We start from the raw sequence: 72,089 nt of genomic DNA, 5'->3' as shown, positions 1-72,089 counted from the left end.
GATGTCAGGAGACTTTATCACCTGAATCTAAATACCAGGGATCCACACATTACGGCAATTGCTAAAAAACAAACGTCTGCTAGAAGTTAAATGACACTCGATGTGAAGCCGTGAAACGTCCACAAAATGTCGGCTGGTGATAACATAACATAAAGTACGGCGAGCACGTTCCATGCCTTTTGCAGCCTGGTGGCGGGTTAAATTAGTAAAAAGATGCCTTGATGCCGAGACACGCCGGGATTTAAAAATAGCCTCTCCTTCTGCAGAAAGAGAGCGTCTTCTTCCTCCAGCTGGTGACAGCAACCGCTCTGAGCTAATATTTGCGCTCTTCTGGACGTGGCCTGTAGTAAACATCGCCTCACCTCAGAGTAATCCCCTTCCTGCGCCGGAGCCTGCAAGCCCATCGTAGAAAATTGAGTCTGGTTAGAATATCGGCCATTTACCTAAGGAGATCACATTTGTAAATATTATGTCCATCCATTATGGGTTGTAGGCTCTAATAAGAGACTTCATGTTAGTGTTTGTGTCAGTTTTTAGTTCTGTTTAAGCACTGGATAATCTCTCTTGATAAATACCTCATGTTATCGTCCAGACCAATAGAGTTGCTTTATAAATTGTAAAAGAATTGTTAAATCGTGTAGGCCTTTCTCTTGAACTGTCGCTTCAAGAGTGTGATTTACAATCATCAAACAAAAATTATTTATGGAATACATACAGGTACATAAAAAAAGAAAAGAGGAGGTCCAAGGGAATATTTACCGACCCTACATTGTTATCATCCCTAACAACTATGAATACCAACAACTGGGATAACAATGGGTAAAAGAGCAAACTATCTATAAAGTATCTATGTATCTAAAAGGGTACAACCGCGAAATCCACTGAGAGTATATCGTGGTGAAATAATTGTTCCCATCAGATTACCAACCTGTACCACCCTACATCATTTGGGATCCTTCACCCTGAAGGAAAGTGGTTTTACCCACAGTAGATTAGGCAGGTCGTAGCCTAGTCTAATGAAAGTGCCTCAAATGTGAGTGTGGTGTAATATATCATCAGGGGGTAAACTGACTAGCAGTGCAAAATGTGATGAAATAATATGTGCTAAGTGCAAGAAATTGTTAAAATTGGATAGTGGAAATGGAAAAACAGTTTTAATAAAGTCCTATCCACTCCCAAAACTAAAAACAGTGCATAGTAGTGTAAACAAATGACTACTGGAATTGATGTTTGGTCGACATGTTTCTGCAGTGAATATGGAGCCTATTGGTCTCCTACTGCTTCCTCAGGACCTTAGTTTCTGCTACTGTGTGAAGTGAATAAAGGTGAAAAGAAATAAACTGTATCACCTGAGATTCGCCTGTTATGATGGTCCAAAGGTCACCCCATGTCAGCAGACGAATATATGAGAAAATACACATAAAATTTAGATAGTGACAATACATCCACAACATATGTATTATATTTCATTTGCCAACTCATTTTACTGGTCAATAATTCTATTCAAGTATTCTGTTGAATGCCATATTATTATTTAGGCAAAAGAATCTTTGTTTGTAGTTTCCACTCACCTAATTTTTAGGGAACGCACGCCCCACCCCACCTGGCTACAGCTCAGGTAAAACGGAGCACCGCTCTATTGGAGGGAAGGAAAGGAAAGTAAGGGAAGGACTAAAAGCTGCATTGTATACATTAGACGAAAGCCCAGTTGGTCAGAGTCATTGTACATGGTATAAACACTCGGATTCCATCATGGTGTAGTATGTCTTTTTTACGGCTCCTCTAGTAGCCATTTAGATATACACACAGCGCCCTAAGAAGTTCATGGCGCCGTCTCTTGTTGTTCGCTTAAGGTGCTTCAAGCTCAAATGTCAAGGAGCCGAGCGCGCAAACAAAATCGAACAAATTAGATATAAAAAGTGCCCTACGGAGTTCATGGCACCGTCACTTGTTGTTCGCTTAAAATGCTTCAAGCTCAAATGTCAAGGATCCGAACGCACAGAACAAATCGGATAGTCTCCGCGTTACAATTAGCGGGACAAACTGACATAACACAAGGACTGTAAAATAAGTTTGTCATCTGAGGCTGCGTACATAAAGTAAAGTACTCGATTCACGCCAGAAGTGCCGAGATGCAAACCCGGCGCTTACCTGTCCGTCGGTACCCAGGACATCCATCTAGGCTGTCTTGTAGGGAGGTACCTGACTGGACAGGAAGCCGCCATTCGTATCTGCCAGTGTGTGAATCCCGCTGCACGTGATCCTACGTAATAACGTAAGACGTGTCTGGGAGATGTAGTTTGTTGTCCTATTGCTCGCTGAAACAACGAGCTAGTGATGTTTATATGCCGGTCACCATTGTCAGACTATCAACACACTAGGAACTCTGTTCATGCCTCCGTTTAAACTTTGGTGGAACATGTCATCTAACGAGTCAATAGTTTCAATTAAAGTAATTGAAAATAAAAATAGAAATAATGAAAAAAACTGAATACATGTCTCCCGTTGCAGTATAGTGTGATATAGGCAAATAACAATTTTGCATACATGATCACATTTAGATGGACGTCTCATTGAGGGAAAAGAATAGATGGTCTCCCTCTCTATGGACGTTTGTTACCCACTCCATCAGTTGTTATAGATGTTACTAGGCCAGTATATAGCCTCTGTCTCTTTTTATAGTATTATGACAATTATGATTTTCGGATAGTTATGTTACAAGTGACATGATGTCAACATTTGAAGCCCCCAAAAGAGACAGTGGAATACAGTCTTTTCTATGTCAACATTTGAAGCCCCCAAAAGAGACAGTGGAATACAGTCTTTTCTATGTCAACATTTGAAGCCCCCAAAAGAGACAGTGGAATACAGTCTTTTCTATGACGTCACATAGTCTTCGTAGCAGGATAACTGGTATAGAGACATATGTCATAGCGACATCCACGGGATGTCCTCATTTAATCCAGTCTTGTCCGTCTGCAATTTGTAAACCCATTTCTGTTCTCGTGTAAAAAGAAAAGTACTGATATCTGTTATGTGGGGTGAAATCATTGGCTGTTCCAATACAGTCCAGTGTAAATCTGTTGGTAGATGGTGTGCTTGGATGAAATGGTTGGTGAGTCTGGTGGCTTGCCTGCAGCAACGTATCGAGCTCTTATGTTCCGATATCCGTAGCTTGACTTTTCGAGTCGTCATCCCCACGTACTTTTTGTTACACGGACAAGTGATCAGATAGATCAGGTTCATACTATTGCAGTTTGTGAACCTGCGCTGCTGCCATGGCTGGTCTGTGCCGATGTCGATGGTCACAGATCTTGATGTTTGAGGGCAAGCAGCACAATGGCCACATGGGTGATGACCCATAACCGCAGGCATATCCCAAAGGGTGCCTACAGCTCGGGGAATTTCACTCTTTGGTCTTGTGTGGACCAACTTGTCCTTTAGATTTTGTCCCCTCTTGAAGGCAAAAAGTGGGAAGGGCAATGTATCCTTGCCTGTGTTCAAAATACCCCAGTGTCTCTTCACAATCTTTTTGATTTGATTTGACTGCATACTGAAGGTGCTGACACAGGTTATGCGGTTTGTTTTAGGTTTCAGAGGCAAGACTTCTAATAGACTGGCTCTATTATTGTTGGCGGCTCTCTTCTTCGATTGCCGAATCAGCCTTTTAGGGTATTCCTTGGCAACCAGATCTTGTGCCAAGCTTTTTGCATGGATTTCAAAGGTTGTTTTTGTCAAGCAATTTCTTTGAATACATAAAAATTGCCCATAGGGCAGATTGTCACGTAGTGACTTCGGGTGACAACTATTGTAGTTGAGCAAGGAATTCCGCGCCATTGGCTTGCGGTATAATTCTGAGGCAAGACCAGATGGGGTACTCGAGATTAGCAGGTCCAAGAATGCCAATCTATGGACATTGTATTCCATGGTGAACTTGAGTAATTGATTCCTCTGAGCCATTCGTGAAACTCTTTCAACTGATTTTCTGTGTCTCGCCACACGACGAAAATATCATCTATGTAGCGTTTCCATGTTCGCAGACCCCTAAGATGGGGGTTGGTGTCTGCGAACACGTGCTCCTGCTCAAAGCTGTGCCCGTACAGATTAGCGAGACTAGGGGAAAAAATGCTGCCCATACTAGTCCCGCTAATCTGCAAATACAGAGAATCCTCGAAGCGGAAGAAATTCTCCGTCATCGCCAGAGCAGCCAATGTCATAATCAGTCTGACTGGTGTTATTGAGTTCAACTCTCTAGTTGCTAATAGTCCCTCAACAACCTCTACGGTCTCCATTTGTGGTATCGATGTATACAAACTTTCAACATCGAATGACACCAAGATGTCAGTTTGTTTATTAAATTCAATATCAGACAATAGCCTTAGAACATCTTTGGTGTCCATTATGAATGTTGGCATTTCCCTTACCATGGGCTTTAGAAAGAAGTCGACGAACGTCAACAGGGGCTCAAGGAGAGACCCTATCCCAGATATTATGGGACGTCCGGGGGGAGGTCGTTGGGTTTTATGGATTTTGGGTAATTGGTAAAAATAGGGTGTCTTGGGATTTGGTGTACGGAGATATTGTCCTTCCTTGATGGTAATCCACCCTTCTGTGAGCGCCTCCTCGACAATATGCCCAATTTCGATAGTTAGTCTTTCAGTCGGGTCTGATGTGAGTTTGCGATACGCTCTTGTGTCATTGAGTTGTCGTAGACACTCAGCTCGGTAAGTGTCCACATCTAGGAGTACCACTGCACCCCCCTTGTCTGCGGGTTTAACCACAACAAGTGGATTGTTAGCCAGTTCTTTCATAGCTTCTTGTTCTCGTTTTGACAGGTTGTTGAAAGATCTTTGTTTGTTTTTAAACAGATCTTTTAAATCATGGTCTACCGCCTCCTCAAATGTGAGTACTTTTGATGGTAAACCTATCACAGTAGGATTGAAGGTAGAAGGCCTTTTTAGGCCTGTGTTCTCATTACCATTGGTGTTCTCTATTCCTTTGTTCTTGTCAGCAAACAGATAATGGAGTCTAATCTTCCGGTAGAATTTGCCCATTTCGATTTGGGCTAGGAAAGGGTCTGTTGTATTGGTAGAGACAAAGCCTAGCCCTTTGTTTAAGACTTGTTCTTGGGTGTCAGTGAGTGGGTGGGAACTTAGGTTTATTACTAAACTTGTCCTGCTGATGTCCCTGCTTGATCTTGGACAATCCTCTTCCCACTCCTCAAGTCCATGGTCTGTGGAGGTAGATTCCAACGGACCTGTCCTTGGCGGGTTGTCCGTTGACGACCCTGGCCTCTCCTGCCCGACCCTAAAAAAGACTGCTGGTTATAGTCTCCATAGAATTGTGGTGGGCCATATGGGTTCATCATTGGTGGATAGGGAGGGGGCCCCCATGGGGTTGGTTGCCACCAGGGCGGGCATTGGGGTTGGGCAAAACCTTGATTGAATCCTCTCCAACCCCTTCTGTTGTTTCCTCTTCCTTTCTGTTTGTACTGCGGATTACTAGTATTAGAGCCATCTGAGTCACTTGAACCGCCATCTGAGCTTGAGCTCCCATAATTTGATCCTCCTTTCTGCCCGTTCTTGGTGTACACAGTGGGTGTAAAATCGTCACTGGTGTATGGATAGACCTTATCCATTGCGAATTTAGCTAGATCTTTTTTAAATTTTTCAAGTTTTGTGAACAAAATTGAATCTCTACATTCTTTGCTAGATTTATTTCCATCCTCTTGATGTTTGGAGAACACCTTACTGGACGAGATGGTGGTTCTGATCTGGCCTTCCAATACTTGGATTTCCACTAGTATTCTGTCTGCCGTTTTCTTTGCGGTTTTGATAATAAGCACTAACCAATCGCGTGTGCACTTCCATGCTATGAGCGACCAATCGCTCAGGAAATCCTTGTCATCTAGAAATAAACGTGGAACATTGCTCACAATGAGGCCACTAGGGGCACAATTGCCTCGTAGGTATTCTGCCATGACTATTCCATGCACACACACTCTGGCTTGGTTCTTCTTAAGCACTAGTATCTTAGCCCACCCTTCATCGCCAAATGTTATTGTATCTGTAGTGAGTCCCTAGGGCTCAGGGCTCTCCGAGGAGAGTGAGAGCTGATGACGAGAATCCAGACAACTCGTTAGATTGCCTGACACTTTCCAGGCAAGAAGGTTCAAACTCCCTGAAAGTACAAGGTGGTGATCTTCTCCGTTTGCGTTTGAAACTAGACCTTGCGTTGTGGGAATCAGGAAGGGAATGTCGCATGACAGTTCCAGAGTCGTGGGGAACCACTCCTGGGAAGGCCAGAAGGGAGTTATCAGGACCAGGGAGCACTGTTCCTGTCTCACCTTCTGAAGAACCCTCTGAATCATGGCGAATGCGGGAAAGGCGTAAGGTTGAAGAAGGGACCATGGTTGGAGAAAGGTGTTCACTGCAAGAGCTCCTGGATCTGGCATCGAGCTGAAGTATTGGGGCAGTTGGAAAGTCAATCTGTTGGCAAAAAGGTCTACATCGAATGGGCCCCAAAAATAAAACCGAGAATTGAAAACGTTCACTTTGAGTTTACAGTCGCTGAAATCCTGAAGGAATCTCGAATTCCATTCTGCGGAAAGATTCTATTTTCCGGGGAGATATTCCGCCTTCAGAGAAATTTTGTGTTCTAAGCAGAACATCCAAAGTCTCTTGGCCAAGTCGGAGAGGTCTGCTGACCTCGTCCCTCCAAGGCGGTTGATATAAGAGACTGCGGAGATGTTGTCCATCTTCAAATCAACGGATCTGCCCTGAAGAGAGTGTTTGAAACTCATTAATTAAACAACAGGGGGTGGTGATGGACAGAGTTTCTGAATTAAGCAGAATACTCTCACCCAGTCAAGAGATCAGGGCTTAATCCAACACCGTTTTTTAGCTCACTGCACCATCCCAGCTCAGAACCTAGCTATATGCAAATTAGTCTGTCCCTGGCCCAGTGTATCATGGGAACAGGGCAAACCAAACTACCAAGCCAATTCTTTCACTGGGAAGGAAACAAGCTACCGGGGACCGGTTTCTGGCATTTCAGCCGTCTTCGGCCCAGCTTGCTTGAATCCTGATGGTGCAATGAGCTAGGGACTCACGTCTGAGTATACCCTTCCACGCTTATGGTGGACAAAATAATTAAACAACAGGGGGTGGTGATGGACAGAGTTTCTGAATTAAGCAGAATACTCTCACCCAGTCAAGAGATCAGGGCTTAATCCAACACCGTTTTTTAGCTCACTGCACCATCCCAGCTCAGAACCTGGCTATATGCAAATTAGTCTGTCCCTGGCCCAGTGTATCATGGGAACAGGGCAAACCAAACTACCAAGCCAATTCTTTCACTGGGAAGGAAACCAGCTACCGGGGACCGGTTTCTGGCATTTCAGCCGTCTTCGGCCCGGCTTGCTTGAATCCTGATGGTGCAATGAGCTAGGGACTCACGTCTGAGTATACCCTTCCACGCTCAAACTCATTAAGGCATAAAGACCGGCGGTCAATTCTAAAAAGTTTATATGCTGCGAGGACTCGGCCCGAGACCAGACTCCACCTGTGTCCTGGTTGAGGAGGCGAGCTCCCCAACCATGAAGGCTGGCGTCTGATTCCAAGACGAAGTCTGGAGTGGATCCAAAGATAGCTCTTCCGTTCCACGCATCCAAATTGTCCAGCCACCAAGAGAGGTCCGACCTCGCTTGTTGATACAATGTCACAAGTTCCTCGTACCACAGCCCGGACCTGAGGGAATTGGCTTTCACTCTCTGGAGGGCACGCTAGTTGAGAGGACTGGGAAAGATGGCCTGAATGGAAGAAGAGACTAAGCCTAGAAGTCTGGCTAGTTCTCGAAGAGAGAGGGATTGCCGCTTTAGAGCAAACCTGATCTCTCTCCGAATCTTGGCGATCTTCTTGCTGGGAAGAAGGAGAAGACATTTCGAGGTATCTACGGTGAAACCTATAAACTCTAGAGATTTTGAAGGGGTGAGAATGGATTTGTCCTTGTTTATAATAAAGCCTAGGTCCTCTATGAGATTCATGGAGATCATGATATCTTCCAAGAGTTGAGTGAGTCTGGCACATGATGAGAATATCGTCTAGATAGATAATGAGGTGGATTCCTTTCGATCTTAGGAGAGAGACAATTGTCCTCATGATCTCGGTAAAATACCATGGAGCGGATGAAAACCCGAATGGGAGGGCTTGAAATTGAAAGAGGTGATTGTCCCATATGAATAGAAGGAAGGGCTGATGTTCCACTGCCGTAGGAATGGTAAAATATGCGTCCTTTAGGTCCAGTTTGACCAACCAATCTTCTTGAAGAAGGTCTCTGAGGAGGTGGATGCCCTGCATTTTGAAGTGTCTGTGCACTAGGAATTTGTTTTCCTCTCGAAGGTTTATAACAGGTCTCCACCCTTTTGTCCTTTTTCTGGACTAATAAAAGCGTGCTTACGAATCTCTTTTGAGTCCCAGGGACTTCGATAATAGCGCCTTTTTGGAGCATTGAAGAAATTTCCTCTTTGACAATTTCTAAATGTTCTAATGGAAGAACTAAGGGATTGGGAGTATGTGTTTAACGTGGAAAATCCACAAACTCTATTTTGAACCGTCAAACTGTCTCGAGAACCCACAGGTCTAGGGTTAGGGATTTCCAAACGTGATAGAAGTGTCTGAGTCTTTTCCCGACCCTGGTAGGGGGAGAGGAGAGAGAGTGACTTACTTGAAGGGTTGTTGTTGGGATTTACTCAGGTTGAGAAGCCTCTGCCGTGAAAACCTCTTCCTCTCTGGGGGGTAGAATTGTCATTTGACGTGTAGAACCCTCTGCCAACGGCACCTCTGCCTCTAGTTGATGGAAAGGGCCGATAGTTTCCTCGGCCAGAAGAACGGCCCCTCCTTCCAGCCTGTCCAAAAAGGTTTCTCGAGAAGACACGTCTCATGTTATTCTGTGCCTTATCTAGGGCGGTAAAGGTGGAAACGTACTTCCCTATGGTCTTAATCATATCTTCACCGAAGAGGAGACCCCTAGGTTTGTTGGAAGGTTCCTTTTCAGCAAGGTCACCCAGTTTAGGGTTCATTTTATTAAGGATGGTCTTTCTCCTTTCAATATTGAGACCAGAATTAGCATTGCCAAGCAGTACGACAGCTCTCTGACTCCAACCTCTAATTAGATTAACATCAAGGGGAGAATCCGAGATATAAGATTCCTCAGCCAGGTCAAGAATTTTACTAAGGGGGCCGAGAACATCAAGTAGACGATCCTGGCAGCTTTTAAGAGCCCTCTCAAGACCTTTCCTGGGATCTTTACCCAGTTTGAACAAACATTTGATGAGGTCAGGATCAAGGTTGGGGGTCTGGCAGACCTTATCTTCGATGCAGGGCCTGGGGCATTCGGACCTCCGAGTATTATGAGTCTCTCTTTCTAGAGAATTTCTTAGCCATTTAGTAATAAACTTGGCAACATGATCATGTGGAAACCATTTAGAACTATTAGGGTGGGATATTTTATTTGGGGAAAACATTTCGCCACCCAAGGGGTCAAAGATGGCGTCTTTAGAAGAGGGAGAGGAGTCTGCCTCGGAATGGATATTAAGGTCCAAGTCATTCACATCCTGGTCATCCAGGTCGAGGATGAACTCGTCGTAAGGGTCTTTGAAGACTACGTCTTCGTCCAAATCTGAGCCTGCATCATCACATGCACTATTAACAATTGTGTCGCGAGGGACACCCGCCAAATTCTTGCCACTAGGGACACCTATCCTAGACGTGCTGCGAGGGACACTTGTACCTTTTGAGGCGCGGGGGCCTCCCATAGAGCGTGAGGTGCTAGGACCTTCCAGATCAAGAGAGGTGCTACGACCTCTAATAGTGCCTTCACATTGCTTCACTTTTTTAGAAGATTTTGAGCATACAGCTTCGTGATCACAGGGAATGTCATCAACCTGTAGGAATGGTCTCTTGGATGCCATGACCTCCTTCAGCGTGCCCATCGTGCATGTCCATCATGCAGGATCTCATCTCCTTTTGTAAGAAGATCTTAAAGAAGTCCTTTGCGTGGTTAGAAGAGCTAGCAGTAGCGTCGTCTGATTCCAAATCAGACATGACCGGTAAGTAAGTAAGAGCTTATTAGTATAAGAGTAGAATAAGGGTTATAAACAGGGCCTTTAAAAGCTCACTCTTTTTTAAATATATTTATATTAATTAATATGTATTATCTGAATATTTAATTATTTTTATTTTTTATTATTATTATTTTTTAGTAATTTATATTTATTAATGTATATTTAATATTAATTTATTTATTAATTTAAATATATTTTATTGATTTAAATATACCATTTATAAAATGTATTTAAATAAATACTGAGATATCAGGGGAGTATGAAGCAGGTTTAAAAAGGAGGGAAAAACTCCTTAAAATGCAAGCAGAATTAGGCGATTTTGGCAAATAAATGCAGATATTTAAATTAGGAGCTAAATGAGGCACAAAGTGAACAGCTGAAGTTTCTCCGGCAGCGGCTGGCAAGCACGATGCAACTGACGCGCTCGAGCCAGCCGCTGAGGGAGGATTAGAGGAATGAACCTGAGAAGGCAGGGGGCTTAACGCCGCCGCTGCCAAGGTCCATTCCTCTAGTTCTTGAAGCTTTATAAATGTTAAAAGATGCCGGGAGAGACGCGCTCGCGAGGACGGGCGAGGGCGTCAGTCTTTAGACTGAAATTAGAATAATTTAAGCTGAGGGGGCAAAATGAATAAAACGCAAATCCCGAAGGGGCGAATTTGAAGGTAGGCCAAAGGAGAGCCCACACAAAACGGAACGATAAGGAAGGGCGGTGGGCGGGAAAAAACGACAACCATAAATTGGAAGTTGAGGGTTGGGGATGAGGCCAGGGGAACAGGTTGTGGCCAGGAGGAGGACACAAAGGGGGGTTGTAAAGTTAATCAAACACAGCAAAAGGGGGGAATAACAATGTAATCATACTAAAAGGTAACAATAAAAATGGTGAATACAGAATATTAATCAATATTAGAACAAATGAGCCAGGAAACGGGTCAAATAGGTAACACTCTATACAATAAATATAGAAAATTAGACAAAATCTATGAAATGAATATCTTGTGCTTAAAACAGGAGCAAAGCATCCAAAAAAATCAATATCTAGTGCTTAAAATAAGAAGAGTAAGGAGAGCAAACTTATCTGCTTGCGAGCTGCATTTAAAAGAGGCAGCTCAGTTGTTGCTCTTGGCTTATATTGTTATGATGCTGTCACTGCATTCTAATTCTTATGTTTATGATGTAAGCGGCCGCTTGTGAGTTGCATTAAAGGAATAATGCATAATGTAGCCTCCTTCTATCACGTTTGGAGATCCTTAACTCAAGACCTGTGGGTTCTCGAGACAGTTCAAGAGTCCAAAATAGAGTTTGTGGATTTTCCACGTCAAACATTTACACCCAATCCCTTGGTCCTTCCAATAGAACATCTAGAAATTGTCAAAGAGGAAATTTCTTCAATACTCCAAATAGGCGCTATTATTGAAGTCCCTTGGTCTCAAAAGAGATTTGTAAGCACGCTTTTCTTAGTCCAGAAAAAGGACAAAGAGTGGAGACCTGTTATAAACCTTCAAGAGGTAAACAAATTCCTAGTGTACAGACACTTCAAAATGTAGGGCATTCACCTCCTCAGAGACCTTCTTCTTCAGGGAGATTGGCTGGTCAAACTGGACTTAAAGGACTCATATTGAGACCTAAAAATGGAGGTTATTTCCTTGTTGGAAGAATTTCAGATGTCCCTGGTGGTACATGGGGACTTGCCACAACGGAGGTCCTTGATACTGGCGCTTGTGTAGCGTGCCCATGTTATGTTACTGGCGCTTGTCCAGTGTGCCCATGTTAGGTTACTTTTGCTTGTGTAGTGTGCCCATTTTATGTTACTGGCGCTCGTGTAGTGTGCCCATCTTATGTTACTGGCACTTGCGTAGCGTGCAATCAAAAAATGGGGGGTGGTAGAGGTTAAGGTTAGGTTCACCCTCCTTACTGTATGTATTCAATATCAGGTGAACCCACATTAGGTGTGCACCCCATTGTTTCCTATGCACTGGATTCTTTAGGAGTGGTATGCACGGGGCTGGCCCTAGTGTGGTCCTGAAGAAAAGCTTTAGTGGAAAGCTCGAAACGTGTCTAGTTCTAGGGACTACCACACACAAAAAAGGTCCCAGGGGTAAGTTTATAGACCCTACTGTTAAGCCCCCTGTACATAAGTGACACCAACCTAAAAGTAACAGAGAGTCAAGAAACAAACAACAATGTACCTAAATAAAGTAACATAGGAAACAGTTTTTTAAACTATAAGAGTTCCCATCAGTCTACCATCGAGACCGCCCTTCATCATCTGGGATCTCTTATGCATAAATTCTGTCACATTTAAGGGTAAAAAACCTATGCTGGCAGGTAAACTACACCAGGCATAGAAAAAACCACAATGTTGTTGACAGATGTGAAACAGAATGGCGTGTCTAGACGGGAACTGAGTAGCAGTGCGTGAAAAAAGTGTATATAGTGAAAAGAAAGAGAAAAGACTCTAAAATTAGGTAGTGGTCGGGAAAACAATTTTAATAAGCACCCTCACACTCCTAAATCAATAAAAACAGTGCAATAGTGGTGTAACAAATAGCCACTAGAGATGTAAGGTCGACATGTTTCTGCAGACGCATGGAGTCTAGCGATCTCCTGCTGCTTCTTCGGGACCATTAAAGCTACTGCTAGTGAAAAATAACATAAACCATATCACCTGAAAGTGTATGTGTAAGCTCCTTCTCATCCTATGGATAGGGGAGAAAAATTATAATTTAAGGGTACATAGTCATGTGATTTTAATGTGCACGTATTATGCCATCATTGTATATGCTAGTTATAGGCTATATTAACTCAGCATTTAGACTGTCAAACTCAGTCACAAATCACTACTTTAGCAAATTTGTAGATTAGGGTTCACTCACCCACTCGATGAGAAGGAACCACTCCACCTCACCTGGCACGAGCTCAGGTAAATGGATGCACCGCACTAGAAAAAGACAACAGATCAAAAGATGTATCCACATCTAAATGTATTCCTAAACTGGCCGGTCTGAACACTGTGCTATTTGTTACACCACTATTGCACTGTTTTTATTGATTTAGGAGTGTGAGGGTGCTTATTAAAATTGTTTTCCCGACCACTACCTAATTTTAGAGTCTTTTCTCTTTCTTTTCACTATATACACTTTTTTCACGCACTGCTACTCAGTTCCCGTCTAGACACGCCATTCTGTTTCACATCTGTCAACAACATTGTGGTTTTTCCTATGCCTGGTGTAGTTTACCTGCCAGCATAGGTTTTTTACCCTTAAATGTGACAGAATTTATGCATAAGAGATCCCAGATGATGAAGGGCGGTCTCGATGGTAGACTGATGGGAACTCTTATAGTTAAAAAACTGTTTCCTATGTTACTTTATTTAGGTACATTGTTGTTTGTTTCTTGACTCTCTGTTACTTTTAGTTCTAGGGACACCATACTCATTACAAGGCTAGGGGTGGGGTTTTTAGTGAAGTCAGGAGGAATGGCGCTCAGACTAATGCACGTGGTGTCTTCTATGGATCTGAGTAGGTACGGTGCTGTCAGATCAGGAGATTTACCCAATAACCCCCGGAGTCGTGTGAGTCGAAGGATCCACACTTGAAAATAAGCACAGTCCTGGGCACACGTGTTGGGGATATCACAATGTTAGTGTAAGTTTTTATACGTATTGAAAATGCAGCGGTCGACACCAGTGTAAGTTTGAAAAGTTTTTTATCACAAAGCAACGACTGTATTGAACCAAACAACCAGCCGACATGTGTTTCGTCACTAGGAGTGGTCCTGTGACTCTTCAGGGCTCTGGAGGTAAACAAAACATTGCGTGAGGGATACAGGGGCCACAGAAGGTAACATAGTTGTTGCCCTATACAGGGAACAGGGGGAAAAAGGGATCGCCCATAGTGCATCTGAGGGGTATTAAAATACAAAGTGCTTGGTGAAGAGTGACTGTTGTGAGTCTATCGCTTTCATGGGTTATAGATGTTATAGATGCGCTGGAAAACTCAGTAAATGGAGTAACTGTTATGACTGTTGAGTGTGCCGCTCTCTTGGGTTGGACATCATGAGAAATGCGCGGGAAAGCACAGTACATGAAGTGATGTGACATGGTAAACTAGTGTGAACAGTTGTGTGTGGGTGGCAGGAGTGGTGTCTAGTGGTCACTACGAAACCCGCAGAAACCAAGTGAACAATAAACAGGAACACAGAACGGCGGTGGTCGGTAATACGTTTAATATGTTGGCGATAATCCTACTGCAAACAGTGGCATGAATGGTATCTAGTATTAGCTCATGTGGTAAGTCGGTGTCTGGAAAAAACAGAGTACAATGTATGTAAAACAGATCAGCGGCAGTAAATAATACGTCTCGATGGAGGAGAGGATCCTACTGTTGTGAGCAAGCTGTATTGTGGGAAAGAGAGACAATAAGGAAAGGAATGAGTGGGGTATAGTGGGGAGACAAAACAAGAGCATACTAGATATGCAGGGTAAAACAGCAAAAAAGGTGGAGGGAAGGTAGTTACCTGTTCCGTGTTTGGAAGAATAAGGAGAGCAGGCCCCTGTGTGAAGGAGAGATGCAAATGGAAAAGGGGTTAGTCCCAGGACATGGACAAAGGGTAGTGGGATCCTAATGGGAGGTGGCCGTCGGATCAGACAAAATGCTCACCATGCAACCGGTGATAATTCCAACCCGGTCTAGGGTGTGCGGTGAGCTTGAAGTGATGGACGGTTGGGGTTGTACTGGGTCGGCGAAAGGTGCTGGAATGCGCCGCATTGAGTAGAGGATGCGGGTGGATGGTGGGGGAGAGATCAACAGGTTGAGAATAAAGGCAACCGCAGTGAGGCAGGGAGGGCAAGGAGGGAGCAGCTCCTTGCGGGGCTAGTGCAGAGCCGTATGCTGTGGCATCAATGAGACAGGCCGAGGCAGGTACGCTGGTGCAGCAGGTAGACGTGTTATACTGCAAAAAGGAAATAAGCAATGAGGGGGAGAAAACGAGAGGCTAGAGGTACTGGACTGCACATGAGGCGGACTTACCCCAAAAGGCTGAGTGCGTGTGAGTCCAGTATCTGACGGAAAGGCGGGGTAAAACGCCGGGTGGCGGTAGACTTGGGAGAGCTGGAATCGAAGGGGCAGAAACGTAAGGTGGGGGCGGAGGTAAAAAGAGGCTGGCAACCACTTAAGGAAATGAAGTATAGGAACTTACCCAGGAACAAAAGAAACTATGGCGATCCACGAGGTGCGTGTAAAAGGCGGGTGCGCCTGTAAGGGGACAAGGAAAGTGGAGGGAAGTCAATGCTATACAGACCATGGGTATAGCAAGAATATAGCGTGGAACTCGGGGGCTGCAAGGAGGCAGCTTACCTGTAACCTGTGAGGACGAGGCCGAAAAGACACTGGAACTGTATGGGTGACCTGGGTCAGAATGATCTGGAAATGATGCGTGTATGTGAGCCGGTCTGCCCGTCAAAGAACTAGACCGCACAGTGAGCCAAGCATGGTCCCAGGAACGAAAACTGCCATGTTGGACCGGCTGAGGGCAGACTTAACGCGCATGTGTGGAAAACTAGGTGATCAGGACCGGCGTGGCTGTAACCATGGTAACAGGGCAGACCAGTCACACTGGAGCGAAAAGACTGTCACATGTGGGCAAAGGAATAGGAGATGTGAGAGGTTAGAGAGGGCATCTCGAAGGGTGTGCAGTATGAATAAAGGATGCCTGGGAAGTAAGGGCATGAGAAGGAGAGGAACAGTGAAAGTGGCCAGAGGTTGATAAGGGTGTATGCATGTAGTGTGCACAGGCATATGAGAAGTGCAGCTAGTGCCGAAAGAGGCACCAGAAGGAGAGCGGGGAGTGCACCAGAGATTGGCAATGATGCAGGGGGAATTAGGGGGGGGGCAGTCACACTAATTCATGTCGGCTGGCACAAGGAACCGGGGTGCCGTAACCGGAATGGCTTGTGTAGCGTGCCCATGTTATTTTACTGGATCTTGTGTAGTGTGCCCAGGTTGTTACTGGCGCTTGTGTAGTGTGTCCAGGTCATGTTACTGGCACTTGTGTAGTGTGCTCATGTTAAGTTACTGGCGATTGTGTAGCATGCCCATGTTATGGCACTTGTGTAGTGTGCGATCTGCCAGTGATTCTGCTCTCAGAAGTGCTTGTGTGCGTGCAGTGATGCCAAGCTGCTGGATCTGGGTGTAGTGTACGCTCTGAAGCTTGAAGCAGGTGACACTTGAGACACAAAGCAGGACATGTGTTTGGGATCTTGTGCGGTAGAGTTGAGGGTTGGTGGTTAGTATGGGGTGAAAAGTAGGCAGGCAAGTGAAAGAATGGCTTTTGGGTGGCTGAGAACAGCTGAAGGAGAAAAAGGTAGGGACATTTGGGAAGTGCTGCGAGCTCAGGAGATCAGAACCGTTGGGAGGGGTTTGTATCTGTGGGGAAGATATGGTGTCTTGACCTGTGGAAGAGAAGGGAGCACAACCTGCCAGCCGAGAGAATAGTACCAGGTGAGGGCAGGGCCCCATTTAATATCATTTGGTGCCTGGATGGAAGTCATGCATGGTAACTGTGTGTGTTTTGTAGAGTTTCATACTCGTAGTTTCAGAACAGAAGCCTGACGGATCGCTACTGATCAAGTGTGAAGAATGTCTGATCAGTAGTGGTCTCCCGGTGGCGGGTCATAGCTCCTACGGGTTATAGTTCAGCCCAGTCCTCACTCTGGGTAAATCATGTCTCATTTCTGTGATAGAGACAAGAAGCAACCGAATGTTCCATAAAGCTTATCCTCTACTTTCAGCAAGCATGCATAAGCTATGTCGGACCTTTACTTCTCAAGTCCTGCATGATGATGCTTTGGTGGGTGATGGGGGTTTGGGCCAGTCCATTCTGACAATTACCAAAAGCATCCTTTCACAGCCAGTTTCTGGTCCACATGCCCAGTTTCCGTAGAGGGATGTGCTGTATAGGACATGGCACACTCTTCATTGGTTGGTTGTTGGTCACTTGTGTAGGGTTTCAGGCCCGTTGGCAGTTCTCGGCTTAGCGTGGTTGCTCCATTGTGGATGCAAGCGCACTTCTTTTACTGTGGTCAAGCTCCTATAGCATTCTTTGTGTATGCTTTTCTCATTCACCTTGATCGTTTCCTTCTATTTTTTGTAGCTAAAAAGAGCGGCTATTGAGCCGTAACACACAAGGTCCTTTAAGTGTACTTGCTTACACCTTTCTCCATTCTCTCCCGGCTCATATGTTGAGTAATTCACATGTTGGTACTTGGGAGGGAAATGGCATTGTGAATGCTTGCATATAAGTAGGAGGTTTAATGAGGGACCTTGTAGCTTGTCAGGAGAACATTTGAGACTCCTGCACTACAGTGTTGCGACACCGAATAGAGCACACAATTATATTTTGTGCACCAAATCGCAGATTCAATTGAAACATCTTTTGGAGGTTGAAGGGTGTGGCTGCGTTTGGTGACACAACTTGTTTTTGTAGCTGCTTCTGTCTTGTCCTGACTCCTTTGCGGAGTTCCTCATATGAGAAGTGGGGTTGAAAGTAAGGTTTGGTAGGTGGACTCCTGCCTATCTTGCTGCTTTGTTGACTTTTGTTGAAGAAACATTAAAGAATAGGTGCTTCAGGGATCTCGTCTGAGGAATGGTACTTTGACCCCCTCTACAAAGTTTTACATGGTAACTTCAGATGCATTGATTAAAATACAGTTAGCGGCTGATTACGATGACGGGTAGGCCGCCACCGACAGCCCGCCGGTGGTGGTGACATTGTAACCATGTTCTCCGCCCTCCATATAACAATGGCTTGCAGATGGTTCGTGGTTGGAAAGACAGACCACCACACATCCGACGGGCTCCTTGAGCACGCTGGTGCGGTGGAGGTAGTTGTATTCCTTAAAAAGGTTGCAGTGCCTGCCAGGCACCACCGCAGGGATTACAGTGTCCCTTTCCGCCCGCCTTTTCATGGCTGTTAACCTGCTATGAAAAGGGAGATGGAAAGGGACATTGGGGGCCCGTAGCAGCTCCCCCTCTTCCCTCCTGGCCCTCAGCTGTTGGTTTTCGGGGGCACTATATATCCCTGCACCATGTGCTCCCTGCCACGAAGTGTTCCCTTTTTGCACTGCGGAGTGTGCTGCAGCCAACTGCACCCACCGCACCCACCGCAATGCAAAATATAGGCATTACGACCGACGTGGTGGAGGCCACATCCTAATGCCTCTGGTTTGACCACCGACACCCTGTTGGGCGGTCCCATTTACCAAAGGGTGGCGGTTGTATGAAAGTCAGACTGCCATCCCAATCTGCCCCTTAGTTTGGAACAAGGCATTGAGCGTGAAACAAGGCAGCTGTTTGTATGACAGTTAATGCTTCTTTAAATGTTTAAAGCATTTTGGCTTCACCCAGGAAAATTCCTCGGTTTCCTCTGAAGTTTTGCATTGTAATGCATGAGGAACTGATTTACATCTGAAAAATACTCCCCAAATGTTAAATTCTAAATGCATACATAGATTTTATAAAGAAGGTAATCTATAAAGAAGGTCATCTATTTTGTTTAGTTTTTTTGGAGGGGGGTTGCTGCAATAGTTTTTAAACTGTTTATCATTGCTATAGAGCGAGCCCAGACCCCTAGCAATGTTGACCACTACCACTGTTGAACACTACCACTGTTGCCAAACGAATTACCGCAAACACAAGTAGATGATGGACAGAGCAGTGAAACTTTTCAGACACTTGCCCCCCCCAGTCCCAGATCTCGGTTGAATCCATCTTCATTATTTAGCTCACTTCGCCACCTCAGTTCAGACGCAGCTATATGCAAGTCAGTCTTGACCCTGTGCCTCATGGGAGCAGTCCAGACCGAACTGCCAAGCCAGATCTTCCCTGGACCGGAAATAAGCATCCTGGGACCGGTTTCTGGGTAACACCCCTCATCAGCTAGGCTAGCTGGAATCCTGTGGCAAAGTGAGCAAGTGACCAAGTGACAACGTGGTGTGGGAAAGGGTCACCTGCCCACTAAGATGCGCGCTCGATTCACACTGAAACCCGCTGGTTTCTTAGTAATCTCCAACTACTTAGTTCAACATAAATCAAAAATCTCTCCAATTAGATTCCATCCATTTATTGTTCAAATATTCGATGTATTCATAATAATGCTCTTATGATACAAATCATCATTGTATTACGGTCCTTCCAAGCACCCAATGCATTTCGGGTCTGTCGAGTGAGACCCTTCGTCAGGGGTCTGTAAAATAAGTCATACAGGACCAAATTAGATACTCCATCATCAAATGTGCGACAATATGCAGTTAGTTCATTGAATTTAGGCGTGAACAAGTAAAATGCGCAAAATATAGTGCTGATATCGGGAATACGGTCAGGTGCACATACAACGGAGTGGTCAACTAGAGTGTTTAAAAAAGCGAAAGGCGAAAGTGAAAGGCTACCAAAAGCTCTCCAAGTGCAATATGTGCTAAGGGTGAACGACAGCTTAATATCGTAAGTTCCAGTGAAGAAATATCGACGCTACGGGTGTGAACCAAAAGTGCTTTTAAACCAAACTCCAGACCTTAAACGTAAAGGAAAGAAAGAAGAAAAGAGTGTCGTCTAGTGTGTCAACATGCAGAATATGAATCGAGGAAGACTTACAGAAAGACCGTGCAAGCCACGTCTTGGCGTCCGCGATAGTGATCATGCATACGGAAGTGAAACCAGCATTAACAAATGAAATTTGACGCTAATGCGTGGGCCCCGAGTCACGTGATGCAGGGATCTCGGCTTCAAAGAAGAGTAGCCATGTGAATCTGGTGCTAATTAATAAAGTATTTTTTTTAAAAAAGGGGGAAGCGAAAACGAGAGGGGACATATTGCAAAATACAAAATCACCAAAAGCCACGTATTCAAGAACCAAAGTATATGAAAATACAGTGGGATATATCATGTGCAAATTAAGTGTGTGGATCGCCTAAACCTATAAACATCACTGACTTTCGAAAATATGTTCAGCAACATAAAAACAGGTAACAAAAGAGAAAAACTGTGAAATACCATTGTTATGAGGATCAAGAATATATCATTAGCCAATGTCAGGAATGTACACAAATTTACAAAAAGCAAACATATTCAATACGATCATTCATCCCCATCGGTTATAGGGAATTTAATTTTTTAATCCAAAAGTATTCCGCTCTCAGTCTATGTTTCATCGGGTCCATATCATGGCGCTGGGGAAGCACCTCCAGAATCGTGAATCTCAATTGGGATATTTGATGACGAGCTTCCTGCCAATGACTGGCGATGTTAGATTTCATATTCGATAGCCGTATATTGCTTTTATGTTCGGTGATCCGAACTTTAATTTTGCGTTCAGTTTGACCCACATATATTTTGCCACATGGGCATTTAATGGCATATATACAGTTGGTTGTGTCGCAGGTGCTCGTTTGTTTTAGTTCTATTGTAGATCCTTTGGTCGGGTGGGCAAATTTGTTACCAACCATTACGTTGCTGCAATGTCTACAGTTCTGGCATTTCAATATGCCTTTGTGAGTAGTTTTGCCTTTGTTGGGAGTATTCAGAATTTCTTTCAAATTTTTAGACCTTTGGAATGCGAACGTAATTCTGTCGTTGTACAGACCCTTGAGGTCTGGTTCCATTTGGATCAAAGACCAATGTCTATTGAGAATGTGTTTAATGTGAGTTGATTCAGTCGAGTACTTGAGGACACATACTGTTTTTTTATCCAAAGTCTTAATTTTTTCTTTGAATAATTCTTCTCTGGGTATTTCTGTGACTTTTTTGAGAGATTCATCCAAAATGTCTTGCGGATATCCTCGTTGACGATATTTATTGGTTTGCTCCTTCAATGATTCTAGTAGATCTTCGTTGTTCGTAGTGATCCTTTTTAATCTGATGTACTGAGAAGTTGGTAAATGTTTTTTTAATTGCTCCAGATGGAAACTTTGGAACAAAAGGCTTGAATTTCTATCTGTCTTTTTGGTATACACTTTTGTGCTGAGTGTGTTGTTGTGCAACGTCACCCTCACATCCAGAAAGGCTATGGATTCTTTATCTATAGCATAGGTGAATTTGATACGGTCATTGTGTGTGTTGATTACCGCTATGTTCTCTTCCAGTTGTGCTTTCGCTCCTTTCCATATCACAAATATATCGTCAATATAACGTTTGAAGTAAGCATGAGCGTGAAATCCGTTACGCTCGCGGATTTTGCGGATTTTCGGGAAATCCGCAATCCGTGAATTTTGCGGATTTCCCGCAAAATCCGCAAAAAAAATCCGCAAACGTAACGGGTTCAAAAGTTGAACCCACACTCATGTAACTAATTTACAATGGCGCCAGCAAGCTGCCAGCGCCGTTGTAAAATAGTTACAAAGTTAGCTTGCACAGGAACCACTAGATAAAACGAAGCAGGTGCTGCTTTATTTTATCTAAGTGCTTCCTGTGCAAGCTAACTTTGTAACTATTTTACAACGGCGCTGGCAGCTTGCTGGCGCCATTGTAAAATAGTTACAGCCAGCACAGCCAGGTCACTCAAGGGACCCCTGCGCCCTTCAGGGCGATTGCATAGTAACACACACATGGTCACTCGAACTAGTTGATGCTCAAATCAGTGACTCATTCATTAGCCCAAAAACAATCATGAGCGTCTTCGAGGCTGGACAGGTGTGCCTCTTCCCAAATCTACCGTGGAAAATCAGCTGTGATGCTGGGTAGAGGCCTTTGCATCCTTGACTTTCATGAGCGCAATCCCCGTGCTGTTCCTGTGACCAGGAGCTACTTTCTCTTCGTGTTCGCACGGGTTGCTGCAAGTTCGCACACGTTTTGTACAATTTCGCAATTTGCGAAATTGTACAAAATGCGTGCGAACTTGCAGAAACCCGTGCGAACATAAAAAAAAAAAAATCCGCGCGGATTTTGAGGATTTTGGCAATCCGCAAATCCGCAAATTCGCGGATAGCCAATCCGCAAAATCCGCTCATACCTAGTTTGAAGGCCACAAGGCCCTCGGTCCATGCAGGATTATTCAGGATGGAGTCGAACTCAAAATTAGACATATAGATGTTGGCATATGAGGGGGCCCTGCTAAAGCTTATCGATGTACCATTACATTGGTTGAAATATTTTCCCTGCCATTCAAAGTAGCTATAGTATAGAGCAAATTGCATAAGTTCCATGAAAAATATATTTTTAGTCTATTCCAAGTCACTGTTGAGGAGGCTCCATTCCAGAGCTTCAATACCTTCATTGTGGGGAATAGAGGTGTAAATTGCGGTTACATCGATCGTACATAACCAACATGTTTCACCAACTTCTAGCTTGATAGTATCCAACAAGTTCAAAAAGGCAGTAGTGTCTTTAATATGCGTTGTGCTTCTCTGTACAATTGGTTGAAGAAACCTATCAACAAATTTTCCAATCGATTCGGAGATGGAACCGCAGGCCGATAGTATGGGTCTGAACGGAGGATTGATGGGATCCTTATGGATTTTGGGCAACATGTATAGTTGCGGTCTTCTTGGGTACTTCCTTTAAAAAAATGTATGAGTTGTCTCACTAATCCAATTCATTTCTAATGCGTGGTCCAAAATCTTTTGAAGAATGGATTGATATTCTAGTGTGGGATCAGTCTCAAGTGATAAATAAATGTTTTCATCAGACACACGATTATTAACACTTCTGACATAAAAGTCAGTATCCATCACAATAAGTGCGCCCCCTTTGTCAGCTTTCTGGAACGTTAAGTTCTGTTCAAGACTCACATTTTTTTAATGTATTCCATTCTTTAGCCGATAGATTATGTCTCTTGGGTTTAGTGAACGGAATTCTTTGTACTTCAGATAGTACTGATCTCTCGAAGGCATCAATAGTTTTATGCGAAAAGGGTTCTGAAAAACTTGAACAGCGCTATTTCAGTTTCTGCAAGATTGGTACGATATGGTGGAACAGAAGTAATACCTTTTATTGAGAATGTTCATTTGGAATTCCGTGAGTTTTTTCGAAGAAATATGAATGACTAGGTGGCTTTCGACATTTGGCTCCTTGTCCTTCTGGCTATTTCTTCCTCTGTTTCTTTGACCCATTCTTGTTCTTCTGTTTGAGGTGGAGCATTTGCTGCCGGACTGATCTCCAAAAAAGACGGTTGCTGTGTAGAATGGCTCGGCACTTGTTTTGCAATGGGTTTCGCCGTGATCTTCACTGGCCCTCTTGATTGTGCGATATCGGAAACTACGCTTTCCTGTGAGGAAGCTGTATTGGGTTTCTTGCATTTTGGTGGAGTGGTGCAGTCAGGGATGAGGTAGACTCTAAAGGATAATACAGTACTGTGTTATCCCCGTGCACTCAAATAGACCAATTATATACAAATTTTAAACAAAAATCCGGTTGGCGCCACATCTGGCCATGCCTTAAATGCTACAACGTGGTGTGGGAAAGGGTCACCTGCCCACTAAGATGCGCGCTCGATTCACACTGAAACCCGCTGGTTTCTTAGTAATCTCCAACTACTTAGTTCAACATAAATCAAAAATCTCTCCAATTAGATTCCATCCATTTATTGTTCAAATATTCAATGTATTCATAATAATGCTCTTATGATACAAATCATCATTGTATCGCGGTCCTTCCAAGCACCCAATGCATTTCGGGTCTGTCGAGTGAGACCCTTCGTCCGGGGTCTGTAAAATAAGTCATACAGGACATGGAATCTAATTGGAGATTTTTGATTTATGTTAAACTAAGTAATTGGAGATTACTAAGAAACCAGCGGGTTTCAGTGTGAATCGAGCGCGCATCTTAGTGGGCAGGTGACCCTTTCCCACACCACGTTGTAGCATTTAAGGCACGGCCAGACTGGATTTTGTTTAAAATTTGTATATAATTGGTCTATTTGAGTGCACGGGGATAACTCCACACAAAACTACCACTGCACAGCTGCTGAGACAGTTGGAATACATGAGTAAAAAAGAGATTAATCAAAGGTTGCATGCAACCACCTTGATCCACTACCATAAGAACCAAAGGATCCCTAGGGGACTAAGAATAGCCCTGAAGCCAATGCTCTGTAAAAACATCAAGAAATTCGTTGAGAAATGGTATCAAGTTCTGAATAAATGCTCATTAGACCTTATTTTATTAATTGTTGAGGAGCTTGCTAAAGTATTATTGGAATTAGAAGAAGAAATTAAAACATTACAAGCGGAAATCAAAAAAATCCCTGATTTACAACAAACATTAGAAGATATCAACAGTAAATTAGAAAGGTACGTGAAGGTAGTGAATGAGCGGAAAGTACGAAATTATCGCAGAGATACATTAGATTATAAACTTGAGGAAGTTTACACTTGGGCCGAGATATACAACCAAAAGAAATGGCAACCACAACCTCAGAAGCCCAATACAGCTTCCTCACAGGAAAGCGTAGTTTCCGATTCAGATATCGCACAATCAAGAGGGCCAGTGAAGATCACAGCTAAACCCATTGCAAAACAAGTGCCGAGCCATTCTACACAGCAACCTTCTTTTTTGGAGATCAGTCCGGCAGCAAATGCTCCACCTCAAACAGAAGAACAAGAATGGGTCAAAGAAACAGAGGAAGAAATAGCCAGAAGGACAAGGAGCCAAATGTCGAAAGCCACCTAGTCATTCATATTTCTTCGAAAAAACTCACGGAATTCCAAATGAACATTCTCAATAAAAGGTATTACTTCTGTTCCACCATATCGTACCAATCTTGCAGAAACTGAAATAGCGCTGTTCAAGTTTTTCAGAACCCTTTTCGCATAAAACTATTGATGCCTTCGAGAGATCAGTACTATCTGAAGTACAAAGAATTCCGTTCACTAAACCCAAGAGACATAATCTATCGGCTAAAGAATGGAATACATTAAAAAATGTGAGTCTTGAACAGAACTTAACGTTCCAGAAAGCTGACAAAGGGGGCGCACTTATTGTGATGGATACTGACTTTTATGTCAGAAGTGTTAATAATCGTGTGTCTGATGAAAACATTTATTTACCACTTGAGACTGATCCCACACTAGAATATCAATCCATTCTTCAAAAGATTTTGGACCACGCATTAGAAATGAATTGAATTAGTGAGAAAACTCATAAATTATTTTAAAGGAAGTACCCAAGAAGACCGCAACTACACATGTTGCCCAAAATCCATAAGGATCCCATCAATCCTCCGTTTAGACCCATAGTATCGGCCTACGGTTCCATCTTCAAACCGATTGGAAAATTTGTTGATAGGTTTCTTCAACCAATTGTACAGAGAAGCACAACGCATATTAAAGACACTACTGCCTTTTTGAACTTGTTGGATACTATCAAGCTAGAAGTTGGTGAAACATATTGGTTATGTATTATCGATGTAACCGCACTTTACACCTCCATTCCCCACAATGAAGGTATTGAAGCTCTGGAATGGAGCCTCCTCAACAGTGACTTGGAAGAGACTAAAAAGATATTTATCATGGAACTTATGCAATTTGCTCTATACTATAGCTACTTTGAATGGCAGGGAAATATTTCAACCAATGTAATGGTACATCGATGGGCTTTGGTGGGGCCCCTCATATGCCAACATCTATATGTCGAAATTTGAGTTCGACTACATCCTGGATAATCCTGCATGGACCGAGGGCCTTGTGGCCTTCAAACCTTATATTGACGATATATTTGTGCTATTTAAAGGAGCGAAAGCACAACTGGAAGAGAACATAGCGGTAATCAACACACACAATTACCGTATCAAATTCACCTATGCTATAGATAAAGAATCCATAGCCTTTCTGGATGTGAGGGTGACGTTGCACAACAACACACTCAGCACAAAAGTGTATACCAAAAAGACAGATAGAAATTCAAGCCTTTTGTTCCAAAGTTTCCATCCGGAGCAATTAAAAAACATTTACCAACTTCTCAGTACATCAGATTAAAAAGGATCACTATGAACAACGAAGATCTACTAGAATCATTGAAGGAGCAAACCAATAAATATCGTCAACGAGGATATCCGCAAGACATTTTGGATGAATCTCTCAAAAAAGTCACAGAAATACCCAGAGAAGAATTACTCAAAGAAAAAATTAAGACTTTGGATAAAAAAACCAGTATGTGTCCTCAAGTACTCGACTGAATCATCTCACATTAAACACATTCTCAATAGACATTGTTCTTTGATCCAAATGGAACCAGACCTCAAGGGTCTGTACAACGACAGAATTACGTTCGCATTCCAAAGGTCTAAAAATTTGAAAGAAATTCTGAATACTCCCAACAAAGGCAAAACTACTCACAAAGGCATATTGAAATGCCAGAACTGTAGACATTGCAGCAACGTAATGGTTGTTAACAAATTTGCCCACCCGACCAAAGGAACTACAATAGAACTAAAACACACGAGCACCTGCGACACAACCAACTGTATATATGCCATTAAATGCCCATGTGGCAAAATATATGTGGGTCAAACTGAACGCAAAATTAAAGTTCGGATCACCGAACATAAAAGCAATATACGGCTATCGAATATGAAATCTAACATCGCCAGTCATTGGCAGGAAGCTCGTCATCAAATATCCCAATTGAGATTCACGATTCTGGAGGTGCTTCCCCAGCGCCATGATATGGACCCGATGAAACATAGACTGAGAGCGGAATACTTTTGGATTAAAAAATTAAATTCCCTATAACTGATGGGGATGAATGATCGTATTGAATATGTTTGCTTTTTGTAAATTTGTGTACATTCCTGACATTGGCTAATGATATATTCTTGATCCTCATAACAATGGTATTTCACAGTTTTTCTCTTTTGTTACCTGTTTTTATGTTGCTGAACATATTTTCGAAAGTCAGTGATGTTTATATGTTTAGGCGATCCACACACTTAATTTGCACATGATATATCCCACTGTATTTTCATATACTTTGGTTCTTGAATACGTGGCTTTTGGTGATTTTGTATTTTGCAATATGTCCCCTCTCGTTTTCGCTTCCCCCTTTTTAAAAAAAATACTTTATTAATTAGCACCAGATTCACATGGCTACTCTTCTTTGAAGCCGAGATCCCTGCATCACGTGACTCGGGGCCCACGCATTAGCGTAAAATTTCATTTGTTAATGCTGGTTTCACTTCCGTATGCATGATCACTATCGCGGACGCCAAGACGCGGCTTGCACGGTCTTTCTGTAAGTCTTCCTCGATTCATATTCTGCATGTTGACACACTAGACGACACTCTTTTCTTCTTTCTTTCCTTTACGTTTAAGGTCTGGAGTTTGGTTTAAAAGCACTTTTGGTTCACACCCGTAGCGTCGATATTTCTTCACTGGAACTTACGATATTAAGCTGTCGTTCACCCTTAGCACATATTGCACTTGGAGAGCTTTTGGTAGCCTTTCACTTTCGCCTTTCGCTTTTTTAAACACTCTAGTTGACCACTCCGTTGTATGTGCACCTGACCGTATTCCCGATATCAGCACTATCCTTTGCGCATTTCACTTGTTCACGCCTAAATTCAATGAACTAATTGCATATTGTCGCGCATTTGATAATGGAGTATCTAATTTGGTCCTGTATGACTTATTTTACAGACCCCTGACGAAGGGTCTCACTCGACAGACCCGAAATGCATTGGGTACTTGGAAGGACCGCAATACAATGATGATTTGTATCATAAGTGCATTATTATGAACACATCGAATATTTGAAAAATAAATGGATGGAATCTAATTGGAGAGATTTTTGATTTATGTTGAACTAAGTAGTTGGAGATTACTAAGAAACCAGCAGGTTTCAGTGTGAATAGAGCACGCATCTTAGTGGGCAGGTGACCCTTTCCCACACCACGTTGTAGCATTTAAGGCACGGCCAGACTCCGTGCGTCAGATGTGGCGCCAACTGGATTTTGTTTAAAATGTGTATATAATTGGTCTATTTGAGTGCACGGGGATAACACAGTACTGCAAGTGACCAAGTGACCCACGTCTGGGCATACCCTGCCAACTTAGGGCAAACAAAGCAAACACCAGGAGGTGATGGACGGAGTGCTGAAACTTTTCAAACACTCACCCCCAGTCACAGATCTGGGCTGAATCCATCATCATTCTTTAGCTCACTTGTACTCATCGCAAAGCTCCTCTTACTATTATGGTCTCCCAATAAATGTTCTAGTCTCTTTCCCCTTCTATCCCCCATTATCCCTTTCAATCCAACAGTCACATGTCCACCACTCAAACAAACTCAAATTTCACTATACTAATCTACCACTAGTCCTTTTTGGGTTCCGGAGTAGCGCACTACTCACCAAAAAGCTCGTCGACACCTTGTCGGGGGAAGTAAGCGCTATATAAATGCAATTACAATACAATACAATCAGAGGAAGAAAGAGCATATAAACACCTCGGCCAAAAAGTGTGTCTTTGATGTTAAGATACCCATAAAAAGTCAAACCCTTCATCCCTTCTGAAGCTCTAAAGACTGTGGAGCAAACTTTAGTCCTCCCAAAGTTAGACTAGAGTAATGATCACGGACACCCCAAAAACAGACCTTGGACCCCTGAAAGACAAACTCCATGCAGCGGCCGGACTTCTGTAAGGGGAGAGTCACTTCGACCACATCACTCCTGCTCTCAAGAATTGTAACTGGCGACCAACCGAGGAAAGAGCTATATTCAAAACTGTGCGCATAACCCACAAAGCACTAGACACTGAAAACCCAATTTACCTCACAGATAAATTAACAAAAGCTGTCCAAAAGAGACCCCTCCGAAGCTCTAACAGTCTACTCTTGATTCCACCAAAATTTAAGAGAGCGAAATATTGCACATGCTGTTTCTATGGAAATGCCCCAGAGAATTTGGAACTCACAACCTCAAGATTTACGGGACAATCAGTCATTCCCTCACTTCAAGAAGAAACTGAAAGTGCTTCTCTTCGACAAATACCTAAACTCCCCCTTTAAACCGCTAGTCCAAACTGTTTGCCTCCATCCCACACCATTTAAATTAGTATATCGTGGGGCTTTTATAGTCCTTTTAATAATTTTATTCAATTTAACTGTCCCAAGTGCTTTCCAAAAAGTTGTGGTGTTTTGGTGCTAAGGATTAAAATAAAATATATCCCACATGCATAAAAATTCTCATGAAATCCTTATTTTATGGCACGGACTTCTGTGGATTTCGCTAAAGTGAATTATGGTTAGCTAAAAGAAAACAGATGCTGAGTTTATTTACATATCTATATAGTATAATGTGCATAGAATGTAATTATCTTTTGTAAAATAAGTGTTATTCTCAAACAGTTGAATTCCTATTTTAGATTTTGAATTGACACGTTGCCAGTCCTCCGAGACTGAGGAATTCTAAATAGTGGTAAACGTGTGCTGTTTATAAGTTATCTCCTTCATACATCCAAATATCACTCTAGTGTTGTAATATTACATCCAATAAATACTGCACCCTGCAGTATCACATTATTTTTAATGCAGTAGTATCCCAACCAAATTTGAACAGCCTTTGAAACAAGGGTCTTATTCAGCCCCACTGGTGTTCAACTCTTTTGACCTCTGAAGTATGCTCCGTTCTCTGAAGTGGGCTCTTATATCTCATTTGTTTGTTAAAAACTCACCTTTGTGAATTGAACCCTCTGTAGAGTTGTCATACTTTAAATCCCTCCCAGTTCCAGGAGTCGGGTACTTTTCGATCAGTGGCGAGCCGTGTGTGACATTGGAGGAGGAAGGAATAACCAGCACTTTTGGCAGGCAGCTTGTCTTCTCAAAATGCTTATGTTTTTAATAATACAATCTAGTTATTCGATACACATCAATAATACATGCCTTCCTAGCTAGAGCATTATTTTTTTTATAAAAGGAAGTTTAATTTTGGATATGATTAGTAGCAGCAAAAAGATGCCTGTTCTACTTGTGGGGGCTTCGTGATAATGCTTTCACATTGTTTATAAATTACGGTCATCCAACGCAGGTTAACGAGGGCCAGACTACACACCCATTCTGGTTCCCATTTTCATTACAGCATGTAAATAAAATTCGGGTGGATATTGTGAAACCTGACATGGCTCAACTCTCAGTCTTTACTAACCAGGTAGGTTTACATGATGGCTCCATGTCATGGAGAATGTGATTCACCAGTCTGGGTTTTTCTTTTACAATATCCTTCCTTTTAAGCAATCACCACTGCCCCTTCTCCCCAGAGCACTTTCTTTGTCTCCTTCACCTAAAGCACACTGCTTGCCTTGCCTTTCCCTCCTCTCAGGCACTAGCCTCTGCCACCTCTCCTAGGCCCACCAAGGCACTCTATGCACTCTACCACCTAGGGTGACCAACTAGCATGGGGGGTAAATTTAGGATGATGAGAGAAAAAATTAATGACACACGGTAAAAATTCAGGACACTCCTAATGGGTTCAAGCAGAGATACATCACTTCAGGTTTTCCGTAGCTGTATGTGCTCACTATAACTCTGCCTCCCTGCAATATGCTAGCTCTCACCAGTCATCTTCGCTTTCACTGTGTGTCCACTGCATGGGCCCCAGCCTCTGTGCCTTGACGGGTGTTCATCCTCCTCTTTTTACCTTATGCCTGGTTGATACCCCGTACTCCAATGTGTGTCCACCCCCCAAATGCACCCCCTTTGGTTTATGGTTCCTCACTGTGCCCCCAGTGTGTGTCCACTGCATGGGATCGCTGCCTTGATAACGTGTGATTCCTGTGTCCACTTCAGCTCACATCGTTTAACTGTAGCCCTGCTCATCGTGTCTCTGCTCATCGTGTCTCTGCCCCCCATGCCTATGCGTCCCCAGGCTGTCTCCATGCTCATCCTATCAGTGCAACCTCTGGCTATGTTTCATTAGTCTGTGCACAAACCTACTAGTTACAACCTGGAATTTTCTCTTTATTCTGCTCGTTGTGGGCCCCTAGGGATAATCGCACCAGATTTATAGCAGCCACCCAACGGGGTGTTAAAAACCAGGTAAAATTAGCACCATCCTACTGCTTAACGTTATTAAATACCCACAAATAAAAGAATCAGGTAACTCCTATTCTCTTGGATTCAATCTGTCCATACCTGGCATTTCCCTTTATGTAATGAAGAATTCTCATTGTGTCCTTAATAAATGCATAGTATTCATTTGCTAAAACAAATCCAGGATTGCTTTAAACTGTATCCCAGTAAGCCCCATACACCAGAAACACAATGGATACACTATCTTTAAGATTAATGGTAAAACACACAATTGCCATCACATCCATCTACTACTAAAATATGTAAATTTACAATGCCAATAGCTCTAACTATAACAAATGCGAAACCTAATGAGTTGCAAATGCTTGTTTTTTTCATGATGTTGTGCAGCATTGGGAAAGCCTATATGTCTAAAAGGTAAGACTTCTTGACTTTGCCAATGTGTGTTTATTATGGTTGTAAACCTCCTGTTCCTTGTGTAGATCTGGTCAGAGGCTCTGATCTCTGGGTACACTATGTGGAAGATGCTCAGATTACCTGTCCAGGTCCTATCCCAGGCTCCCTGATAGTATAAAGGACTACCTTGCGGCAGTTGCTTATGTTTCCCGCTGTTATTGTGATGCTCTGTGTTGCGTGGCCCATTCACTGGAAAAGGCTCTATTAGACCTGACTGTCTTAGGCTGGTCTTTCCCCAACATTTTACCTGCCTCCCTCCATTTTCTGTGCTCGTTTTTGCTGGCTTTAGGACTCTGCATACGTAACCACTGCTAATCAGTGCTAAAGTATTTGTGCTGTCTCCCCTAAACATGGTAACATGGGCTCGTACTCACTTGGCATATTTAATTTGCTTATAAGTCCCTAGTGAAGTGCACTGCATGTGCCCAGGGTCTGCCAATTATTTGCTACTAGTGGTCTGCAGCACTGACTGTGCTACCCACATATGCAGCCTGAAACCATGTCACAGGCCTGCCACTGCAGTGCCTGTGTGCGTGCAGTTTACTGCCACATCAACTTTACATTTAAAACTACTTGCCAATCCTTCAAATCTCCTTTCTTTACATATAAGTTGCCCCTAAGGATGGGCCTTGGTGAACCAAAGGGAGAGTGCTATGTAAGTAAAAGTCGGAACATATACTCTGTTTTACATGTCCTGGTAGTGACAAACAGCTAAATTCATTTTCCACTGCTGTAAGGCCGACTTTCATTGGCTAGAACTGGGAATTCCTTAAAATACCTTTAAGCTGTAATTCCTGATTGGAAAGGAGTAGCCGTTTCATGTTTTATATCTTTGGAATAGTAATGATAAATCCTCTTTACTGGTAAAGTCTGATTTACCATTCCTATTTTAAAAATACTACTTTTAGAAAGTGGACTTTTCTATGCTTGTACTGCTCTTTGTGCCTTATACCCTGTCTCTAATACATGTCTGGGCTAGGTGACCGACCCCTTTGAGCATTCCGTCTAGACAGCCACAGACAGTGCAGGGGTTGGGTGTGATTTAGCACCCATCTGCATCCATCTGTATTCTGATGGGTCTTCCTGGGCAGATGGGAGGAAGGGGCCCACCCTTACACATCACAGGGTAGTGGACTGACCCATACAAATTACTGATAACTCCCTTTGGTAGTCTGGAGTGAGTGCTGGGATTGAAAGAGATACTGGTGCACTTCAAAACCACTATTTGGAGTTTCCCTCAGATCAAAGGCACATTTGGACGTAAGGGATAAGTCTCTGGCCCGTCAACTCTGATACTTCTGGATCTACACAGAACCGCTGTCAGAAGAACTGTGGTGCTGCAGAAAATACTCAATTGGATTGTTTTTGACGAAGAACTGCTTTTCTGTGTGTTGCCCTGTGGAGTGCAGCTCTTCGACTCCTGGAAGGAGATCTAGACTCTGCCTTCACTCCAAAGTGTGCTCTAAGGGCTTTTTAGCTTGCCTCCTGTTTCTGAAGTGTCAGAGACACAAAAGACTTCCTGCAGTTCTGCTGATGCTGCTGGACTCTCCCTTCCTATCCTTGTCTGAGGTGCCCCCTCCAAGTTCTGGACCTCAGAAGTGGTTTCTACAGCTGAGTCTCTGCCAAATCTGATGTGACGCAGCACGAAGCCCTGCAAAGTTTCTTCCGCTAGATGGCACAAGGCCTCCCCACGCACACTGCACTCCAAGGTACTGTGTTCAGTGGGCCCAAATGGGTCCCTGTAGTCTTTCTGCGCTCCATTGTAGTCGGCCTACACTTTGAATTTGCACCGGTCCCTCTTGACCAATCTGAAATAACCTTTTTTAGTGTTACCTGCTTTTAATTGTTTTATTAGATTTTATTTCTTCAACATTCAATATCGCAGCTTCTACTTGATTGATTTTGATCGTTTTGGACTTGTTTTACTCAGGTAAATGTTCTCTATATTTCTAAACTGTTGATGAGTCTTTTTGTGAGGTATTCACTGTGTTGTATGAGTTATTGCACCAACCCTTTAAACATTGCCTTTTAAGCCTGTTTGCTCTGAGCCCAGCTACCAGGGGGTGAGCACAGGATAATTTGGAATTGTTTTGTGACTTACCCTGACTAGGATTGCTGGCCCTACTTGGAAATGGTACATACCTCTTCCAACTAGAGACCTGGTTTCTAACCGGTTCCATCTTGCATTACTTGTTAGGCCGTGTGATAATAGGAACCGTTTCCTGTATAAGAAGGGAGGCATCTTGTTGCTGTAGATTTAACATTGTAGGGTGTTGTGGGATAAGATCTCAGTTACTGAACAAGCAACAGTCTCGGGTCTCTTGGTTACTCCTTGAGTCCACACTCCTCAATAGAAGGGGATCACGGAAGGATCGTATGCCCTTACTCTGCCTATTGCATGTTTACATTGAAAGTGGAATCTAGGATTTCTTCAGCGCACTTGTCTATATGGACACTTAAATGTATCATTAAATGCCAATAGGTTTTTCTGATGGGCTTTTCATTTAAGCTTATTCATGGTTTCTTTTTCTTAATCTAACAGGTGAAATAAATGCAGTAATAAATGAAAAAAGTAAAGCTATTAAACACCACTGGTGTGGGCAGTGATGTAAAAACAGTATGCCTCAAAAACACTTCCATTGAAGGCTAATGCCTCTCGAAATTCTTTTTCGATCAGCAGAAAACCCAAACTCTCCAATGAAGTCTGTACTTGGCTGTCAGATATCAGCTGATAGACATTGGAGACACAACACACTGACATGCTGAAGCAAGTCTAAGGTGCTCATTACGAAGGAAGAGAACCTGCTATCCGAAAGAACACACAGGAGAAAAAACATATGAGTTTTTAGAATGTGACACAACATTTAGTTGGCAAAAAAAGAGCAAGTGTGACATAAGAAACTTCATACTGGAGAAAAACCAGATTGATGGACTGACTGTGGAAACGCGTTCTTTGCAATGAAAGACCTAGTGCAGCATCAGAGTGTCCACGTAGAGGAGAAACCATATAAATGTACAGAATGTAATAAAATGTTCAGAAATAAGGTGAATCTAAAGCAGCATCAAATGATCCACACTGGGGAGAAACCCTATGAATGTACAGAATGTAATAAAATGTTCAGAAATAAGGTGCATCTAAAGCGGCATCAAATGATCCACACTGGGGAGAAACCCTATGAATGTACAGAATGTAATAAAGCATTTATAACAAATGAAATGCTAACACAACATCAGAAAATCCACACTGGGGAGAAACCATATCAATGTACAGAATGTAATAAAATGTTCAGAAATAAGGGGAATCTAAAGCGGCATCAAATGATCCACACTGGGGAGAAACCCTATGAATGTACAGAATGTAATAAAATGTTCAGAAATAAGGTGCATCTAAAGCGGCATCAAATGATCCACACTGGGGAGAAACCCTATGAATGTACAGAATGTGATAAAGCATTTATAACAAATGAAATGCTAACACAACATCAGAAAATCCACACTGGGGAGCAACCATATCGATGTACAGAATGTGGCAAAGCATATATGACAAATGGAAATCTAACACAACATCAGAAAATCCACACTGGGGAGAAACTGTATACATGTACAGAATGTGACAAGGCATTTATAACAAATGGAGAGCTAAAACGACATCAGAAAATCCACACTGGGGAGAAACCATATAAATGTACAGAATGCAACATGGCATTTATTTCCAGTGGAGACCTAAAAAGACATCAGAAAACCCACTCTGGAGAGCGATCATATCAATGTACAGAATGTGACAAATCATTTATAACAACTAGAGAGCTAAAGCAACATCAGAAAGTCCACACTGGGGAGAAACCATACCAATGTACAGAATGTTCCCTGGCATGCATTAGAAAGTCGCAGCTCATAAAACATCAGAAAGTCCACACTGGAGAGAAACCATATCAATGTACAGAATGTGACAAATCATTTATAACAAATGTACAGCTGAAGCAACATCAAAAAGTCCACACTGGAGAGAGACCATATCAATGTACAGAATGTGACAAAGCATTTATAACAAATGGACAGCTAACGCAACATCAGAAAATCCACAATGGGGAGAAACTGTATGCATGTTCAGAATGTGACAAGGCATTTATAAGAAATGAAGGGCTAAAACAACATCAGAAAATCCACACTGGGGAGAAACTGTATGCATGTTCAGAATGTGACAAGGCATTTATAAGAAATGAAGGGCTAAAACAACATCAGAAAATCCACACTGGGGAGAAACTGTATGCATGTACAGAATGTGACAAGGCATTTATGACAAATAGAGACCTAAAACAACATCAGAAAATCCACACTGGGGAGAAACCATATAAATGTACAGAATGTGACATGGCATTTATTGCCAATGGAAACCTAAAAAGACATCAGAAAACCCACTCTGGAGAGCTATCATATCAATGTACAGAATGTGACAAAGCATTTAAAACAAATGTAGGGCTGAAGGGACATCAGAAAGTCCACTCTGGAGCAAGACCATATCAATGTACAGAATGTGAAAAAGCATTTATAGCAAATGAAGCGCTGAAGCGTCATGAAAAAGTCCACACTGGGGAGAGACCATACCAATGTACAGAATGTGACATGGCATTCATTAGAAAGTCAGACCTAATGGTACATCAGAGAGTCCACACTGGGGAGAAACCACATCAATGTACAGAATGTGACAAAGCATTCATAAGAAATGTACAGCTGAAGCAACATCAAAAAGTCCACACTGGAGAGAGACCATATCAATGTACAGAATGTGACAAAGCATTTAAAACAAATGTAGGGCTGAAGGGACATCAGAAAGTCCACTCTGGAGCAAGACCATATCAATGTACAGAATGTGAAAAAGCATTTATAGCAAATGAAGCGCTGAAGCGTCATGAAAAAGTCCACACTGGAGAGAGACCATATCAATGTACAGAATGTGACAAAGCATTTATAACAAATGGAGAGCTGAGGCGACATCAAAATATCCACTCTGGGGAGAAACTGTATGAACGTACAGAATGTGGAAAGGCATTTATAAAATATAGACAGCTAAAGCAACATCAAAAGGTCCACACTGGGGGGGAATCCGTATGAATGCACTGAATGTGACAAAGCATTTATAACAAATGGAGAGCTGAAGCGACATTAGAAAATCCACATTGGGGAGAAACCACTCAACTGCACTGAATGTGAGAAGGCGTTTATTAGAAAGTCATTTCCTATGCAACATCAGATAATCCACACAGGGGAGAAACCCTATGAATGTACATAATAGTACATCAGAAATTCCACACTGGTTAGAAACAATAGGGCTGTACTGAATGCGATTTAGCAGTTATTACAAAGCAAAGTTTGAAAATTCACGAGAAAGTTCCCACATGAGAGAAACCATATCAGTGTACAAAATGTGCAGTGTACAAAATGTGACAAAGAATTTATACCAAATGGGTAGAGACCATTCAACTGCACTGAATGTATCAAGCTATTTATTATAAAGGGAGATTTTAAACAATATCAGGTCCACAGTGGGGAGACACCACATGAATTTACAGAATGTGACAAGGCATTCATCACACAGCTAAATTTAATACAAAATCAAGAAGTTCACACAGGAGAGAAAATGTATGTATTGAATACCACAAAGCATTCCTAATAAATGGACAACTGAAGCGATGTCTGAAAATCTACATGGCAAAAAAAATCCTATTTATTTAGAGTGTAATAAAGTCTTCCAAGGAAGAATAAGCTAACATCAACAAATCCACACTAGGGAGAAACCCTATTAATAAATATAATGTGGCAAGGGATTGATTACAAAACAATATGTAATATATCAGAATGTTCACACAGGAGAGAAACTCTATAAATGTATTGAATGTGACCATGAATTCATAAATGGAGAGCTAACGCAACATCAAAAGTCCACCCTGAAGACTGCACTGATTGTAGCAAGGCATTTATTAGCAAGGGAGAGTTAAACAACATCAAAGTCCCCACTGGGAAAAATCTATATGAATGTACACACTCAAATCAATCAATTGGTATTTATTAAGCACGCAAATCATCTGGGAGATTCTCAAGTCTCTAGGGGAGGAGTTGCTGTCCGAAGGGGCTGATCAGTTGAAAAGCCAGATCTTGAGTTCTTTCCAGATTCATTGATGAGGCAGATCTCCAGTGCAGGGGAAGTTCATTCCAGGTCTTTACAGCCAGGTGGGAGAAAGCACAGCCTCCGTGCCTGGTTTGTCAACTCTGGGAGTGTGAGCGAGCAAGAGGGAGGTGGAATGCAGGTATCTGGTGGGCTGGTTAAAGAATAAACTTTGGCTGATGTAGGACGATCCTTCGTTGTGGAGTGCCTTATAAGCATGGGCCAATATCTTGCCTCCTTTCTGGACTGGGAGCCAGTAGAGTTTACTGAGGTGGGGAGTGAGGTGGGTCTGCTTCAGGAGGTTGATGATTAGCATTGCTGCTGAGTTCTGTATTGTCTGCAGTTGTCTCTGGAGGTTAGTCTTGATTCCTGCATACAGAGTTTTTAGGTAGCCAAGCCAGTTGGTCACCAGGGCTTTGGTGATCATTTGTCTGGTGCTGATGGGGAGCTGCAAGATCTAAAGATCTTACAGCACATGTGCATTGTGAGTCATGGGCATGGTCTGTAAGGGAGGGGAAGAAACCAGTTTCTGCTGACCACCATGCGTCGCTCCAAGGAGATGCCTGGTAACTGAAGATGAGGACTTCCGTCTTGTCTGTGTTCAGTTTTAGGCAGTTGTGCTTCATCCAGTCGGTGATGTTCGCCAAGCACCTATGTAAGTTGTCTCTGGAGTTGGTGAGGTGGGTGTAGAAGATGACTTTCAGCCCGTGCGATCTAATAATGTTGGCTGGGGGTATCATGTAAGTGTAGAAGAAGGTGGGGATAATTGAGGATCCTTGTGGGGTACCACAGATGATGTCCTTGGGCTCAGGAGTAGGGCAGGAGTCTGATTTTCTGGTGAGGTAGGAGGCGATCCATTTCAGGGCATTTCCTTGGATTCCGAAGTGGTGGAGCTTGTCGATCAGGATCTGGTGGGAGACCATGTCAAAGGCATCTGAGAGGTCGAGGAGGATTGGGGCTGTATTCTGACTGAGGTCCAGGAGGGCTCTGATATCATCTGTGGCTGCTATCAGGGCAGTCTCTGTGCTTTGATTGGCATGGAAGCCTGAATAGGAGGAGTCCAGGAGGTTGTTTTGCTCCAGGTGTCTGGTCAGCTTACTGTTGATTGTCCTCTCGAAGACTATGGCCAGGAACGAGAGCAGGGGTATCAGTCAGGAGTTCTTCAGCTGCTCTAGGTCTGCTGAATGTTTTTTAGCAGGGGTTTCACTTCTACATGTTACCACTCTTCTGCGGAGGGGGCCAAGGCGATCGGTCTGTTCTGTGGGATTGTGAGCTCTAATCTGATCACCTTGCTCCGGAGGTTAAAGATATGGTGGGGGCATGGATCAGCGGGTACCCCAGAGTGCATGGAGTTCATTATAGAGGTGGTGTCTTGTGCAATGAGGATATCCCAGGAAGTGGGCCGGAGGTCAGAGTTAGTGTCAGTGGGTGTGAGGAGGTCGAGGCTGTCACTTGCAGAGAGCTGAGGTTCAAAGTCCCTGTAGATGACAGCGATCTTCTAATGAAAGTAGTCAGCAAGCGTGTAGCACAGATCCTAGGAGGGAGTTATGATATTCTCTGTGGCTACAGGGTTGCTGAATTCCATGATGGTGAAGTGCTCATTGCTGTGGTTTGATCTGATCTTTATCCAGCATGTGAGGGCTCTCTTCTTTGAGGAGGTGGTAGTGGTTGATCGATGTCCTGAGGGTGGTGTAGTGCACTGGATCCTTATAGGTACGCTATCTTCTTTGTAGCCAACAACAGTTTCATTAAGAGGTCTGAAGTTCCAGGGTAAACAAGTTGACACTCTTTGCCGATTCTCTGATCTTGGTCGGGGTGGCATAGTCGGTGATCCAGTCTGTGAAGTTCCTGAGGGCCTGTTTAAGGTCTAGAGCTGTGTCCAGTCAGTTGGCATGGCGAGTGTTTCAGTTCTCGTCTGAGAAAGTTTTCCCGTTGCGCTGGGTTGTTTGGCTTTGGTAGCCGTAGTATTGTGCCCTGTGATGGTGAAGTGGACAATGGAGTGGTCGGTCCAGGTGAGGTCTGTGACAAGGTGGTTCTTGATTGTTTCGCTGGAGATGAGGATGGAGTCAAGTGTGTGCCCTACGATGTGTGTTGGGTCGATGACGAGTTGGATGAGGCTGATGTTGCTCCTGCTTTCTATTAAGTTGGCAGTGCTGACGTCACTAAGGTCTTCCATGTGGAAGCTGAGATCTGCTATGAATATGTAGTGTTCAGAGGCAATGGTGAGTTAGGTGATGAAGTAACGTATGGCTTTGCAGAACTCTGGGCGAGTTCCTGGACAATGTTACAAAGTGTTCTTAATGGAGTAACCCTATGAATGTACAGAAAGTGACAAGGCATTTATTAGAAAGGCACCGCACAGCCAATGTATCATGGGAAAGCCCACCCTGGGGAGGAACCATATAAAGGGCCACGGGTATGCCTAGACGTGGGTCCCGGGCTCACTGGATTCAAGATGACTGATGAGGGGTGATACCCCAAAACCGGTCCCAGTATGCTTGTTTCTGGTCCAGGGAGGACCTGCCTTGAAAGTTCAAGCTTGACTATACCCATGAGGAGCAGGGCCAATGATTTGAATATGGTTAAGTCTTAACTCATCCCCCGCCCCGACATGGCGCTCCCCCCCTCCCCTCCCGGCCGTTGGGGTAACGCCCGACAAAGTCTGCTTGCTATTATTCCCTCCTACCGCCGCATGGCCGCAGCGGTCCTCAATCCACGACCATTCCCGCCCCCACACTGTCCATATACAGCGTCACATACACCATTAGTGTCACTGATACACTGCTGTACACGCTAACACTAGTCCGATTGTTGTTGATGTGTTTTCCCTCCTGTTTCCGTTACTTCCCTATTATTTCTCTTGATTGGCAGTTAGCTTGTTTCTGCTGTGCTCACGATGATGTTGATCTCCCCCGCCCCATTTACCCTCTCTTCAATGTTTATTACATACTGCCATGATCACACAACTGTAGCCCTGTGTCCCAAATGGTAATGTGGGACGCGATTCCTGTCTTTAACATCATCCGTGCCAACCAGGGAACGCAGCCTAGGATAACCGCTGTTGACTATCATGACCACTTTGGCCCTTCTGCAGCAACATACGCTGCAGGCACTGCAACCCAAGATTTCTCCTGGAACTGAGAATTGCGGACTAATGCATATTCCCTGGCTACTGTTTATTTTCACCTATATACGACCGAAATGTCGAAAATGTTACTGACTGGGTAATGATTGTCGTTTATATGACATTGTATGATCTATTGACTTGTTACTTGTGAAATTAAATAAAATCTGGGACCGTTGGTCTAAAAAAAAAAAAAAAATGGTTAAGTCTCAACTGGCTTGGCATGGTGAGCAAAAGAACAATGGATTTAACCCAGATCACTTGACTGGGGGTGAATGTTTGAATTATACCGAATTCCGTCTATAATTTGTGTGTCTTTTGGTTACGTATATAAGCACAAGACAAATTTTAAACCATCAACACAAGACAAGAGACCTTGTATCAATTTTATCAACTCTATGCCCGCATACGTAGATTGAGGTGGTCTACAATGTCACTTATGGGTGTGGTGACAGGATAACACATCCAGTGATGTGTCCTGTTTACAAAGCTGACTCATTGTCACTAAGCAGCATGACAAAGCCCTTTTCCTGTTCCAGAGTCTACTGTAATAAACTGTCATGACAAATTCAACAGTGCTGTACCACACTCCTCTCCGACTGGGCTCCCACCAAATAACATAAAAAACATAAAACTACTGAACTGTATGGACCCATCTGGTGACCAAAGAAACGCAGCGGGGAGAATACGAAGTTAAATCCTCAGTCCTTGAATGGACAGTAGGAGCAATTGATAAGTCAGTGTTTCACCATCTTGATGACATCGATACTTGGATAGAGGCTATAAAAAAACTGGTCGCTTCGCTTTGCTTTTTTATGAAAGGCTAACTGTTAATTCCACAGTGATCAAGGCTTCAATCGAGCAGGATTTATAAAGCCCGGCTAATCGCCCAATAGGTTATCCAGGCGCTTGCAGGTCCTGTAGGCTTATTCGAACACCCATGTCTTGAGGGCTGTTGGATGTGGCCCTTTTTGCAGGGTTATCCCCAAACCTTTTGCTTCCACCTCCTATTTTTTTTTCTTGACCTGTTGTTCTTGGTTTTAGGACTCTGGGCACTTTACCACTGCTAATCCGTGCATAAGTGCATATGCTCTCTGTGTAAATTGTTATTATGATTGGATCTCCCTGATTGGCAGGTTTGGATTTACTGGTCAGTCCCTAGTAAAATGCACTGGGTGTGCCGGTGCTGGTAAATCAAATACTACTAGTGCAGCACTGATTCTGCCACCCACATGAGTAGCCCTAAAAAGATGTCTCAGGCCTGCCACTGCAGTGCCTGTGCGCAGTATGCTAACTGCCATGTCGCTGTGGCAAGTGCACACACTTGCCAGGCCCTAACCTTCCCTTTTCGTACATATAGGACACTCTTATGGTAGGCCCAAGGTACCCCCCCCGGGCAAGGTGTAGTGTATGTGAAAGGTAGGACATGTACTGATGTGTGTAACATGTCCTGATAGTGAAATACTGCCAATTTCGTTTTTCACTATTGAAAGGCTAGCTTGCCCCATAGGACAGAATGGGGAATGCTTTGTAACATTTTACAAGCATATCTTCCCATAGGGATAAGATGGAAAAATAAAAATTTAGGCTCTCTGAACTCAAATTTAATAACACATATTTTACTAAAGATGGTTTTTAAATTGCGCGTTTGCAAATGCCACTTTTAGAAAGTATTTAGAAAGAAAGAAGATCCCCCTAGGTTCTACTTTAGAATGCTGCTATTTATTTAAGCAGACTTAGTGTCTTGACCATACTGTTCATAGGCAAAATTTGATATTTATCACATATACATTTTTTATGTACTTAAATGCTTTTTACAATTACATATGTCTGAGCGCGACACAATCAGTTTACATCCAATATTTTTAAACAATTAACAGTTGAAGAATAGTGAACAAGAGACGTGAATTCTTCACGCTACAACAAATAATGTTACAAAAATTAAATAACAACATGTAATAATTACACCAGCATAATCAGTTACAACAAGCAATCCTGAAGCCTGCCACTTAACGCCTTAGTTAGGACTGCTGTCACAAGGGCAGTTTGCTGTGGGGCTAAATCTTTAGGTGAAGGCGTCCTCAGAAAACTAGTTAGACATGGACTAGTGAATGGCCCTTTGTGAATGAAAAGGAAAAGTTGTTGTGTTTCCAATCCCGTTATGTCGTGGGATTTTCGTCAGGGCTGGGCACGGTGTAACCTGTTGGTTTAATAGAATGGACAAATAAATATGGGCTCTTTCTCGCTATTGAGACTATTAACTATTGTAGTGGGTGAAGTACCTTTATCAGGAAAGAGACTCAGTCAGGTTTCTCAAGAACTTTAAGGATGGGCCTGTAGTGGAAAAATGGAAAGAGACACAGACATCTTGTCTCAATATTGATTGATATTCGGCCATTAAATATATATTGCTCCAGTAAAGCTAAAAAGTGTAGAAACTTACGTTGATTTGTGTTGTTTGTAGATAGTTGGCCTCGAGTCTTTTCAGCAGTCTAACTTTGGTCTGACTTAAAGACAGAAGCACCACGGTGTTTTAGTTCAACAAAGTGTCGTAGAGATGACCCGTACATTAATATAGTGTTAAGTTAGCATGAGCTTATTAGAAGTTTAAACACCATTTTTCCTTGCCTGCTCTGCTTTGCACATGACACACTCTGCGCTGGTGTTTAGAGAAACGATAGATGCTTTGCTTCACATGAGCATAACTTGTTTTGCTGCATTTCTAGCCTGGTTAGAAAGTTTAGTCTGCACAGTATGCGCTGACACCGTCAAGGTTATCTTAGACACTGAGGAAATGGAAAATCTTCATTCTCAGGGGTCTTCCTAATATCAATAAAGAACTTGGCACAGAAGCTGAAATATGAAAAAGACATCTTTATTAAACTTGAGGCTACGTCACCCAGCTGCCTTAGCAATTGAATGAGGCAGTCTGAGGAAAACAGATAACAGAGGTCTTATATATGTTTTGGGTTACATGACTCAGCACAAAAGTAAGGGGCAGTCCTAGCTTTTGCAAGCATGCAAAAAACCCAACATTCCTTCTTACACAATGCTGGACAAACCCATAATAGAATACCACAACCCATATTGTAAACCGGTCATAAAAATAGGGAACAGAAACAGATGAGAGGTAAGATAAGGGGTGTGTATGTGCATACCAAACTTTACAATCTCCTGTGCTCTATTCCTTAATCTTGATCAGCTACTGGGCAAGAAACTGGTCTAACAAGGTCAGCTTCAGGCAACAGGGTCAGTTCACTCAGGTCATCCAGCAGTCAGATAAAGTCATCAGCCTATGTGAGGGCAACTACAAAATGGCTGCCATGCACTAAATGGAACCCATGGTTCAGAATGAAATCTCCAAATACATAGTGAATCCGTGTGTGTAACATAACGAAAACACTCATACTTGCTGAACTCACTGTTTACGGTTCGCTGTTACCAAAATCGTAACAGAACCACGACCTTTATGACCCAGGTTCAGAATTCACAGAACCTCAGACCCTACTTTTGCCCTTACATAGGCAATAACCTAAACTCATGTCAATCTGAATCCAGGTCTATATTCATCAGATCATCAAGATGTTGCTGGAGCATAATCCTGTTACTTAGCAACTCTCTCGGGACAGGTCTCCTTACACACGTAGTAGCACAAAGGCCACATATGGCAGGACAAAATAGGGAATACCTCTATCTGTAGTAGGTGGCATAAGATCACACACCCAACAATTAGGGATGTTCAGTACTAAGTGTTGTTGATGCAGAAGCTGTACAAAGGAATTATTAGTAAACTCTGATCTAACCAGTTCATGTTCAGGAAAAGGGTGAAAAGAATGCAAAGAAGCAGTAGTAGGAAAATACATAGGTTGGGAAGTGGGTGCAGAAGTCAATTGAGTAGAAAAAACAATCCCACCCATAAATGACAACTTCATGTTTAAAAGAACACTAGAAAACACGTTATTAAGAACATATAGACAACAGGGGAAAGTAGTGACCACTATTACAAACAAAACTATAATCTTTCTCAACCCCAAGCAGAAAGCAAATCCCAAAACTATCTAGCAACATTTCTAGGGCTCCTATGCATTTCAGTAATTTTTGTATGTTCAGGTGAAACAGTGGTGACCCTCATTAATGCTCTGAGGTGAAAAGGGGATACTCTTCCACAGAGAATGGACTTTATTCTGCTTTTACTTAACAGAATACTACTTTAAAACAATGCCAGCCAAACAATAAGTATCAGTCTCCTCACACCTAGTCTATACAATCACACAGAAACCTCTTGTGAAACCAACTATGCCCAGAGTCCGTTCAAAAAGCCTCTCTGGCAGGCTTCTATTGTCCATCAAATCTTCTTTTGTTGTTTTCTTCCGCATGGGCCTCTTCATTCAAGCCTTTCATGATCCGTTGGAGTGCCCTCCTGGCAAACACTCATAGCTCATTCAAAAGTCTCAATGTCTCAAAGCAGTGCACCAGTATCTCTCCTTTGCGGCAGGCATTACAGGTAGTGTGCTCTCCATTGATCAAGGGCACAGGTCATCTCGTGCAGACCCGGGACCATTCTCAGGCTCCAACACTCATCATTCAGTGAAAGAGGACGCTCAGGCTGCTCTTTCATGGGCACCAGAATGTAGTGCTTTTTGCCAATCTTGGATCCGCCGGTGCACTGCCCTTCCATTGGAGCAAAGGAAAAAGGGGTGTGTGGCGAAAACTCAGGCCAAGGGGCTCAAGGGACTGCACACTGTCAGAGGTTACCAGCACATGACAGGCGCTCTTTTTCACTGAAATTAAGGGGCTCAAGGGACTGCACACTGTCAGAGGTTACCAGTACATGACAGGCGCTCTTTTGCACTGAAATTCTGGTTCTGGGATGTCCAATGCCATCTGATGGAGCAAGTGCGATGCTTTAAACAGTTCATTGTATAACAAGGGGACTGCAAACAGGTGGCCTGCGATCTTCAAAGGAATGGCCACACGCCATGGGACAATTTTGGACTAGAGTACACTGTCATTTTAAAAAAGCAATAAAAATAAAAAGGCAATAGGCAAAACAGTGCCTTTAGGCTTTTAAATTGGGTTTCCGTGTGAGAGCATATCCTCCATCATCTAAGGGTAGATGGCGACATGATTAAGTCTAAAGAAAATTCTTAAAAAACAGTCTGGTCATACAAAAAGGAATTATACATAATATGGGGGTCTCTGGTACATTACTACAATCTGGAAGTGTGAACCTGAACAATACATCAATAATAATAAAAAACTGACTAGTGAAAAAAATATGGAAAAGAGAAATGGGACTAGGTCAAAATGTATAGGAAGAGCAAGAAATTACTTGGGTGATAGTCAAGCATGTGACACAATACCAAGAGTGTGAGTGATACACAAAAAAATCACAATAGGTTACAAATGTAACTCTACCGCTGGCCGCTACACCATATACGGTAACCTCAGCTAATGTTCCAGTTCCTTCTTCAGGGAAAAAATGAAACCTGGTTTCCTTTATGGTACAAAGCCATACACTACTTAGGAAGCAGAACAAAACTGAGTAATGTAATATAGAAATTAGGTCACCATGTACAAGAGTCACAGATCTATAATTTTATCCTTGCGTCCAAACAGGATACATACATTTAGGGCTGCCTGTTCCTTTAAGGGAAGAGGGAGCAAGTGACACATTTTGATCCTGTATTTCTCTTTTATTTTTCTTGAATACTATTTATAGCCAAATTTGACATACACTGGTGAAGTGTTGTCTGTGTCGTGTTCACAAAAATGAAAATATCATATTTGTGAAATTTAGCAAATCAACCCAACTGTAGTGTAGCGCTACACATCGTCATGTATATCCCTTCACAACACAGGCAAACTTGTAATAGTATCAAAAAGCAGCAACATAAAACAAAAACATGCATAACGCACATGTCAAGCCATCAGATATACTTGCTGTATATCAAGCATCAAGCACAAAAAGCATAGACAAAACAATAACATATGTAAATGAGCGGTGACGCACAATACCATGTCCCTAAACCCAATATTCGGGCCATTCGGGCCTTCTTAATATGTCAGGTTTAAAATCCTCACCCTCCTTTTTGACAGCAGATCAACAGGTAGTGGAGATTTGGCTGTCAAATGCAACTTACTGTGTGTCACTCACTTCTGACACACAGGACCAGCAGGAACAATTCACAAAAGGATAAAATGCAAGAATATGTAAAATGCAAAAACACATCTCTTTTCAACCAACTAAACTCACGTGTCTTGTCCGCCTTAAAATCACCCAGAAAAATCCATGAATGATCTGTGAGCAGAAGCAAAAGGAAAAAGAAATACACAACACACAAAAGAGAGACATTTCTCATAACAAACAAATATCCTTTATAACTTGTAATCAGAAGACAAAACATGATACACATTAACAGACACAAAAATAAATTTCCATTACTTAACTGTTACCATCTTGTTAGTCAGCTTGCAACATTAAGCCATTTTAACTTTCCAAAAGTGAAATTCTTTCACTGACACTCCATGTTATCTTTGCGCCACAATTCGTTCTCACTTAGGCATGTAGCCTTCAAAATTTCAATAAAAGACTTCGTCTTATTTTCTGTCTAAGACTTAATGCAGTCCTTCATTTTCTGTCAAATAAAAGCAACTAGCATACATTATTTTTTTTGAGCAGAGATACAAATGTATCAGTTCTGCAGAGCATTTAACATGATGTTGGAACTTTCAAAGAAACCTTGTTTTATATTTTCCATTTGGAATTAAGTTCTTTAATTGTATTGATGTTCTTATGGAGAAACCAGAAACCCTACCTTTCAGAGGCCTGTTTAGCAAGGTCATTCTGCATTCCACAGAGACAAGGCCCTAATTTAAAAGGTCACAAATGTCAACATGAGAGCCTCCTTCCATTGTTTACAGGAAAACTAAAGATAGCATCTCAGCGTGACTTCACAGAACCTTAATAACACACATACCAGTTTTTAGAACAAATGCTTGTTGCAGTGGTACTTATTTCATCTACCTTAAATGGATCTCAGTGGGTCATTTAAAAGGAAAAACCCAAAAATGGGGACAACCTGCAAATTTGTATTATACCTACATGTATGCATTTACTGAAGCCTAAAGCACTTTAAAGCTATTATAAATGGCAAGAATGCTGTTTTAAATGGTCTATTTTACCCAAATTCGACTTTGACATTAGGGGCACTTAAAAATAAATATCCTATAATTGTTTTACATATTAATCATCCTCAGAATGTTCTCTACAAATTGCAGATATTGGACATTGGACATATCCCATGTAAATCCTTATAAAAATGAGTTTTGTACGCCTGCGCTAAGTGAAATTCCATATGCTAATGTTCTCATTATGCAGTGTAACACAACTTAAATTAAATTATAATGCTAGGAGGTCACAGTATGAGCATTAAGCTTCATGAATAGTAAAAAACGAATTTTGTAGCACTTATTTTTAATAATTATTTTTCAAAATGTATTAATTATTTTTAATAAACCCAATCATTTTTGATAATTCCACATATAAAAGCGAGCTGCATCCCTTGCCTATCATTTTAGACGTATTCATTTATAAGCCTAAGCACAGAAGCCTAACTTTTATATGAAAAAATGTTTGCGCAACTTTTTATCTGTCTTTCTAAAAAGGACAATTTTATTTAGCAACAGACCCACGAGTATACTTACAAAAAATGCTTAAAGAGAGAAAACCCTTAATTGAAATGCCTTCCTGTAATACAAAATAATGAACCTTAGTTTTGAAACCTTTTTAAAATGACATTCTGAAATGTAAAAATGTACCTGTGCAACTGAGGGCAAATTCATGGCTGAATTAATATTCCTATATATTTAGCTTGTCTCTCAATGTTTGTAACGTAAGCACGGTGGCTGTCTATTTAAAACTAAAACTAAGACATTTCAAGTTTCAAAATGCGTGTGCAATACAGCAAGGTCCAATGTATTCAGATGATGTATTTGCCTGTTAATATCTAATACAATGCATCTAAGAAAAATGCTGTAAGTTAATTTATTTTTCGCAAAACACTCAATTTCGTTTTTGGGGGCTTTTTATTCCTAGTGAATGTGGATTTACATTTTAGTTTTTAAGCATTTAGACATTTTGCTTAATAGACTGAAAACATCAAGAAAACCATGAACAGACATTGAGCTAATTTCAGACATAAACAGAAAGGGGTCAAACACTCAGGACACACAATACGGCGCGCCATGCATTTTCGTGAATAGCGCCATCGCTAATCACTTACAGAAGTTGCACTAATGGGAAAACCACATAGACATTTAAACACATATTTGACCCACAAATCAATATCTCTATGCACAGTTCTGTATAGGAACGGAATCCCTGCAACATGGCGCCCAACGTTTGGTCGTATATACGAGGCGCTTGAGTAGTGCTACTATCAGTCCTTTTTTAAAATTATTTATTTTTAAAAACCTTTATTGCCAATGTCACAACTCACACAGCTTTTGTAGCCTACACCCGCAGGCCGGCACCATGACATATCCAAGCATTTAGGTGCCTTAACACTGCCATTTTTCCGACAACCAGTGCAGTCTGGTGGCGAATCTGCGGTGTTACCATACTGTATCTTCTGCCTGTGCGTAAACGCATGCTAATATTGTTCAGGTGAAGTTATGAACTGTCACTAATGCTTAATACTTAATACCACATCCAAGCCTGGCTGAAAAGTACCCATTTGGTTCTCCATCATATCTAAATAAGTCCTCTGGCTCTAGCTGCGATCAATCCTCCCAGTCTCAGACTTCCCTCAACCCTCCCCCTATTGACAGTCCACAATCACGAACATCCGCGCCAGATTCAAGTCTTTTGCACATTACACTACTCACATCCCACAGGCAAGCACTCCCATTCAATCGAACATGCTCACTGTTCCGCGCCACCACGACCCAGCCATTCTGCAAATGGTTCCCAAATGTCCAGAGGCCGTGTTCTGGCTGGCATAAGTTCCCAATAATTAGTCAGTTGGTCCCTACAGTATGTGACCGATTGGATCCATCTTGCCACTGCAGGAGGAGCAGCTTTCTTCCAATGTAAAGCTACCTGTCGTTTAGCCAGCAGCAGCAGCAAAGCGGTCAGCTTACGAGACCCTCGTGGGATCACCAGAACAAAACCCAACAGTGCCAGCAATGGACTCAGCCTAAAGTCCACTTCTATAGTCTGACCAGTGGCCCGGTGGCAGTGGGCTGATTGGTCTATACTTGGAGAGTTGCTGCTTTCTACTCATCTCGTCCCGCTGATTGCGAGCGGAGGCGACATTTCGCTGAACATTGGTTTTTTAATATTGCCACTAACTGTTTTTAAACTTATGCAGGTCCTGACATTATTTTGCTTCCAGGGGTGAGCTGCCGGCTGGGGCTGATCATGTTCTCGCGGGCTCCCAGCGGCAGCGGGCACCATCTTAGCTTGGGCTTAACTTTCCATCACAGCCCTGCTACTCCCCCGCCGCTCCGCCCCTATTTAGTAGCGCGCCTTCCCTCTCCCCTCGTGTCTGACCAGTGGGCCGGTGGCAGTGGGCTGATTGGTCTATACTTGGAGAGTTGCTGCTTTCTACTCATCTCGCCCCGCTGATTGTGAGCGGAGGCGACATTTCGCTGAACATTGGTTTTTTAATATTGCCACTAACTGTTTTTAAACTTATGCAGGTCCTGACATTATTTTGCTTCCAGGGGTGAGCTGCCGGCTGGGGCTGATCGTGTTCTCGCGGGCTCCCAGCGGCAGCGGGCGCCATCTTAGCTTGGGCTTAACTTTCCATCACAGCCCTGCCACTCCCCCGCCGCTCCGTCCCTATTTAGTAGCGCGCCTTCCCTCTCCCCTCGTGTCTGACCAGTGGCCCGGTGGCAGTGGGCTGATTGGTCTATACTTGGAGAGTTGCTGCTTTCTACTCATCTCGCCCCGCTGATTGCGAGCGGAGGCGACATTTCGCTGAACATTGGTTTTTTAATATTGCCACTAACTGTTTTTAAACTTATGCAGGTCCTGACATTATTTTGCTTCCAGGGGTGAGCTGCCGGCTGGGGCTGATCGTGTTCTCGCGGGCTCCCAGCGGCAGCGGGCGCCATCTTAGCTTGGGCTTAACTTTCCATCACAGCCCTGCCACTCCCCCGCCGCTCCGTCCCTATTTAGTAGCGCGCCTTCCCTCTCCCCTCGTGTCTGACCAGTGGCCCGGTGGCAGTGGGCTGATTGGTCTATACTTGGAGAGTTGCTGCTTTCTACTCATCTCGCCCCGCTGATTGCGAGCGGAGGCGACATTTCGCTGAACATTGGTTTTTTAATATTGCCACTAACTGTTTTTAAACTTATGCAGGTCCTGATATTATTTTGCTTCCAGGGGTGAGCTGCCGGCTGGGGCTGATCGTGTTCTCGCGGGCTCCCAGCGGCAGCGGGCGCCATCTTAGCTTGGGCTTAACTTTCCATCACAGCCCTGCCACTCCCCCGCCGCTCCGCCCCTATTTAAACAGGCAATATGAGGCAGCGCAGCGGACGAGCGCAGCGGGCGCGACGGAGGCGCGCGGAGTTGCGCCTGAGTTAAGCCCGTCTGCGCCCGTCCGCCTCCGAACGGGGCCAGGGGCTCGAGATGCTGCCAGTTCTGTCTCCTATTCTCCATCCCAGCTATGCCTTCATTGGGCCCCCGGCCATATCAACTCTTCCACAACTAACTACCTTCAACATATTGGTCTATTCATCTCCCCTCCTCACTCCCCTCCTGGGATTCTATCACATCTAGCCTCAATATCCTCCACACCTTCTCCTACCCTCCCTTCACCTCCAACCCCTCCTGCTCCTCTGTTCAGCACTTTGGCTGCACTCCTAAACACTAGGTCTGCAGTCAATCACCAATACGAACTATTTGATTACATCGACTCCTATGAACCAGATCTCCTATTTTTAACTGAGACCTGGTTCAAGACTGACTCCCTGCCCAACGTGCTTGCCGCTTTACCATCTACATATTCCGCCATCCGAGCGGATCGCCCAGAAGGCAAGCGGGGAGGAGGAGTGGCCCTAATAGCTCGTACTGATTTCAATTTTCAAGTTCTCCCTTCACCCCAATCCCTGATGTTGATCACCTTGTAGCTCGTTCAACTTCTCACCAGGCTCCCCTCACTTTTGTCCTAATCTACCGCCCTCCCCAACCCACTCCCTAATTTCTTTCCAATATCCAGACCCTTTTGGCTACCCTGGTAATTAACAATTCATCTGTATTAGTCTTAGGGGATTTCAACTTTTGGCCCAACGATCCCGCCGAAAGTCTTCAATCTAAGGAGTTTACCAGCCTTATGAACAGTTTGAACTTCCTGCCACTCATTCATAGTCCCACCCATACACATGGTCACACGCTAGACCAAATTTGGATACTGAATGTTCCATCAACACCCCCCATTATATCCCCATGCTCATGGTCAGACCACTCCACCATCACATTTTCCCTTGCCCTAGCGCCTTTGGTCAAACCCCCCCTTCCCAAAAACACCTGGGTTCGGAAATGGGGCAAAACAGACATGCCTTCTCTCTGCTCAGCCCTGGCCAAAACCAGCTCTGATCTATCCGGCCTTGCAGCCACCTCTCAGTTGGCCGCTATCAACAACTGGCTTACTGTGGCGGGTGATGAATTCGCCCCCTTAAGGCGGCTCTCAGTTAAACGGGCCCACGCAGCCAATCGCTGGTTCACTCCTGACCTTAAAGTAAAGAAACTCGCTGCAAGGAGGGCCGAACGAGTTTGGAGAAGAACTTACGACCCTGCACAAAAGGCAACCTATCTGTCGGTCTTGCAAACTTACAAAAAGGGCATTCTTGACGCAAAAACCGAATACTATACCAACAGGATAATGACAGCCGAGTCCCAATCAAAGGAAATTTTTTCCACTGTCCACGAACTAGCCTCATCCAGCAGAGCCACGGTTACCATCCCCCCTTCCCAGTCCCTCTGTGACTCACTCAACGAGTTTTTTATAGACAAAGTTGTCAAAATTAAACACAACATTCCCCCGCCCTCCTCCACTTTTGTCAACCCTTCCCCACCCCCCACTACCGCTAAACTGACCAACTTTTCACTACTAACCAACGACACCCTCCTTCCCCTGCTTCATCGGGTCAAATCAGGCTCTCCCCTGGATCTTGCCCCTGCTTGTATCCTTAAGGAAATTTACTCAGCCTGTCTCACTCCACCTTTGACCCTTCTTAATGATTCACTTGCACACGGTTCTGTCCCCAGTTCACACAAATCGGCGATTGTCATTCCAATCTTAAAAAAACCTGACGCCGACTCTTCCTCCCCCTCCAACTACCGCCCCATTTCACTCCTGCCTTACCTTGCAAAAGTCCTTGAAACCCACATCACCACCACTCTGAGCACCCATATTGAGGCAAATCATTGCCTCTCCCCCTGTCAAGCTGGTTTCCGCCCCCTGCACTCTACAGAGAAAGTGGTCATCTCAGTAATGGACAAATTGCATGAAGGTATCGACATCAACCTTCCGCAAGCCTTGATACTCCTAGACCTGTCCGCCGCTTTTGACACGGTGGACCACTCCATCCTCCTTAACCGTGTCAGGGCGGCGGGCATAGAAGGCTTAGCCTTCTTATGGCTTGAGTCCTTTCTTGCTGGGAGAACTCAAGCGGTCCGTTTGACTGGCTTCGCTGCGGCCTCTCGCAAGGTAGAGTGCGGGGTCCCCCAGGGCTCATCACTTTCCCCCCTTTTATTTAACCTTTACATCTTCCCCCTCATTTTTATGTTACAGCAGCTGGAGGTCACCGTGTTTAATTACGCGGATGACCTCCAGCTAATGTTCAACCTGTCTCACTCATCCTCATCCGCCCTGAACGTCCAGACAGTAATGACGTTCATTCAAGATTGGATGAACTGCAACCACCTCAAATTTAACCCGGACAAGACCGAGTTGGTCCTGACCGGAGGTGGTTGCAGTCCATGGTCCCCCTCCTTCTGGCCCCCTTCCCTTGGTGCTCCCCCACTCCCTGTGCCCAAAGTAAAAACCCTGGGAATCCTTCTTAACTCCCAACTCACTATCCACTCACAAGTTAGTTCCGTGGTTTCCTCTTGTTTTTTTCCCCTCAGAATAATTAGGAAAGTCTCCCGTTTTTTTTCTCCCTCTGCTTTAAAAGTAATCGTGTTGGCCATGGTACTGTCCCGTATAGACTATGGTAACATAGTCTATAATGGGGCCCCTGCATACGCGATCCATCGTCTGCAATTGGTGCAGAATCAGGCGGCCCGCCTGATCCATGGCCTACCTAAATATCACCGGGCCACCCCACTGCTCAAAACACTACATTGGCTCCCTGTGAAAGAGCGCGCCCTTTTTAAACTCGGCTGCCTCACTTACCAGGCTAGATCAGGCACTGCTCCCGAATTCATTTGTTCTGCCATTAAGCCCCACTGCCCTGGCAGAGAACTTCGCTCGGCTCACTTGGCCCTCCTCACCATTCCTCGCTTTAAAAAGCAGAGGGCGGGCGGAGTGAGATTCGCAGTCCTGGCTCCAACCTTTTGGAATTCCCTTCCAGTTACCCTGCGCACCTCACCCTCTTATCTCCTGTTTCGGAAGAATCTTAAAACCTTTCTTTTTGCGCTAGCCTACCTGACTTAATCTTTCTAGCTGCTGCCGCCCACTGTTCACCACTAGCGCCATGAAACCGCTGGGTAAACGAGCGCTGTACAAATGTTTTTAAATTCAAATTTAAATTCAAATTATAATCCTCCCTATGTATCCTATGATTTCCTCCCAATAGAGCGCAATATGCCTACACCCCCATGTCAGATGGAAGAAGTTCCCTTCGGCAGCTCCACTTCTCCAACAATTCGCATCAGCCTGAAGACCCATTCGATTAAGCTGTTTAGGCGTGCGGTAAGTTCTATGCAAAAAGTTAAAATGTATTAGCCTCAGCCTATAATTAGGAGACAGGTTCTCAAGCTGCGAGCAACAAAATGCCCACTGATTTTCACTAATCGCCGTGCCTGATTCCCTTTCCCACTCAGTACTGGATGTGCACACAAATATTTGTGAGTGCTCCTGTGTGTTCCTGTAAATACGAGTGATCAGTTTTCGAGGAGAGCTATTAGACAATACATCTTCCAGCGCCGATAACGGGGGAGGCACCTTCGGGAACACTGGGTATCTAGCTTTACATGCGGCCCTCAGCTGGTAATAGAGCAACATGTCCGAGGCCGTCGGTTCCTCCACTGCGCACATCTGTTGCAGCGTCCGAAATTCATCAGCAGGGTATAAGTCTCCTGTAAGTTTTAAGCCATGATTACGCGCTCTCTCCATCACCGCTTTGTCCGTTAGAGGTCTCAGCAGAGGATTACCTCCCAGTGGCACCGACTGAGCATAAAGCTCCAACACACCCGCCCTGTGTGCTATTTTCGACCAGGCCCATCTAGTCACTTCGACTGTGTTTATGTCCGATGGGGATCTCTTGTAAGGGTGGTAAACCGTCGTATTCAGTGGGGTTGGAGAAGCAATGTCAATCTCAATCGCTACATGCGTTTGGTATGGGATGGGGTGCTGCCAAAAATGCAAGAACTGCGCCTGAGCACTGAACGCATATAGTTCAAAGTCTGGAGCAGCAAGCCCACCCTGGCTGAATGGTAGTGTCAATAGCTTCCATGAAACTCTAGGTTGACGTCCCGCCCAAACTAGCTCCAGAAACACAGTTCGCAGCCGTTTAAAAAAGTGGGCGTTGAGGGGAATAGGGATATTCACGAATAAATATAACAGTTTGGGTAGAATTACCATTTTACTTATAGCTATGCGACCCGTCAGGGAGAGAGGCACATTTTTCCATCTCTGCACTTTTCCCTCCATCCAGTCCACCACTTTTCCATAATTTGCTAACCATATTTCCTGTACTGATCTACTGAACCAAATCCCCAAATACTTAACACTGTCGTCTGTCCAGGCTATAGGAAATTCTGTACCGCACCTAGTGGTGCCATCAGTCAAGGGCATCATTACAGATTTGGTCCAATTGACCTGTATGCCTGAGAAGTCCCCATACCGTATGAATTCACTCATCAGTGGGTCAAAGTGTTCTGCAGGCTTAGTCATATAAATGGTCATGTCGTCTGCGTACATCGAGACGAGCAGTCCTCTATAGGTGAAGCAAATACTGCGATGAGTGTGCTGTTGTCGCAGCCGCGCCGCAAGGGGTTCTGTGGCTATGGCGAAGAGCAGCGGCGACAGAGGACAGCCCTGTCTCGTGCCCCTTGTTGTTCCAAACGGTTCCGAAATCTGACCGTTGACTGACAGCCGTGCCGTAGGAGACGCATAGAGGAGCTTGATCTGTTGAATAAATATCGTGCTAAACCCCATGCGGGAAAACAGAGTGTAGCGGGGTGGGTGACGCAGGGGAAGGAAGTGAGTCGGAATGCTGGAAAAGGGCTTTTAACGAAGGCTTTATTTTTAGGTACGCTTTCTTTCGCCTGCTGGATTGTCTTATACGGGCAAATTCGTCGGTGTCCGTCCTGACACCTTTGGGGAAGACGGATATGTCCAGGGTGGCTCTGTGACGGGCAGGTGTTGTGGCCTCCAGAACGTCAGGGTAGTCGTCGACCTCCAGCCGTAGTCCGGGAGTCAGGAAGGCGCCACCGGAAAATGAAGGGAGAAAGAAAGAGGATTCAGGAGGAGTGTTTGATTCACACTCGAAAAGGGAGAGGGAGTGAGGGTTTCCGTGCCACAGTGCTTTATACAGGTCGAGGTGACGGAGTGCTCGTGAGGAAGGGGTGCAGGGAGACGTATGGCGGATACAGTGAGCGGTTCACCCGCTCCAACCCGCCCAGCCCGCTACCTTGCCCCGTACCTTTGTCAGCCACACCCCTCCAGTGGGTGCGTGGCAGGGCGATCCGTGAAAATGTTGGCCTCCTGGCTTGTCGTCAGCGGTAGTCTCGTCTCTTCTCCAACCCGTCTCCGGCTGTCTCTCCTCACCACGCTCGATCTCCGGGAAAGTCTTCTCCGGCGTCTTCCGGGTTCCTCCTTCTTTTGTCGTGACGTGCTCCTCCCTGGGCGGAGACTCCGCAGTGTAGCCTTCGGCGTTAAAGGTACAGAGTCCCAGCACAGTCTCTTCGCCCCATGGGTAGGCGAACTCCGGGTCGGCCCACTCCTCTTCAGGCACCGGGGCGTGTGGCTGGAGGGGACGAGAAAAGGGCAACATAGGTACCGCAGTCCACCTGTCAGGCGTTGGCCTTCCCTTGTCCATGTCATCGTCACAGGGACGACCCGCCCCGTCACATCCCTCCCCCCCTGGCATCTCCCGTTCGGGGAGGGGAAAGGCACGGGAGAGGTAGTCCGCGTTGCCGTGCTCAGTGCCCTTCTTGTGCAGTACCTGAAAGGAATAGGGCTGAAGGGATAGGAACCAGCGTAGCACCCTGGCATTCGTGGCTCTATTGCTATGCATCCATCTCAAGGGGGCATGATCAGTCAGTAAGACGAATGGTTTCCCCTCTAGATAGTATCTTAGCTTTTCGATGGCCCACTTTATGGCTAAACACTCACGTTCGACTGTGGAATAGCGGCTCTCCCTGGGGAACAGCTTCCGGCTAACATAGAGTATGGGATGTTCCACTCCGTCCACCCCTTTTTGGGAGAGTACTGCTCCAAGGCCGATGCTCGAGGCGTCAGTAGCCAGGATGAAGGTTTTGTTGAAGTCCGGTGATTCCAACACCGGGGCACCTGTTATGATTTGCTTCAGTTTCTCAAACGCCTCCTGTGCCTCTGGGGACGGGGACAGGAGTTCCTTCGGTTTCACGCTTTTCCTCAACAGGTCCGTGAGAGGCGCAGCGACGGCAGCAAAGTTGGGAATAAAACGTCGGTAATAACCGATTAAGCCGAGGAAGGCCCGTACCTCTCTTTTGTCCTTTGGGAATGGGGTTAGCTTGATGGCCTTGATCTTTTCGGATTGAGGGGCTATGGTTCCCTTGCCCAGGACATATCCCAGGTAGTTGACTCTGGTGAAAGCGACTCGCGATTTCTTCGAGTTGACGTGTAAGCCTGCTTTCTGCAGTGCGGACAGGATGGTGTATACATGTAGCAAGTGATCCTGCCACGTTGTACTAAAGATCACGATATCGTCTAAGTATGCTGAGCTAAAGGAACCATACGGCTGCAGAACCCGATTCATAAGCCTCTGAAAAGTGGCAGGGGCTCCGTGCAATCCAAACGGTAGGACCGTAAACTCAAACAGGCCGTCCTCTGTGCTGAAGGCCGTCTTCTTCCGATCGTCTTCACGCAAGGGTACCTGCCAGTAGCCCTTGGTGAGATCCAAGGTGGTGATGAAGGTGGCGTCGCCCAGTTTTTCGACCAACTCGTCGACCCTCGGTATGGGGTAGGCGTCGAAGGTAGAGATGGAGTTCAGGGCACGAAAGTCCATACAAAATCTTTTTGACCCGTCTGGCTTCGGGACCATTACGATCGGGGACGACCATTCACTTCTCGACGGTCGTATCACCCCTAAGTCCAACATGTCTTGGACTTCTTTTCTGACGTCCATTCGTCGGGCTGCGGGGATCCGGTAGGGTCTTTGCTTCACCGTCTTGCCGGGTATGGTGTCTATACAATGTTCCACCAAGTCGGTTTTTCCGGGAAGGTCTGAGAAGATGGATGACAAAGGAAGAAGTACCCTATCGAGGTCCGCTTTTCGCTCCTCCGTCAACTCCGGGTTGACCACCAGGTCCTGCAGGGAGGTAAGGCTTTCGGGTCTTTCTGGGAGAGTCAAAGAGTTGGTCCTTGGTATGGGTCCAATCCATTTTTTTAGCAGGTTGATGTGGTAGCTCTGTCTTTTTGTCGGGGAGAGTTTCAGTCTGTAAGTGTTGGCCCCTATGGTGTCCACTACCTCATAGGGCCCCAACCACTCTTTCTATGAGCCAGGGTGGGTAGAAGAACAAGAGCCCAGTCCCCGATCTTGAGAGTCCTCAATTTAGTACCACGATCGTACGCCTGTTTTTGTCTTCCTTGCTGTTTTTCCAAGTTCGTTTCTGCCAAGTCTCTCAGCTTCCCTAGTCGGGCTTTTAGCTGTGTAGTGTAGTCTAGGAGGGATCGCTGGTCGTCGGCCTCCTGGGATTCCCATGCTTCTTTCGTGATGTCTAACAGGGACCTGGGTACCCTTCCGTACACCAGTTCGAACGCAGAACACCCGAGACTGCTCTGTTTTTGCGCTCTCAACACATAGAGTGCTAGGGGAAGCAACCGGTCCCATGCGGGGCCTTCGGTGGTCAACATTTTCTTCAGGGCTGCTTTCAGGGATTGGTTGTAGCGCTCCACCAGACCGTCGGTCTGGGGATGGTAAACCGATGTCTTCAGGTGTTGTATGTCGAGAGTTTTGCAGACCTCCTTCATCAGGCGTGAAGTGAACGGAGTCCCTTGGTCGGTCAGGATTTCTTTTGGGAATCCGACCCGGGAAAAGAGTTCGACCAGTCTTTCAGAGACATTGGCTGTTGTTGGGGACCGAAGGGGAAACGCTTCGATGAAGCGGGTGGCGTAATCCACAAGGACCAGCGCATACAGGTGTCCCCTCGGGGTTTTTGGTAGGGGTCCTATCAGGTCCATACCCACCCTCTCAAAGGGTACCCCGACGATGGGCATGGGCTGTAGCGGCGCCGCGGGAGGGCGGTGTGTGTTCTTTCTCTGGCAGACGTCACACTTCTTGCAGTACTCCTCCACGTCCCTATAGATACCAGGCCAATAGAAATGGCGTATGATGGAGTCCGTGGTTTTTTCCTTACCGGAGTGTCCTGCCGTCAAGTGTGCATGGGCGAAGAACATGACCTGTTCTCTGAAGGAAGTAGGGACAAGGAGTTGGGGCACGCTTCCCGCCTTCGGTTCTCGATACAGTAGGTTCTTGTGAATCACGAACCTAGGAAACGATGGGTCCTCGTTCTCGGGAGCGGAGTGAGCAGCCTCCCAGGCGTTGTACAACGACCTGTCTTCTGTCTGGGCGTATTTGAAGTTGCGGTCCATGATCCATGGGTCAGATGTTAGCAGAGCATGCTGGGGGTTATCAGCGGTCCCTGCCCTGACGGACAACTCCTTTCGGAACAAAGCGAGAAACTCGGGGTTGTCGACCCCCAATATGACGTCCTCTGGGAGAGTATCTACCACCCCTACTCTTACTACACAAGCGGGTTTGTCTTTAGGGCGGATCGTGACCTGGGCAAGGGGGTAGGGCTTTACGTCTCCATGGACGCAACGTATGTGCACCCTTGTTTTAGGGACATATTGATTAGGGTTTACCAGGCGGGTTTGGACCACGGACTGCCTACACCCAGAGTCTAACAAGGCTCTTACCATGTAGTCATTCAGTCGTATACTCACGTAGAAGGAGGGCCCCATCTCGGCGGAGTACAGAACGGTTCTCGGGAGATAGCCCACTTCCATCGGTTCCTCCGCTGGGTGCTTCCTGGGACAGAGACGGGCGATGTGGCCCCATTCACCGCACTCGAAACACTGCGGTCCTCGAGTCATCGGCGCTTCAGTTCTCCATAGTTTGGGTTTGTGATGTTCCACAGGGACGAACGGTTTCCTATCAGGTTTGTTTTGTGGTACCGGCTTCTCAGTCTTCAGGGGTGTTGACTGTTTGTGGGGCCTCTCGTGTTCCCAACCCAGCCCACGAGGTTGCGCTCTGGCGTAGTTTGCAGCCATCTCTATGGCTTGTTCAATGGTCAGTCCCGAATGTTGTCTTAACCACCGCTGGGACCCATAGGGGAGAGCCTCCATGAACTGTTCGAGATATATTCGGGCTAGTATCTCTTCCTTGGTACTGGACTCCGATTGCAGCCACTTGTCCGCCATCATTTTGAGCCGGAAGAACAGGGTCTTTGGGTTCTCCCCCGGCGTTCCCTTCTCCCTTCGGAAGCGAACCCTGTACGCTTCGGGGTCCAACCCCAAATGGTCCAGTATGATAGCCTTGACATGGGGGTAGGGGGCGTTTCCTGCCGGGTTAGCCACCTGGTATGCGAACTGAGCCTCACCGGTCAACAGGGGGGCGAGGAAACAAGGCCACTTCTCTTCGGGCCACCCTAGGGCTCTCGCCGCCCTCTCAAAGTTCATCAGGAAGGCGTCGGGATCGTCCCCTGGAACATATTTTGGCAGAGCTATGCCTGAGGGGTGTGGCGTATGTCCACGGGGTTCCATCTGCACGACCCCGGCTGTTGGTGGTCCCGCTCTCTGGATGCTGTCAAGTTGGGCCGTGACCGTGTTTTTAAACAGGTCTCTATCCGCCTGAGCTGCGTTCCATTGCCTTTCCACAGCCCACTCTAACTTCTCCTGCCCCTTTATCAGGTGTTGGATAACGGCGTCCATCTTGGGATCACAGACGGACTGTGGTGGTGATCCCACTTCTGACACCACTTGTAGCGGGGTGGGTGACGCAGGGGAAGGAAGTGAGTCGGAATGCTGGAAAAGGGCTTTTAACAAAGGCTTTATTTTTAGGTACGCTTTCTTTCGCCTGCTGGATTGTCTTATACGGGCAAATTCGTCGGTGTCCGTCCTGACACCTTTGGGGAAGACGGATATGTCCAGGGTGGCTCTGTGACGGGCAGGTGTTGTGGCCTCCAGAACGTCAGGGTAGTCGTCGACCTCCAGCCGTAGTCCGGGAGTCAGGAAGGCGCCACCGGAAAATGAAGGGAGAAAGAAAGAGGATTCAGGAGGAGTGTTTGATTCACACTCGAAAAGGGAGAGGGAGTGAGGGTTTCCGTGCCACAGTGCTTTATACAGGTCGAGGTGACGGAGTGCTCGTGAGGAAGGGGTGCAGGGAGACGTATGGCGGATACAGTGAGCGGTTCACCCGCTCCAACCCGCCCAGCCCGCTACCTTGCCCCGTACCTTTGTCAGCCACGCCCCTCCAGTGGGTGCGTGGCAGGGCGATCCGTGAAAACGTTGGCCTCCTGGCTTGTCGTCAGCGGTAGTCTCGTCTCTTCTCCAACCCGTCTCCGGCTGTCTCTCCTCACCACGCTCGATCTCCGGGAAAGTCTTCTCCGGCGTCTTCCGGGTTCCTCCTTCTTTTGTCGTGACGTGCTCCTCCCTGGGCGGAGACTCCGCAGTGTAGCCTTCGGCGTTAAAGGTACAGAGTCCCGGCACAGTCTCTTCGCCCCATGGGTAGGCGAACTCCGGGTCGGCCCACTCCTCTTCAGGCACCGGGGCGTGTGGCTGGAGGGGGCGAGAAAAGGGCAACATAGGTACCGCAGTCCACCAGTCAGGCGTTGGCCTTCCCTTGTCCATGTCATCGTCACAGGGACGACCCGCCCCGTCACACAGAGCAAATAAAAACTTCCACTCTAGGGAATCAAATGCCTTAGTGTCATCCAGTAAAGCGGCAGCTGCCTGCACACTAGGGTCTAAATAATGGAGTAGGCCGAAGAGAACTCTCAAATTATGTGATGTGGCGCAACCAGGCACAAATCCCGACTAATCCGAGAGCGCTATCTGTGGTAGCCTGGGTTTCAGTCTTTCTACCAGCAATTTGCCGTATATTTTCGCATCCAGATTAATTAAGGAGAGAGGGCGGTAGGACTCTGGGTACATCGGGTCTTTATCAGGTTTGAAGAGTAATTATCATGGCTTCTCTGAGTGTAGGTGGTAACCTGCCTGTGTCCATGGCCTCCTTATACACCTGATGCAGTCTTGGAGCAACTATGTCTATATACTCTTTGTAGAACGCAGCCGTCAGTCCATCCGGACCCGGGGCTTTGTCAGCCGGCATTCCAGCAATCACTTCTCTAACATCCTCTATTGTGAAAGACTGGTCCATGTATCGTCTGGCTCCATCATTAAACCAGGCCAATGCTATCGTGTCCAGATAATCTGCTACGTCAGTCTCACTAGGATTCGTGCGAGTGGTGTATAACATTCTGTAGTATTCCGTCATTGTATGCAATATGGCATGTGGTTCTCTCACCGTCTCGCCGCTCGATCCTTGTAATTCTGTTATATATTCTGCCCCGCATGGCGCTCGTAGCAATGCGGCTAATATCTTCCCTGCTCTGTCCCCCTCCCCATACCTCCTAGCTTGTGCGTATTTATTAAGGTACGCTGTTTCCCTTTCAGCTTCTTCTTGGAAGGCCGTTAGTTTGATTCTAATTTCTGCTTGAGTGAACGGAGATGGACTTTCCCTATTACTTCTCTCTAGATTCGCAATATCCTTCTCTAGGCTACTCAATGTGTTCCGTATAGATCTAAGCACCCCTGTTTTTAGCGCCATGCAGCTGCCTCGGGTCACCACCTTGAACGCCTTCCACAGGACACCTGGCGAGTCCACCGTGCCTTCATTTAATTCAAAGTATTCAGACAGTTTTACCCTCAGTTCTTCCCTAAACACTTGGTCCAGCAATGCTCCCGAGGGAAATCTCCAGCTAAAAGGACGTATGTATTGTGGAGGAATCTTCAAGCGTACACGCACAGGCGCATGATCAGAAAAGGACCTTGGCAGATGTTCTGCCACTGCCAGACGTGCATGTAGATCTCTGGACATCAACCAATAATCAATCCTGGACCATGCATTTCTATGTGCAGTCACACGCGTGCCCTCGCGTCCATCCGGGTGTAGAGCTCTCCAGGCATCCACCAGACATTCTTCAATCATCAGATCTCTCAGAAAGCCTGCAGCTCTAGGGTGGTGCTCACGGACCATACCCTGTCTGTCCACCTCGGAGGATAGGACCACATTCAGGTCTCCGCCCCATAATATCGCCACCTGGCCACATGACTGGACCTTTTGCCACAGTGTGCTGAAGAAACTCGGACTATCCACATTTGGCCCATACACATTGACAATGAGTACCGGAGTAGCACACAGTGTTCCTAGCAGTAAAATATATCTACCCTCCTTATCTATTATGGACGTGTGAGTTTTCCATTGTAACTCTGCGTATGAGGATGGCTACCCCTCTAGCATAGTTTGAAAAAGGTGCTTCAACAATCTCACCCCATCTGTAGTGTTTAAGCATGTTAGTGGTGGTAGAGGCCAAATGAGTTTCCTGCAATAAACAGATATCTACCTCATGGCCCATCAGGTATGAGTGAATTAATCTCGCTTTCCTTCTGTCGTTCAGCCCTCGGTTATTCCAGGATAGACAATTAACCGTCTTATTAGGGGACCCCATCATACGTAAAACAAGCTACAATTAGGCCTCCCAACTCAGTCAGCCATTTCCGTATGCAGCAGCGAGCCAGGTCATACATTCTCTCAGAGTGACTACAGCCAGACCCCGGAAGACCTATGTGTGGTATTGCACTTGATCTGAAGTTTCGAGCTAGTGTAACTGTGAGGCACATCAGGCAGCAAACATAACCAAACATCGTTTATCCCCCCTCCCGCTCTGACCCCCCGAACTGGCTGAGCATAACTTACCCCAATTATCCTTACCTTGTGAATTCGTGTCCCAACATCCCCTCCCCCCCACCCACACCAACCTCCCAATCAGGTTGTGTTGTCCCCCCCAATACCCCAAACCATACATTCCATAGCATCATGTATTGGTACATGGGACTCATCCCTTGGGGCATGCAGAGTGACCGCCGTTCTCCCCCGTACTCTTGACTGGGTGGCCGAGCTGCTCGCACCACGTATACCCCTCAAGGCCCCATCCTTAATCATAGACTTGGCACAGGTGTACACATGCCTAGTATCTGCTGTATTATTCATATTGCACCAAGTCATTCAATGTCTCTCAGTCTGTTTCCAGATGTGGCGTCGTCCGAGTTCGTCTGATTGCGGTGTTCTTTTGCTTGTTGCTTAGCATATGCAAGTGCAGCGGCAGGGTCAACAAAGAAGGTGGGTCTGCCTGGACCTTGGACCCTCAATTTGGCCAGATATAGCAAGGCGTATTTCGTGCCGATCTGCTGGAAAATCCTTTTCGCCGGGATGAATTCCCTGTGAGCTGGTTGTACCTTTAGGGTGAAATCTGGATAAAACACTACGTTATTTCCATTATATTGAATTGCTCCCTTTTCTCTGGCCAAGCGTAAGATTGTGTCACGGTCCCTGTAGTTTAGCACTCGTGCCAATATGGGCTGTTCCATTGCGCCTGGCTTGGGCCTAGGACCCAACGACCTGTGAGCCCTTTCTATGAGGAACATGGTGGACAGATCGGTCCCAAACAGGCCCTTAAACATAGTTTCCACATATTGCGCCATGTTTGGAATGTCTGTCGATTCTGCAATGCCTGTTATACGTATGTTGTTACGTCTTGATCTCGCTTCCAAGTCCTCATTCTTCTGTTGAATCAAGGCTAAAACTTTGTCCATGCCTTTCACTTTCTTCTCTATCTCCGTGTGACCCTCCTCAGTTTCTGTGACTCTTGTCTCCAGGACACCGCCTCTTCCCTCCTGCTTGTCCATTCGTTGCGTGATCCTATCCATGCGCTCTGCCAAAGTGCCATTTTAGAATCGATGCCCTGCAGCCCAGCCTTTAGTTCCTGAAACATGTGTTTCACATATTCAGCCGGCATCTGATCCTGCACTCCGTCCTCTCCCTGTTCACGCTCCGCTGCCCCCGCATCTTGTTGTTTATTCGTCTTCTTTTCAAACGTTATTTTTGGTTGTCTAGTTTCCAGCTTCCCCATTGTGAACAAGCGCTGGAGCGCCCTCCAACCCAGTATAGCGGCTCAGCAGTGTGACACAGTCTCTCCCTTAGGCTGGCTCAGGACCCTGTGTGGGTCACAAGGATTGTAGGTCGGAGCAAGGCCGCTCTCAGCCGCAATGGTGGTAGTTCCTTAACCTCCCCACCACGCAGAGTACGACCCACGCAGCAGTGGCAGTACCAATGCCCAGAACTCACCTCTCATGCACAACTCTCTTCCTGGGCTCTCCTGATGGTGGTCTGTGGCAGAATCCGCAGTCTCTCACGCCTCACAGATCGCCAATAAATGAATGACCGGGGGCCCAATCAGGTTTGCTTGGAGGGGTCAGTGTATCACTACGCAGCTCCTCAGAGTACCTTCTCTCTTCCCGGGTTGTCTGTTAGGGTCCCGGACCTGTCCCAGCTCACTGCACAGTTTTTGCACGCCGTCAACACTTGTTTGGATCATTGAGCGCTGTGCAGTCCCCTCAACGTGACTACTCTGCGGGGCGCATGCAGAGCACAACATTAGCCTGATGGGTGTTATGAGTTACCAGGAGCGCGTGTTCCCCTGCAATCCAAACCGAAATGTCCGCAGCCGCCTCCTGCACCCTTACTTATTTATTTCCGCGGCCTTTTCCTCGGACCACAGTAGATCCGCAGCACCGGGAATACAAAATGGCGGCCGCCCTCTCCTCAGACGATCTCTGTATTGGCGCAGTGCTCCTCATGTCTCATTAATCCAAACTTACCCGAACCAGCCGTCTCACTCTGTCAGGGCCCATATACAGGTCGCGTCGTCACCCAGAAAGCAAAATCACTTTTACACGCTTGCAGCTCCTCAGATGCTATCGGCCCTCGTCTCACCTTGTCTTCCCTCCGCCATCTAGTTTCCGATTCTCCCTCCGCTTGTCGAGCCGTCTTTTCCGCCAGTGCAGAGTGGAGCCAGATGCCTTTAACACGCTGCTTGATGCTACGTGCGTCCACCACCTCACATCCCGCAGCGTCAAGCGGGCAGCGCCCAAGCCGCTGCTCCCCCTCCACAGCCGGCTCCGCTACTTGAGGGCCCAGCTTCAGCCGCTCGTCCAGGCCTCACTTCCAGATCCAGCCCTCGTTCGCCGCCACATCTCCAGATCTTCCTGTGCGGTCCTGATTTTACCTACAGCGGCTGCCGGGCGCCCACACAGTCTCACCCATCTGGTGGAGCCGAGGTGTACCGTGTTAGGGTCGGATTTATGTTGGATATTCGGCTCGGCTGGCAGAGCTGCAGATTCAAGCAGCCATTCCGCTCAGCGGCCAAGCCACGCCCCCGCTACTATCAGTCCTTAACCCCTTCACCATTGTTTCCGGATAACGGTGGTGACGGATAAACGTACCTATAGTTACATAGGTCTTTTTAAGCTTGAATCTATCAAAACGGTTTTCTTTTCGAACTACTACCCGTTGTGCTACGCAGTTTGGTCTAGAACCGGACTTTTCTGTTTCGTAATGGCAGACGCAGTGGATATACGCTGCATAGTCGCATTGCGGTACACAATCATTTGCAAACGTATACCGTCCCTTTGGAGGGCATGGCGGTAATTTTTGTGGTGAGTGCGGAAGTAGCTTACCCATTTGAGATCTTTTACTCTTGGGTTACTTTTCCTGCAGTAGATGCTTCTTCTAATGTGTTTCATACATACACTCTCTGTTGGACCTGGGGTCACCAGTCCACATAGGGTAGCCTGGCACAGAGTGAAAGGACTTATCTCAAAGGCAATCGTGTTATGCTTGCGTCGCACTTATCACAGTAACCCAGCGCCCATCCACTGAAAGAAGACACCACACCTTGTTAGAAAAATAGAAATGCTTTATAGAAATCTTTTGATAGGTTTACTCCTTCAGTAGTTCAACCTTATAATGCATTAAGCACTTCCACAATTACTTATTTGCATAAATAGAGCACCTCTTTGTTTTGTCTTACATGTTACACTTATTCACCAAATACAAAAGAACTCAGGGAAACTCTTGGCACTTCAGGCTTCCAGCAGTTATTTTACATTAACATCTCACCATTTTACTCATAGTGTACTTGACTCTGAGTTTACACCCCATCTTCCAACTTTCATTTTACTAAGAATCTCCCTTTAGCCCTTGTTTTACGTCAGGGCAAAAAGGTTCCAACCACATCCCATACAAGTATTGGCTTACTCAAGTTTGACTCAGGCTAGTGGGAGATTTCGTCACTGTCCATTGCTAAAGCACCATAGCCAAAGTCAGTAAATATTAGCCGCTAGCATACATCAAAGAAAAGTCCCCAATGACATTGGTGGATTGCAACAACATGGCACCCTAAATGCAGTTTCCCATTTAGTTTCACCTTCTTCTCATTTTCACATAAGCGTAGGGAGAGGGTTGTCAAAGTTAGCGTACATTCAAAGGTGTTAACCCTCCTCCCTTGAAAGCACTGCTACATTCAGTTCTTTTTCCCTAACTAACACTGTGTTATGATGATGCCACAGTTCTCCCTCAGTTTTCCGGCCTGCTATGCGTGAAGGGAGAGTTCTCAGAGAGGATTCAATATCCTCTGTTTCCCAGCCTGCTACCCTGCTTACTTTACAACCGGACCTTCCGGCCAATGCTAGCAGTCTGAGGGATCATGGCGACAAACCGGGGAGTGTAGGGGTTAATTCTGGCCCAGTATGCTAAAGGCAGCCACATCCATACAGGGAGAGTCCGTGGTAACTGGAGTGCCTCAGTGCTTGTGAGTCCCTTCCTCTCCACGCCCCTCGGAGGTCCGGGCTCCTCCCTTCCCGGCCTCTCCCACTCTTGCCTTTCCCCTTCCGGGCTGAAATCCTCAGCGCCGGGTCAGCTCCGATGACAGAACATCCTGCGGACTCAAAGGCTTCTCTCTGTCGGAGATCAAGTCTCGCACGGGGCCGTCTCTCACCCGCCCTCGGCTACTTCACCTACGGCTCTCACTGGGAGCTCAGGCCGGCCTTGGTAAGTCTACAGCCACGAAGAGAGAGGGGGGGGGGCAGATTCTGGCCAGGCTCACAGTCGCTGAGGGGAATCTCTATGAAACCACCAGGTAGGGAATTGACTTCACAGGAGTTCTTTTTGTGGTAATCCCCGATATAAGGCAGTCCCAGCCACGCTTACTTTTCAGATCTACATAGATCTTTTCTAGCGATCCTTACTGGGGGAAAGTCTCTCTTCTCTGGTACCTCAAGTATGTCGTGAGGAGACGGCTCTGCCGGGTCAGATCCACGGTTGAGGGCAGGTATCAGACAGTAAAGAGGAAGCAGCCCCCAGAGGCTGTCAGACCCTCTACCGCGCGCCCACCTCCTCGCTCCTCAGCCTGGACTCCAGCTCGCCCTTGACCTGAATACCACCTCTCCTCAGCTCAGCTCTCTCTACAAAATGGCCGCACAACATTCCAATATTTATAACCTAGGACCAGAGGGTCTAGAGTGGACCAGAAAGTTCTGGAACCCCTCATATTACCCAATGGCCCCAAGCCCTGAGGTAGCACTTGGCAGTTGGCAGGCACCATTTTGTAAAAGATCAACTCCAACACCTCCATTTTAAAAGAGCACCTGTGCCCCTTCATGGTGTAAAAAACAATAATAAGGCACCCAGAGCTCTAAGAACAACACCAAAAATTGAAGTGGACACAAAAAATAAAAATAGAAATTAGGAGGCAAAAACGAAAAATAGGAGGGACTACCCAAAGGGCTGACAGGTCTAACACGCGTCCCCCCCCAGCTGAAAGTGGGGAGAGCTACCCAACCCCTTGGGAGTTCTCTTCACTAAGGCGGAAATACCTAGAGAGACCGTCTGCATTGGCGTGGTCCACTCCAGGCCGATGTTCCACCCGGAAGTCCATTCCCTGTAGGGAGATGGACCATCTCAACAGCTTGGGATTTTCTCCCTTCATTTGCATCAGCCAACGAAGAGGTCGGTGGTCGGTCTGCACAAGGAAGTGCGAGCCAAACAGGTTTGGCCGCAGCTTCTTCAGAGCCCATACCACCGCAAAGGCTTCCCTCTCAATTGCACTCCACCTCTATTCTCGGGGAAGCAGCCTCCTGGACAAGAAGACAACAGGTTGATCCAGACCCTCTTCATTGAGCTGCGATAACACTGCCCCAATGCCATGTTCTGATGCGTCTGTTGGGACAATGAATTCCTTGGAAAAATCAGGAGCCCTGAGGACTGGAACAGCACACATTGCTTGTTTCAAGGTGTCAAAGGCTTGCTGACAAGCCACTGTCCAGACTACCCGTCGGGTTGCTTCTTGGAAGTGAGTTCAGTTAAGGGTGCCACAATGGTGCCATACCCTTTTACAAAGCGACGGTAGTAACCTGTGAGACCCAGGAAAGCTCGGACCTCCGTTTGGGTCTTGGGGGGCTCCGAGGCCATGATAGCCTCAATCTTCGCCTGGAGGGGCTGCACCGTTCCCCTGCCCACCAAGTGGCCTAGGTACACCACCGACCCCTGCCCGATCTGATATTTACTGGCCTTGATTGTCAAGCCAGCCTGTTTCAGGGCCTGGAGAACAGCTTGTAGATGACACAAATGGTCCTCCCAGCTGCTGCTGAAGACGGCAATGTCATCCAGATAAGCAGCGGAGAAGGCCTCCATCCCGGAGAGGACCTGGTTCACCAGCCGCTGAAAGGTGGCAGGAGCGTTCTTGAGCCCAAAGGGCATTACACAGAACTGGTAGTGGCCCTCAGGCATGGAGAAGGCTGACCTTTCCTTTGTTCCATCTGTAAGGGAGATCTGCCAGTACCCGGAAGTGAGGTCAAAGGTACTCAAATATTGGGCAGCTCCCAGCCGGTCAATGAGTTCATCCCCCCTAGGGATCGGATGAGCATCAGTTTTGGTCACTGAATTCAGTCCCCGGTAATCCACACAGAACCTTAGTTCTGGAGTGGTGCCCGGTGGGGCAGCTTTTGGTACCAGAACCACCGGACTGGACCAGGGGCTACTCGAAGGTTCAATTACTCCTAGCTCCAACATCGTAGTGACTTCACTGTGGATGCTGGCCTTTACCTTATCTGACAGCCGGTAGGTCTTAGACTTCACAGGTGGGCTGTCTCCTGTGTCCACATCATGGGTACACAGGTGGGTCCTTCCCGGGATAAGGGAGAACAGCGAGGAGTACTGCTCCAGGACCTGGCGGCAGTCCTCCCGCTGTTCAGGAGTTAGGGATGGGGAGAGAATCACTCCCTCCACCGACCCATCCTTTTCCTGAGACGAAAATAGATCAGGGAGAGGCTCACTCTCCTCTTCCTCTGCTCCATCGGTCACCATCATTAAAATGCCCTTGGGCCTCTCATGGTGGGGTTTGAGGCGATTAGCATGGAGCATCCGCAGGGGCTGGCGGGGGGTCTTCTGATCCACTAAGTAAGTGGCCTTACCCTTCTTCTCCATCACCTCAAAGGGGCCTGCCCAGCGATCTTGGAGGGCACTAAGCTCTCCAGGTTCCATCACCCACACTTTCTGGCCAGGCTCCAACTCCACAGGGTGAGCATTGTGGTCATACCACTCCTTCATCACTGCTTGGCTGGCTTCCAAGTTGTCAGAAGCTTGCTTCCACAACTTAGCCATTTGGCTCCGGAAGGCCAGCATGTAGCTCACCACATCCTCGGGAAGCTTCCTGGGAGTCTTTTCCCATCCGTCTTTCACCAGGCTGAGAGGTCCACGAACAACAGACAGGGTAGGAGGACGTCCCATTTCCTCCGCAGGCTCTCAGGCAGACTTCTGATCATGCCTTTCAAGGTTTTGTTGAACCTTTCCACTAGGCCATTGGTCTGTGGGTGGTAAGGAGTGGTGAACTGGTAGGTAACCCCACACTCCTTCCACATAGCCCGCATGTAAGCTGACATGAAGTTGGTCCCCCTGTCGGACACAACTTCCTTGGGGAAACCCACTCGGGTAAAGATCCCCATCAGGGCCCTCGCCACTGCAGGTGCAGTAATGGTCCTCAGAGGGATTGCCTCTGGGTACCGTGTGGCATGATCCACCAGAACCAGGATAAACCTGTGACCAGCTGACGTTGGTGGATCCAATGGCCCCACAATGTCGAGGCCCACCCTTTCAAAGGGGGTGCTAACGAAAGGAAGTGGTTCCAGGGGAGCTTTCAGCTTCACCCCTGTTTTCCCACTGGCTTGGCAAGACACACATGTCCGGCAGTAAGTGTCGGACGCCACCTTCATCTGAGGCCAATAAAAGTGGGGTACAAGCCGGGCAAAGGTCTTGTCCTGACCCAAGTGTCCTGCCATGGGTATCTCATGAGCCAGTTCTAAAAGAAAGGCTCGGTAATGTTGAGGGACAAACAAGGCCCGTGACAAACCGTGCACTGGTACCTTTGGCTCACTGTAGAGGAGACCATCCTCCCAGTAAATATGGTAGTTCCCCGTAGTGTTACCCGCTGCCTGGGCTGCGGCCTGTCGCCTCAGTCCCTCAAGGGTAGGCACTCCTTCTGGCCCTTACAAAACTCCTCCCTTTTAGGCCCTCCTTCCACATGCCACTCGGCAGGGATAGGTAGGTTCTCCAGGGAGACAACCTCCCCCTCCGCGGACTCCTGGTCCACCACCGCAGGTGGCCTA

At 45.6% G+C, this 72,089-nt stretch overlaps 1 protein-coding gene across 1 annotated transcript; it reads left to right on the top strand.

Moving 5' to 3' along the window:
* Nucleotides 1-34,423: 34,423 nt before the first annotated feature.
* Nucleotides 34,424-37,271, top strand: LOC144764082 (uncharacterized). Its single transcript, XM_078650243.1, has one exon. It carries the CDS (start codon nt 34,543-34,545, stop codon nt 36,694-36,696), a length of 2,154 nt encoding a protein of 717 aa, XP_078506369.1. The 5' UTR covers nt 34,424-34,542; the 3' UTR covers nt 36,697-37,271.
* The last annotated feature ends 34,818 nt before the right edge of the window (nt 37,272-72,089 follow it).

Source organism: Lissotriton helveticus, chromosome 6 (assembly GCF_964261635.1).
Source record: "Lissotriton helveticus chromosome 6, aLisHel1.1, whole genome shotgun sequence".
Taxonomy (NCBI): domain Eukaryota; kingdom Metazoa; phylum Chordata; class Amphibia; order Caudata; family Salamandridae; genus Lissotriton; species Lissotriton helveticus.
The sequence above is the reverse complement of the archived record's forward strand: the minus strand, read 5'-3'. Positions and strand labels throughout refer to the sequence as shown.

Excerpts from the sequence above, each read along its gene's own strand:
- LOC144764082 (XM_078650243.1), top strand. The coding sequence starts at position 34,543 with ATGAAAGACCTAGTGCAGCATCAGAGTGTCCACGTAGAGGAGAAACCA.